The 60948-nt window shown below is 42.1% G+C and overlaps 2 long non-coding RNA genes across 9 annotated transcripts; one reads left to right on the plus strand and one right to left on the minus strand.

The window, feature by feature from the left end:
- Positions 1–32519: 32519 nt before the first annotated feature.
- LOC107821743 (uncharacterized) lies at positions 32520–36881 on the plus strand. 8 transcript variants are annotated; one of them, XR_012710631.1, is made up of 7 exons: positions 32522–32844; positions 33675–33795; positions 33890–34070; positions 34449–34591; positions 35418–35509; positions 35667–35710; positions 36644–36881. It is a non-coding gene; the product is annotated as an uncharacterized LOC107821743 (long non-coding RNA). The 8 variants fall into 8 exon arrangements; XR_012710629.1 differs by having other exon boundaries at positions 32523–32739; positions 33879–34070; XR_012710630.1 differs by having other exon boundaries at positions 32523–32739.
- A 19901-nt stretch (positions 36882–56782) lies between these two features.
- LOC142181715 (uncharacterized) lies at positions 56783–60642 on the minus strand. The gene is made up of 2 exons (XR_012710632.1): positions 60391–60642; positions 56783–57168 (listed from the first exon to the last, which is right to left on the minus strand). It is a non-coding gene; the product is annotated as an uncharacterized LOC142181715 (long non-coding RNA).
- Positions 60643–60948: the final 306 nt, after the last annotated feature.

Below are 60948 nucleotides of genomic sequence, written 5' to 3' on the forward strand. Positions count from 1 at the left end.
ATGTCAGCCTTATGCTGTGCCATATGCTCAGCTTCAGACTCTCAAACTCTTTTCCGCAGCTTGTTGTACTTCACCTCTACTTCGGCAAAATCATCTATGATCCTATTTCCTGGACCAACCCTTGGCTCAAAAACTCTTGATAGATTATCATCCAACCTTGAGGGGTAAAAGTATAAATGGACTGCATGGTATCGGTCCGGCTCGATAGTATCCTTCTCTACAATAATATTCAGAGTCCACATATGTTGTGCTTCATTCTTATATGGGATGGTGTCACCCTAGAAATCAGCTCTGAAGTGGCTCATCTTAGCAACCCGTGGTATGACTTGTCTCCTGCCTGCCTGTCTCATAACTCTAAGGGGAGCATAAGGGTATATTCCTCTTAACCCGATAAGCACCAAATGCGGGACATCCCTGGATCTTATGATGAACTCGTCAGTAGGGAACCACTCGAACATCTACTAAACATGGTCTTCAGTCAGCTTGTTGAAAAACTTTACCCATCCTATAGCGTCCTTAGGTTGATCGAACATGTATGGAATGTAGGTCATTCTCTTAGTGTGATGGAAGGCTATGTGATCATTCCGCGGCCTTCGTGGAAACTCTTGGTGGTATTGGCCCCTTTGGAGATGTTCTAACAGCCAAACTTGTAACAGCAAGTTGCAACCCTCAAAGAATCTAGACCTCTTCTGACAGCGTTCCAAGGCCCAGTACATATCCGCGATGATCATAGGGACAATAGTATATGTCTGCCCCTCGATCCCTTCCATCAGAGTTTTGTCCACCATGGCCACCCTAGTATGGATTTTATCCCCTTGGATTGGGAATACCAGCATGTCCAAGAAGCACACAATGAACACGAAGACCCTACGATGAACCCAGCCCAAAGAAGTGATTGAGAACTCATCATCAAAAATACGGTAAGAGCTGCTATGACCGTATCTTTCATAAAGGAAATCAAAAGGTATGTAGGAGTTTTTCAGGCACTCCAAATCATCATTTTTCTTCAGCCCCATCATCTTAAGGAACCCTCTGGTGGTACGATTTTCAGGTGCTAGCAGACCAAGGCTATCCCAAGGAAACCCAGCAAATCCCCTTATTTCTTCTAGAAGGAGAGTCATTTCTGTGTCTCCCAAGAGGAACACAGCCCTTTCCTTATCCCAAAACAGAGTAGCAACCTCGATTACCATCTTGTTTGGTTGAAGATCCAATAGTGATGGTTACGTCCGTTGGGATTATGGAAAACCTGATGGACTTTTGGACAAGGCTTGTCATAAAGGGTCATTATATGGACAATATATTAACCCGGCTAGGTTTGGACTAAGAAAAAGTCACATGAGACTGAATTAGACTAAGAAAAATCATGAAAGTCAAAGCACAGAAATAAACAAGGTAACAAGTAACACGAAAAGACTCAAAATCGGAGTAAAAATGTAAGAAATTAGGGCTTTAGCATAGATCGACTAGGGTCCAAACAATATTAACATGAGTCAGTTAGTAACACTTTAGAACCACGATTGAACACTCAAAAATCAGAAAGTTTTTGAAAAAGTGAGTTTAGTAAACCCTAGTTTTTTAGGAAAACGGAAAATCGATTGAAAACCATAAGACTTTTGTGAAAACATATGAAATAGGTTCAATTCATCTCAGATCTAGACAGATCTGAGAAGATCAAAAGGTAAAAATTAGGGTTTTTTGTAAAAGCAGCAAAGACATGCACAGACATAGGAAACCACGGATCTAAGACGAAAAAATGAGAAAGATCTTACACAAGATCAAGCTAAATAGCCTGAAACCAGCAAAAAAACCCAAGGTGTAAACAGACCACCTAGGTCCCTTGAGGATCTCTTCAAGGATCCAAGAAATGGAGACACCATAGAAGGCAGGAGGCCATTAGAGGCCTTAGGTGGTGGAGAACCACTATAGGAGGGCGGTAGGTAAGTGACGGTGTTTGGAGATTAGGGTTTAGGTAGAGAGCATTTGAGAGAGGAGGGGAATAGATAATGGCGTGGAAAGGTCGAAAAATGATTAGGGTTTTGGGGGTATAGGTTAGTTTAATTATGGTAAGGGGAAATCTGGATCGTTGATCAAAATTATCAACGGCTATGATTGGCCAGGGTATTGGGTTGGGTAGGCTTAAATTGGGTTGGGGTCAGATGGGATTTGGGCCTGGGTAGATTTTGGGCTGGTGTGGGGTTGAATTTGGGCATTTATTTACGCTAGGCTCAATATAGAAAAGAGGCTATCTGTTAAATACATATTTAATCGCTAAAATAATTTTTAAAAAATGGTTAATAAATTATATAAAAAAAATTTAATACTTGGAAATGTTTTAAAATAAGTACTTAATATTTTAAAAATATAAAAGGCTATTTTACGGTAAAATAATGTAATAATGCATGCAGGCTATAATTGCAAAGTAATTGCAACTGCATCATAAAAATACAAATGTGGCTATTTGTGCAATAATTGAAACTTAGTGCAAATGCAAATGATAAAATTAAGACACAGAAATTATTATAAAAATATTTGTGATGCAATCAATGATTGTTTTATAAATAAAATGCTGGGAGAAATTAATTAAAATATTTTAAAAATGCAGAAATTATATGAAAAATACTAATTAATTAGTATTTTTCATATAATTTCTTTGGGCGGTATTGAACTGTTTTTACTTTTGCAACCGTGAGACTAACCCATGCTCCTATTGACGATATCTGCGAATGGGTGAACGCCATTTTTTCTCATACATCGGGAGTTCGCGAATGGTCGTCCTTCTACAAGAAATATGGACGTAATCCCCTTACTGTTAAGTAGCTTTACCGCAGTCTGTTTTCCACTTTGCAATTTGGCTTTGTCACTTATATGACATTTATTGTTAGCAGGGAGAGTGCAAAGGGTGAGGGCTCCTCCACTTGCATTTCGTCAGCAGACATCCTCTGATCGGCCCGTACCGAGGGCTACTGCCCGACCTACAGAAAAGGCTGCTCCAGTTGAATCTGCGGCCGTAGCCGTGTGCACGGAAACTGTTCCTCAATTTGGGGCTCCGACTTCTACTATCTGCCCAACAAGGGAGTCTTCCCGTGCTGCGGATGGTGAGGGGCCATCAAAGAGGCGACGAGTGGAGTCCGAAATAGCTCTATCAGCCATTGAATGTTCATAGGGCGGCATCCCTTTGATGGAGTCTGAGACGGGGAACGATGCTAACCCGTCTGTAGAGGTAAAACCAGTCATCGTGACCAATCCGTCGACAGAAGCTCCGGCCGTTATAAGTGACCAATAGACTACTATGTCGGGGAGTCGGAGTCCCGAAGCCGCTGTTGTTACTTTGGGCAGACCTTCATCTTCTAGATCGGGTCGTGCTTCTTCTTCGGTCGTAGAGAGGGGAAAAGGCATTGTGGTCGATGACTACGAATCTGAGTCTGATCTTGATCCTGATGACATCAGGATGTTTGAAGAAGGCTTTACTCGTACGGTGGTACATGCGGGAGGCATGTCCTATATACTTGAAATCTCATTGGATATTAGCCTCTTGGGGGATACGGAATACCTGGTATCGCAGTTTGACCTTTTGTGTTATGCCTCTGAGAGCGAGGCTCTCTGGGACGTCCGTGATATTAATTTGATGCATGAAGGGGACGCTATAGGCCTGAGGGTAAGTTTCTCCTTTCTTTTATGTTTTTTTCTTTGGTCTTTGGCGACCTTAGCCTTGACCAACCTTGTCATCTTTCAGACGTACATGGTGGAGATTGAGAGTGCTCGTAGGGCCGACACTCGGGCCAAAAAAATTTTCCTGACGATATTGCAGAAGTATCGGCGCTACCGTAATAGGTGCCGTGAGATGCATGAACGGTTAAGGGCGAATACTGGTAATCAATCCCTTGGCGAGGAACTGGAGAAAAGGATCAGGAGTTGATGTAGGCTATTCGCTGGAATAGCGTGCTCAAGGAGCAACTTTGTGCGAAGCCGAAGAACTTGAATTGGGCAAAGGGGTCGCCGCAGAGTGTGAGCATCTTCAGGCAAAGGTGCAGTCATTGTAGTCCGAGTTGGACCTTAGTGTCGTCAGAGTCGAGGCTTTGAGTGCAGAGTGGATGGGAAAATTAGCCGAGATGGAGAGAAAGGTCTCCAAGTTGGAGAGTGTCGAGAGTGCCTGGGCGTCGGCTTCAATAAAGGCGGCAGCTTTAGAGGATGCTATCCGTGTTCTTCAATCCAAGCAAGAGTCTGAGAGGGCGACGACAATGCTCAAGGAGGCTAGGCTCGAAGAGCGTATTGGTTACATTGACACGGAAGCTTCAACTTTGGGAGACCAGGTCAGTGCTTTTGAGGCCGAAAAGGCACAATTGTTGGCCCAAGTTGAATCTTCCTGCACTATTGTTCCTCACCATTTGCACGAACTTTGGGTTCATGCCAAATCCCAGTGGGACATATACAAGAGTTTGTGGGAGGCGGGCAATGTTTCTGAGGCTGCTTATGAAGGAGCTCGGGCGAAGGCACGAGAAGCTCGTGTTAACTGTGGTTATGATCCCGCGACGCCGGAGGCTGACAAAGATGTTAATGCTAAGGGGGAGTTTCATGGAGACAACAATGAGAAGGACGATGGTGACATCGCCAAGTGAAAAGTTATCTTTGTTGTTTTTTTGTTTTTTTATTTATCGTCGTTACCTTCTTTTTTTTTGCTTTGTATTGGACCGATCTTAGCCGTGTGTGTCCTGTGGATATTTGCACAACTATCTAAATAAAGGAGCTTTCATTATTGTACGTTCTTTGCTACTTTTCCCCCTTTGCTTTACATATCTTTGGAGTAAATTTTCAGATCTTCACATGGTGGATTCCTGATTTTTTAGAGGTACTAATTTTAACCGGCCTAAGGGAGACTTCATCGTGAGTCCTAATGGAGTCCTATTTGATTCGCCTATTTGGGGCGGAATTGACTTGGTGGCTTATTGCTTTAAGCAGATTTGTCTTTGACTCAACTTAGTTGACATAATTTCGTTATTTTGGATGAAGTTAATCTTGACTTGAGTCGTTCGTGTGGGATCAAACTTTCGCTGACTCGGGCGAAGTTGCTTCCTTTTTTTAAACACATATCTGAGGGAGCTCAAACTTAGAGTTTGTAATGAAATCAATTTTTCAATAAGTAGAGAGGGAAAAAAGGTGTGACTGCGGTCGATAGCTGCAAAGGCATTATCGGGCTTGAATGAGTTCGAATATTTTCTTTTGCGATGGCTCTTTGGTCTTAAAGGTCTTTTTAAGGCTGGTCGACAAATTATTCCTTGTAGTTCGAGCGAGGTCGAACTCTTCCTTTTTGGCGACGGCCCTTGGCCGTAAAGGTGTTATTTTGAGCTTGTGGAAATATTAACCCGTTGTAGTTTGAGCAAGGTCGAACACTTCTTTTTTGGCGACGGCTCGTGGCCATAAAGGGTGTTATTTCGAGCTTGTCGAAATATTAACCAGTTGTAGTTCGAGCGAGGTCGAACTCTTCTCTTTTGGTGATGGCCCTTGGTCGTAAAGATGTTATTTCGAGCTTGTCAAAATATTAACCAGTTGTAGTTCGAGCGAGGTCGAACTCTTCTTTTTTGGCGACGCCCCTTGGCCGTAAAGGTGTTATTTCGAGCTTGTCAAAATATTAACCCGTTGTAGTTCGAGCAAGGTCGAACTCTTCTTTTTTTGGCAACGGCCTTTGGCTGTAAAGGTGTTATTTCGAGCTTGTCAAAATATTAACCAGTTGTAGTTCGAGTGAGGTTGAACTCTTCTTTTTTGGTGACGGCCCTTGGCCTTAAGGGTGTTATTTTGGAATTTTGTCGAAATGTTAACTGCTCGAACTCTTCTTTTTTGGCGACGGCCTTTGGCCGTAAAGGTGTTATTTCGAGCTTGTCAAAATATTAACTAGTTTTAGCTCGAGTGAGGTCGATCTCTTCTTTTTTGGTGACGGCCCTTGGCCTTAAGGGTGTTATTTTGGACTTTTGTCGAAATGTTAACCCGTTGTAATTCGAGCGAGGTCGAACTCTTCTTTTTTGGCGACGGCCTTTGGCCATAAAGGTGTTATTTCGAGCTTGTTGAAATATTAACCAGTTGTAGTTCGAGCAAGGTCAAACTCTTTTATTTTGGCAACGACCCTTGGCGTAAGGGTGTTATTTCTAACTTTCGTCGAAATGTTAACCTGTTGTAGTTCGAGCGAGGTAGAACTCTTCTTTTTTTGGCGACGGCCTTTGGCCATAAAAGTGTTATTTCGAGCTTGTCAAAATATTAACCCGTTGTAATTTGAATGAGGTTGGACTCTTCTTTTTTGGCGACGGCCTTTGGCCGTAAAAGTGCTATTTCGAGCTTGTCAAAATATTAACCAGTTGTAGTTCGAGTGAGGTTGAATTTTTCTTTTTTGGCGACGGCCCTTGCCTTAAGGGTGTTATTTCAAACTTTCATTGAAATGTTAATCCATCGTGAGTCCCAGTTTTTTTTTGGAGAGTTTCGGGTATCCCCTGGAGGAGTCCTAGTTTTGCTCAACCTCTGCGTTTCCTGGGTGAGTCCCAGTTCGCTTGATTTTGTTTGCATCGGAGAGTGTAATGTCGGAAGGTATAAAACGTTGCTATTTTGCTCACGTTCTTTTCATGCATTTATTGGAGTTTCCCTATCTAGTTCTTTCGCATTCCGGTCTGGAGATTTTATTGGCAGGTGGGGCGATAAATTATACTTCAAACTCGGTGACGTCCCCTTCATCGACTCGGTCCAAAACTCCCCGGGTAGACCCTATTGGGACAACTCCTGGGTGAGGGAGAGAGAGTACGACTTAAGGGACATCATTTTTTAGAAGTTGAAGTGTCAGGTGGGCGATATTTCAGTTATTTTGTAGTGGTTTCCCATTCTCTAGTTGATATGTTCCTTTGCTCGCTTGCCCCTGCGGCGCTTGTGTTCCTGTTTGAGCAAACAACAGAATGTGTGCCAAAATGATACTTTCCTTACCCCTATTCGACGAGTCGGTGAATGAGGGTGCATCTATAGCATGATCGCTTTACATGGCGCTTAAATGGTTGATGGGGTGGTGGTTTCTAAATTCGGTAGCCGTATTCAGCTCTCTTTCCCCCTCTTTTTCGTGCTCTAGCTCCACGTGGGTTGGGCTCTCCTTAACTTGTTCATGGACCGTCCGGTGTGTGGGGGAGGATGTTGGTTGTAACTTCTACTTGTATGTAGCATCATGATCTATCTAGATTAGTACGTGAGGTTTAGTTACCACTCTTTTTGGTGGGTGATTATGTTTCCGATTTTTTATCTGGAAGAGACTAGGAAATTTGACTAAGAAATTCCCACAGACGGTGCTAAATTGTTTGACCAAAAGATTTCAAAACCTTTTTTATTAAAATAATTAATAATAATGGTGAGGTAAATCTTAGCCAAGCATAATAAACTCCAGATCAGAAGATGAATCAAAAAATAATGAGTAAAACAAAATAAGAGTGATCAATCTTTATTGATGTTTGCACTACTTCACGAGACAAAGAGGATGATCAATTTTACCTCCTTTTCGGATGAAATTGATGGAGAAATCAAAGAGCCCCCCTCTTTCTTCGAGAATTCCCCTTCTATATATAGTTCTGGGACCCTTGCTATATTCTCTAGCCGATGTACCTTCACGCTGCAATATTTGTTGTCGTTGCTTGAGTATTACTTTTAACTTAATGTACACTGTAGGTGCTTGGATTGAAGTAGGTCGTGATATCTCTCGCTATTCCGCCACTTAGGCGGGATCCCAGCTAGGTCGACTACTGTGGTCAGATCTTGACCTATACAATATGACATTGATAATACCGACATAACAATTAATTGTAAATACTTATTATACTCTTTAGAAAAGTATTTGTTTGATATATGTTGGTGTACTAACATTTTAGTAAGGCAATATTTTACATCGACAAAAATACAAGAAAGATGTAAGTCGATACGCAAACCTAATAGTAATATATTTAGATTGGCATCACTAATTATGCAAAATGTTGCATACGTCACTTGTTAAGGTGATGTATAAAAAACTGTTAAATTCACACCCTCCCTGCTCCCCAGCTCAGCAGGCCAACAACATTTTTAGAAAAAGATATTTAAGAAAAGAAGTGAAGCATGGTGAGTGTAGAGGAAAGTCGAAGTATGTTTGCGAATCTGATGGTCAAATAATCACATATTTAACCAAAAGTTTCTTTCAAAAAAGTAATTAAAGGGAAAACTAAAGAATAGAACAAATGAAGCAATTCAAAAGTCAAATGGGCCATATTAAGAGAAATTAGTAATGTTATTCTAATTATTACTTAGTCAATGATTAGGAAGGCTTTAGCAAAAGGACGACAAACAAGACAACGGGGCCATGAATTTCTATTTTTTATTCTCCCCTTTTACCTAATGTCACACGTTACACGTACGATGAGTTAAAATTTTAATCCCTTCTGACTAATGTAAGCTTGTTTATTTCTTATATAAACAAATCGTGAAAAACATGAAAATTTAGTTTTTTTTCTTTATTAATATAAATGTATTGACATTTATTTTAAAGTTTTATCTTATCTATTAAATGGGCACATAACTTATTTACGAAATTTTTTATTTTGTGCCTCACAACTAACACTAGTTATGTAAGGCTTTTTTTTCTCACAATTCGGTGGACCCAGAATTTTGTGGACCCAAAAATGTAAGATATGGATTCACAAACTTGTGAGATCAAAAGAGACCTCACACAACTAATGTCAATTGTGTGAGGCACACCATAAAACTTTTCCTTATTTACCTATTTAGTTTTTCAACAAAACAACTACTTTTGGTACATGAGATTATGAGTTTGTGCATAGTCTAAGCGACTTTATGTTTATGGAACCTTAAGATGATAGATCATAGTGTAGGCAATCTATTTACTAATTTGATATAGACTTGAACTTAATCCATGATAAAATAAGTCTTTGTTTCCCATAGCTCTACATCTCATATGTTTGGAGATCTATGTGATGCCTAGTCGATAGTTGTAACTCTTTGTATATAGGTTATGCCTAGGCCAAGACCCTCAAAAGAGATAAGAAAGGTATTAATAAAAGAAATTTGATCTTTGGCAATCCAATTTTAACCAGCAAATGCATAAACAATAACAACAACAATAAACCCAAAGTGTGGACTCACAATTTAAGAACTCCCTAGTGTGCCATGACGGATGGCGGAGTGACGGGGATGGATCAAGTAGGACTAGCAGGCTTCTGGTTGGCTATAAGCTTTTGAATAAGAGGTTGTGCACATGTCACATTAGGCAAATCCTACATCAAAATAGGAGAGAAAATTGAAGAGTTTTATAAGGGATATAACAAATTCACATGGTATGCACGTATCTGGGATCAATAATAGCATAGTCCAAGAGACAAATCCATGAGGTCAACTGAATCAAAATGGATAATACATGCCATGAACTTGGATCGTGATAATCTCAAAGTCTTTATTATTATTTGGTGTGTATTAAACAATATACTATAAGTTGTATTTGTCAACACGACAACCTTCTTTTCTCTATCGTTTAAACACCAATGAGTTCAGTAGGTGTATTGGTCAAAATCTGACCGCTACGGTTGGTCCATCCGAGATCCTGTCCAAGCGGTGAGACAGTGGATGAAGACATGATTTTCTCCAAACCCCGAGCTCACAAAACTCGACAAGTCAGAAAGAAACACTCAGGGAATGACGAAGGCGGACGTGGTATGAAAATGTGTTGATCCGAGAACTCAATAAGGATTCAATATCTATATATATGGAGGGAACCTTCCTAGAATGGGGGGGTTCTTCTCTTTCTCTTTTCTCTCCTCTGTAACTGTCATAGTAAAAGGGAGAAAAAAAACAATCTTCCAGGAAATATGTAAAATGATTTTCTCTACCGATCAATGGGAGGCAAAATGAAAAGCATCAATAAGATTGATCACCTCTATTTTGTCTTATGCATTATTTCTAATTTGTTTATAGATCTGGAGTTTATTACGTTTGACTAAGATTTACCTCTTCATCTTCCTTAATTGATTTAATCGAAAAAGTTTCAATATCTTTTGGGTTAAACAATTTGGTGCCGTCTGTGGGGATTTCTTAGTAAAAACTTCCCAGTCTCCTCCAGATCAAAAATCAGAAACACGATCATCCATCGAAATGAATGGTACGTAAACCTCACACGCCAACCCAATCATGATGTTATACATAAGTAGAGGTTGCAACCGACATCATCCCTCGCACGCCGGGCAGCCCACGAGCCAACCAAAACAAGCCTAGCCCGCACAGAACAAAGGCACAAAAATAGGGAAGGGAAAGAGAGTCAAATACGGCTACCGAGCTCAAAAAACATTACCCCCATCAACCATTAAAATTCCAAGCAAGCGAGCAATGCCACAGATCCACCTTCTACCGTTTGCTAAAAAAATGCAAGCATCGTGCGGGCAAGCGCGTGAGGAAACATCCCAACTGAAGAATAGGGAACTGCTACAAAACGACCAAAATATCGTCCGCCAGACGAGCCAACTCCTAGGAAATGATACCCCTTGAGTGATACCCCCTCTTTCTCACTAAGAAGGTGTCCCGAGAAAGCCCTCCCAGGGATTTAAAGACCGGGCCGACGAGGGAGAACTCCTCAAGATCAAACGGCCGATGAGGGAAAACTCCAATAGGAGGTGAAACGAGTACGAGCAAAGCAGCATCGTTTTCTGCTCTCCAACACCACATTCCCCGACTCAAATAAAATCAGGCAAACTGGGACTCCCCCAGAAAATTACCCAACTCTCCAGAAAACCGGGACTAACAACGGGTTAATATTTCGACGAAAGTTCAAAATAACACCTTTAAGGATAAGGGTCTTCGCCAAAAAGAAGAGTTCGGCCTCGATCGAATAGCGAAGGGTTAATATTTCGATGAAAGTTCGAAATAACACCCTAAAGGTCAAGGGCCTTTGCAAAAAAGAAGAGTTCGACCTTGATCGAATAACGATGGGTTAATATTTCGACAAAAGTTTGAAATAACACCCTAAAGGCCAAAGGCCTTCGCCAAAAAGAAGAGTTCGACATCGATCGAACAACGACGAGTTAATATTTCAACAAAAGTTCGAAATAACACCCTAAAGGCCAAGGGCCTTCGCCAAAAAGAAGAATTGGACCTCGATCGAACAACGGCGGGTTAATATTTTGATGAAAGTTCAAAATAACACCCTAAAGGCCAAGGGCCTTCGCCAAAAAGAAGAGTTCGACCTCGATCGAATAATGACGGGTTAATATTTTGTCAAAAGTTCGAAATAACACCCTAAAGGCTAAGGGACTTTGCCAAAAAGAAGAGTTTGACCTTGATCGAACAGCGACGGGTTAATATTTTGACGAAAGTTCAAATAACACACTAAAGGCCAAGGGCCTTCGCCAAAAAGAAGAGTTCGACCTTGATCGAACAACGACTGGTTAATATTTCGACGAAAGTTCGAAATAACACCTTTAAGGCCAAGGGCCTTCGCCAAAAAGAAGAGTTCGACCTTGACCGAACAACGACGGGTTAATATTTCGACGAAAGTTTGAAACAACACCCTAAAGGCCAAGGGTCTTCGCCGAAAAGAATAGTTCGACCTCGATCGAACAGCGACAGGTTAATATTACGAAGATAGTTCGAAATAATACCCTAAAGGCCAAGGGCCTTCGCCAGAAAGAAGATTTCGACCTCGATCGAACAGCGAATGGTTAATATTTCGACGAAATTTTGAAATAACACCCTAAATGCAAAGGGCCTTCACCAAAAAGAAGAGTTTGACCGCGATCAAACAACAACGGGTTAATATGTCGACAAAAGTTCGAAATAACACCCTTAAGGCAAAGGGGATTCACCAAAAAGAAGAGTTCGACCTCGATCGAACAACGACGGGTTAATATTTCGATGAAAGTTCAAAATAACACCCTAAAGGCCAAGGGCCTTCGCCAAAAAGAAGAGTTCGACCTCGATCGAACAATGACGGGTTAATATTTCGACGAAAGTTCAAAATAACACCCTAAAGGCCAAAGGCCTTCGCCAAAAAGAAGAGGTCGACCTCGATCGAACAACGACGGGTTAATATTTCGACGAAAGTTCAAAATAACACCCTGAAGGCCAAGGGCCTTCACCAGAAAGAAGAGTTCAACCTTGATCGAACAATGACGGGTTAATATTTCGACGAAAGTTCAAAATGAAACCCTTAAGGCCAAGGGCCTTCGCCAAAAAGAAGAGTTCGACCTAGATTGAACAACGATGGGTTAATATTTCGACTAAAGTTCGAAATAACACCCTTAAGGCCAAAGGCCATCACCGAAGAAAACTTACTTCGGCGTAGGCTTGAAAGTAACATCCCTGCGGCTAAGGTCAAAATTAGAAGTAGAATTGGATATATTTCGGGCAATGATGGGATGGTACCTCGACATAAGCCCAAAAGCATCGTCCCATCGGCAAAAGCCGTTATCAGGGTCCTACTCAACCCATGTGACATTAAAATCCCTAAGAGTCGAGAACTCATCACACGGGAAACTACTTCTTTGCACCAAAATTATGAAGAGCAAAACGGGAAAAGAAATACAGAAAGCATGAGACAGTGGATAATCCTTCTTTACACAAAGTTACTGTGCAAACAGTCGCAGATTACATATGGCTAAAATCAACGGAGTCCAAGCAAAAACAACAAATAACAAAAAAAAATAGACAAAGATAGAAATTCTTTCTCTCGGCACCATCTCTAGGAAGTCCTCCCATATCATCCGCACCCTCATCAGCTTCCGGCATCGCAGAGTCATATCCACAGTTAACACGAGCCTCTCATACCTTCGCCCGTGCTCCTTTATATACAGCCTCAGTAGCATTGCATGCCTCCCAGAAACTCTTATATATGTTTCGTTGGGCTTCAACATGAATCCAAAGCTCATGCAAGTGGGTGGGAACAGCGACAGAGGAAGATTCGACTTGAGCCAACGGCTGCTCCTTTTCGGCCTCCAGAGCAGCGACTCGGTCCCCTAAGGTCGATGCTTCTTGGTCGATATATCCAATGTGTTCTTCGAGCCTCGCCTCCCTTAGCGTGGCCGTCGCCCTCTCCGATTCCTGCTCGAATTGGAAGATGCGGATAGTGTTCTTCAGAGTCGCCGCCCTTGCCGAAGCCGGTGACTAGGCACTCTCGATGTTCTCCAACCCGGAAACCTTTCTCTCCAGCTCAGCCAATTTTCCCATCCACTCCGCGCTCATCGCCTCGACCCGGATAAGATTCTGATCCATCTCAAACTGCATTGACCTCAGCTTTCCCTGAAGATACTCACACTCTGCAACAACCCATTTGCCTAACTCAAGCTCCTCGTCCTTCGCATGAAGTTGCTCCTCGAGCACGCTACTTCTGCGAATGGCCTCCATCAATTGCTGGTCCCTCTTCTCCAATTCCTCGCCAAGGGATCGAGCACCGGGACTTTCCTTCAGCCGGTCATGCATCTCACGACACTTATTGTAATAGCGCCGATATTTCTCCAACATCTTCAGGAAACTCTTGGCCCAAATGTCAGCCCTACGAGCGCTCTCAATCTCCACTATGTACGTCTGAAACATGAAAAGATGGTTTAAGACCATATAGTCCAGAAAAATATAAGGAACATGAAAGAAAGGCTAAAGGTACCCTCAAGCCCATAGCGGCCACTTCATGCATCAAGTCAATATCAGGAACGTTCCGAAGAGCCTCGTTCTCGGCAACAGAACATAAAATGTCAAACTGTGGCACTAGGTCCTCTGTGTCCTGATCGCTGCCAATTCCACATTACTAAAAAGTAGGAAGAGAGGGTCGCAATAGCTTTTACCCGATATGAGGGTCGGGATCGATTTCTATAGGGTGCTAGGAATAGAGTCGAGTATCTATCTAGACTAGAGTCGTGTAATTGTTCCAAATATCACTTCCAAACATCTTTTGAATTTTCTTTAACAAACTAATATTATCAATCACTAATTAGAACTAAATTATGCTAATAAGAAAATTGCTAGAGTTGAATCTAATGGGTAGAAAGGCACTAGGGTAGCGAATTTCACCTAGGTGGCTAATTGACGGGTAAATGCCTTTAAGGTTTGATTGACATGATTGGGGAAATATGTTATAACCGTTGCACAATTTTACCCACTCTCAAACCTCTCGGTAGAGAGAGTAGTTTTTCCCAATTGACTCTCGCGAGACCAAAATGGGTAGGCGAATTAGCTCAAGCAACTAGGGTTCAAGTTGGGTAATTACTCTCTCGAGGTTTAACTCTTTAATTGGGACTATCAATTCTCTTGAGTCCATCCCAATTCCTTGTTGGGTCAATTTTGGAGACTTAGGCTCTCTTTCTTAAGAAGAGCCAAGTCAACTTAGCACAAACCAGTGTTTGCAACCACCAATTCATAGATTAAACCATAAAATTGACCCAAATAACAAACACCCATAGTCAATCTAATAATAGATGGCAATACCCATCAATTACCCATACTAGGGTTAAGCCACAACCCTAGCTAATGGGTTTAGCTACTCATGCTTGAAGGAGAAAATAGAGAAATAGTGAAGAACAAGACATATTAATTTAAAAGCTAATGTAAATACAGAGAATCTATCGTAAAATCTAAGTTAAGATGCCAGAAATGGATACACGATATCTTCTCACGAGCGCAGCTATGTTCTGTAATTAACTAATGACCTAAAAATGGTAAAATGTTCTATTTATACTAGGCTGGAAAAACTGGACCAAAATACCCCTGCGGGGTCAGTGCGGGCCGCATAAAATGGACCGCGGCTGCACTAGGCTCTTGGACTTCAATTCTGGGCTCTCTGAGCTTGGGCTCCACGAACCACGTAGAATGGAGCGCAGCCGCAGAGGCAGCTGGCGCGGTCCGCACAATCATGACTGAGGACCACATGGCTTGAACTATGGAATTTTCTATCTCTCTAAATCTCTCTTCCGCAGACCGCACAAAAAGGTAGTGCGGCCGCGGAACCTTCACTGCGGACCGCGCAATGTGTACTGCGGCCGCGTTGCTTAAAGCCTGGTTTTGCCATCTCTCTGAATCACCTAGTGCGGCCGCATTCGACTTTGTGCGGTCTGCACTAGGCTTGTTTGTCCTCGGTTCACTTTGTCTTTGATACTTGAGCAGGTTTCACTCCTTTTGAGCCGATCTTTGACATTTCGTCACTTTGTCAATCAAACCTGCAATCAAGCACAACTCATAAGCCTTTGGGTCTATTTTGTAACTCGTTAAATCCCTACTTATCAACTCCCACAAACTTAAGCCTTTGCTTGTCCTCAAGCAAGGAAAATAAGACTCACCCCTTAAGGGAAAATCCAAGTATTTCCAACTATCCTAAAGTAACCTCAACAAGCATCAATTGGGATTAACAATTGCCCTCAATACGAATGAATCATTAACAACATTTAAACTTTGAAAAACTATGGATCAAGTGTGACACAAGAGCATCAAGAGTTGAATCATTACATCAAAGAACTCTCTCAATTACTTTGGTCATTTTGGAACACAAACTCACACATCCTCAACTCTCCCTAAGCAAACCTCACCTTTTAGAGTGTTAGCACACAACCCGAGGTTAATGGGAATTCACTCATCTCTCTTAAGGAAAGGCCACAAGTCTGGCTCTAAGTACCATATGCTTGCCCATCATGTAAATATCCACTAATGTAAGCGTCATTCAATTCAAGATCATATAGGGCTTTTGAGGAGTCAATGTGAAGGCTTTTGGTTCAGGGTAGGAAAAGTTTTTTTTTTGTCTAAATGAGTTCCATCTTCCCTTAAGCACTTCTTTTGATTCATTTGGCACATTTCTCTTGATTATTTGAGTATCTCACTTCTTTTTAAGGGGTTAGAGAGACATAATTTAACTCTTTCTTATGAACTTCAAAGAGTTTCTCCTTTTTCCACACCTTTTTCTCTTTTGCTTTTCTTGAATCCCTTGTTATTCTTTTTCACATTGGGCTTTCTTTTTGTCTTTTTCTTTTCTTTTCTTTTTTTTCATTGCCTTCCTTTTCTTCACTTTTGTACCTTTTACACTTTATTCCCTTTCTCGTCTCTCCCCCAAACTTAGACTTTTTCCATTGCTCAAGGAAAGATTGGGTGCCAAGAGAAGGTATATTTTCAAACGGGTGTAGGCTTATAGCATTGGTTCTTGAAAAAAATGGTTTAAGGCTCAAAAGGGTTAACTAGGGATTATATCATTGGTAGGATATGGAATTGTTCAACTATCACTTGGATCAAGGAGAGCCTATAATCACATCTCAAGTCAAATTTCACTCAAAATTTTGCCTCAACAGACATTCAGGGCAAGTTCTAGACCATTGGCTCGGGACTTGGACTCACAATTCGATTTCTCACCACACAAGCTTAAGGATTGCTAAAGACATAGAGTCGGGGGCCCACAACAACCTTAGACACGATTGAGCACACAATAGTCCTGAAAGACCACATGATGATTGTTTGGTCAACACAAGTGTCTCAAGGTCACGACTTTCACCATCCTAAACACAACAACTTTTCTTTGACCATGGGATCAAAGGCAAATGTGTTAGGCCCAAGTGAAGCTTTGCTTGAGGTACCCTTAACTACAAGCTACCAAAAATAAAAACAAAAATAGACTCAAACCCTTAAGAAGGTTGTCACGCCATCCATCATCAGGATGAGCCACTCAGTTCACACAATACTCCACCTTTGGAAAGAACCGTGGCATTAAGAAAACCAAAGGCTTATTGAAAGTGCCAAAAACGAAACAAAAAGCTACAAATATAATTAAGAGCTAAAAATGAAAAAATTTGCGAAAATAGAAAGAATATATACAATAGGGGAATTGAATATACAACGGGGAATGAATATATGCAATAATGTAAACTTTATATACAGACCAAAGGAAGGATAAAAAGTGCGATAAAAGTAACTAAATGTAAAGTTATATACAGACCAATAGAAAATCAAAAAGGCATAAACTGAATCAATAAATATACAGTCATCCAAGGATAAAATGTAGGGTGCACCCCCTCAAATAAAAGCTGGCATTGTCCCCAATGCCAACTAAACAAATAAGCACAAAAAAGTATAAGGAAAGGATATGAGGACTCCCTAAGCCGTGTCCGCCTGCATAGGATCATCAGTGGTCCTCGGGTCCTCTGTATGCGTGGGAACCTCAGACTGGTTCCCTATATCCTGCTGCTCAGCTGATGGGACTGGGGCCTGGACCTGGATAGGCTGTATATCATGTACATCCTGTGGCTGACTGGAGGAGGCCTCTGGTGGGTCCGCCAACTGGATGATGGCCTCATCTGCACTAGGGAGCTTCCTCTTCTTCTTTGGAGGCCTCTGTGTCTACTCCTGTTGTGGCTCAACTACTGGCACTGGGTCCTCGAATAATAGATCTAAAGGCAGCTGATCTGCCTTCAGCTTGTCAATATCCGCCTCAGCGTCTTCACAGACCCCTTGGAAGCCCGTGTTTTGCGCAGCTTCTTGTGCTCTCTAGCAAGCTCCTTCAGCACCTTGTCATGTGAATCCACTGCCTTAGCCAAGGTAGCCTGAAAATCAAGGATCTTCTACTGGTTGGCAAGAATCTCCTTAAGTGAATCCTCGATAGACTGGGGCACCTGCATTGGCTGTGGTGCCGACTGAGCCGCAATGGTGGAGGTCAATGTAGACAACTTGGACGAAGCAGTCGCCATCCAGTTGTTTAAGCTATGAAGTGTTTGGCTCAGCTGGTGGGTAGTGATAGGATGGGCCCAGGAAGATAGAATCCCCAGGTCAGCTAAAGTAGAGGGACCAGCAGTAGTGGAAGGTCCAGGAGGCATGTCAGCAACTGTGGAGGCAGGCTCAGTGGAGATAGGCTCTGTGGAAGGCTCTACCGCAGCCGAATCTTCAGACTGGCCAGTTGGGGCAGAAGCAGGCGGCTTGTAATTCTTGTCCTTGGGGTTGTCTGACCCCTTCAAACTATACCACGAAAACAGAGCCATAGGTTTGACCTTGATGTCAAAAGGTCTCTTCTCCACCTCCAGGATCCGGAAATACATAGTGAGAGTGTTGGGAAAAGGGTAGTTCCGGTCATGCTCAACCCCCACTGAAGAAATGACATGGGACATCACATTCCCCACGTTGATAGGGTATCCCACCATAATCGATGCAACTAGAACAGCCCGGGCAAGTGGAAGAGTCTAATCATGTGTAGTGGGATCAAGCTGGCTGCATACAAAAGTCAACCACCCCCTAGCCTCAAAGTTAAGGGTCCTCTGAAGGATTTTTGCCCCTGCTGTCAACCACTCTGGAACAGTACCCGAGATTGCCAGGTATGAAGCTAACCACGGATGAACCTCCTCACCCATTGCCAACTTTTCATTGTAAAGGGACTCATCTTCTTTATTGAAGCCTAGGTATTCATTCAGCGCCTTCCCAGTAAACACCACATTTTTGTTTCGCACCTTGGTCACTTTGGTGCCCTTCAAGATGTGGGCCACATTGCTAGAAAATTCCTTGACCATGTGCTCATTCGCCTTCACACAATTATCTATAAAGTGCTCCCAACCCACTCGATCTCGAAACTGTCTATGAATATTGGGGTATAGGAGTAAAAGGTCTATGTCAATGAAGCTCCTCTCAAGAATCAACTTTCATGATAGCCACCATTGAACTTGTGGAACTCCACCTGGCTGACGAATCTATCTTCCTAAACAGCGGGATTTCTAGTCTGGTCAACACCCCCAACTTGAGGCACACCACCCCTAGGTACCTCCTCATCTCCCTCATCCTCTCCGTCTGCACTCTCCCCTGATAATGAAGTTGTGGGGGAAGTGGAGTAATCACTGTTGCCGGCTGCTGAGCCCTCAAACGACTCAGAATGTATACGCTCTGGAGCTTGGGTAGGGGGTGAAGCTGGAGGAGAATCATCAATCAACCCAAATTTGGAGACGAACTGAGTTGGCACTGAGTCGGAGGAGATATCTTGTGAAGGCATGTACTCACTCCCCGATTGGTCACAGGCTCTATCAGCAGCCTTGATTACTTTCCTTGTGTTCTTTATGTTCTGTCTGGATTGGGGAGTGAGTTTTACTAGTCTGCCTTTGCCTCCCCGGGAGGACTCACCTCGGCCGGGTTGTTTTGTGCCTCTACCTCTTTGTTTGATCATTGTCTGCTAGCAAAAATATCTAGCTTTGTTAGTATCAGCACAGGCAGTGAATCAGTTGTGGAAAATGAATTGTAAAACAGAAGCCACAAGTTGCAGAAAATGTTCTAGAAATAGTGTAGCGCGGGTCGCACAAAAAGGAGTACGGCTGCGCTGGGGGCACCACGGACTGCACAAAAGCCATTGCGGTCCGCATTGAGGCAAGGTATATAAAACCACTTCTCTGAATCTAACCATCGCGGCCCACACAAAGTAGCACCGCGACCGCGGTGGGCCAACACGGACCGCACAAAATGCAATGCGGCCGCGCTGGGCAAGAGGTCAATTTCCCAAAAAATCCTCACCGCAGTCTGTACAAAGTGTTACTGCGGACCGCATCACATCACCGTGGACCATACAAAGATGACCGCGGTCCGCGGAGGGTGCCAAGTCAAGGCACTGAGTTAGGGTTCTCAAATCTTGCAATTAGTTCAAGTTTTTGCCTAATTAATGTCCCTACTAACCTAGAAATTTAAGAATTACGGGAAGAAAAAGAAGCTACAGGCTAATGAACATGAAAATTACATGAAATTATAAAATTAAACAAAGAAAGATAAATGAAATGTTACCGGATGTGACAATGGAATAGAAGTAATCAATCTAAACAAGTATTTACGTGAAAAGAGTGATGAACAATAGATTTTAGGTCTCTGAGAGTCAATTTGTCAAAAAGGGTAACCGGTGACCCCTGAGGTCTATTTATAGAAAAACACGCGGGACCAAGCCTTATCTACCAGCGCGGTCGCACAAAACAGACCGCGGACCGCGCTGGGTTTGTTTAGAAGAAGTCTGAGAAGGCAATCCTCCGCAGTCCGCACAAAACAGACCACGGCTGCGGAGGTCCACCGCGGTCCGCACAAAATGTCATGCAGCCGCAGTGGCAAACTTCAGAGAGTATCCCATTTAGCCTTCACCAGTGCGGATCGCACAAAGTGCAATGTGACCGCACTGGCAACTTCAAAGCCTGTTCAATTTTTCCAAAATATTTTTGCACTGTATCAACACAATCCCTGCAACATCTCACAACAAATTAGCTCAAAAATCAATCCTACACTACAAAGAAAATCAAAGAAAACAAGAAGAAAAAGACATGGGTTGCCTCCCAAGAAGCGCCTGATTTAACATCGCGGCACGATGCATGTTACCATCACATCACTTTAGATAAAGAAGTGCCACCACATGGTTGTCATCAAATTTTCCAAGATAATGCTTGACCAGGTGCCCATTAACTCTGAAAACTTCACCATTTTTGTTCCTTAGATCAAGATCACCAAATGAGGTCACGAACACAACTTCAAAAGGCCCACTCCACTTTGACTTGAGCTTACCCGAAAATAGACGTAACCGGGAATTGAACAAGAGAACCATATCTCCAACCTTGAACTCCTTACCCCGAGCATATTTGTCGTGAAGGTACTTCATTTTGTCCTTATACAAGGATGAACTTGAGTAGGCATGGAATCTAAACTCATCGAGCTCATTGAGTTGTTCAACACGAAGATTTGCCGCAACATCCCATTCCAAATTCAACTTCCTCAAAGCCCACATGGCCTTGTGCTCTAACTCAACCGGAAGATGACAAGCTTTTCCAAACACCAACCGATATGGAGACATACCAATCGGAGTTTTGTAAGCCATCTGATAAGCTCATAGAGCGTCATCCAACTTTTTTGACCAATCGGTCCTATTGGCACTGATAGTCTTTGACAAGATGCTCTTAATTTCCCTGTTGGACACCTCCACTTGACCACTAGCTTGAGGATGATCGAGGGTAGAAACCTTATGATTGCCACCATACTTGGAAAGCAATGTGTCGAAAGTTTTATTGCAAAAATGAGATCCCCCATCACTAATAATTGCATGGGGACTGCCAAACCTTATGACGATGCTCTTTTTAAGAAATGCAACAATACTTCGGGCTTCATTGTTAGGCAAATCCACAGCTTCAACCCATTTTGAAACATAGTCAACCGCCACGAGAATGTAAGTGTTACCACAAGAACTAACAAATGGACCCATGAAATCGATGCCCCAAACATCAAAGATATCCGCTTCAAGAATGGTATTGAGAGGCATCTCATCCCTTTTTGAAATTCCGCCCGCTCTTTGGAACTCATCACACCTCTTCACCAAATCGCCTGCATCTTTGAAAGGTGGGCCAATATAATCCACAACTAAGAACTTTCGAGGCGGTTTTCATCCCTCCGTGATGGCCATCATAGGGTGAATAATGGCAAGCCTCTAAAATACTCAATTGTTCTTCCTCTGGGATACATCTACGAATCACACCATCCGTGAAAATCTTGAACAAGTATGGCTCATCCCAATAAAAATCCAAGCTATCCCGCTTGAGCTTCTTCCTTTGGTTAGAAGAGAGCTCATACGAGATTATTCCGGTCACAAGGTAATTGTCATCATCGGCAAACCATGGCATATCCTTCATTGACACCGCAAGGAGTTGTTCATCGGGAAATGAATCATTCATATCAAGGCCATCACAAGGCCTCCCCTCCTCCTCCAAAAGGGACAAGTGGTCCGCTACTTGATTCTCACTACTTTTTTGGTCCACAATTTCTAGATCAAACTCTTGGAGTAGTAGCACCCATCTCATCAATCTTGCCTTGGAGTCTTTCTTTGTCATCAAGTACCTAAGGGCGGCATGATTAGTGTGCACTATAACTTTGGACCCCATAAGATAAGGTCGAAACTTTTCCATAGCAAACATAATAGCCAACAACTCTTTCTCGGTGACTGTATAGTTCCTTTGAGCCTCATTCATGGTCTTGCTTGCGTAGTACACGGGATGAAACATCTTGTTGATCCTTTGGCCAAAAATAGCCCAAACCGCAACGTCACTAACATTACACATGAGCTCAAAAGGCAAGCTCCAATTTGGTGCGGTAATGATAGGGGTAGAGGTCAACTTGAGATTGAGAAGCTCAAATGTTTGCATACACCCTCATCGAACATAAACTTTGCATCCTTTTCAAGCAACTTGCACAAGGGGTTTACCACTTTTGAAAAATCTTTTATAAACCTCCGGTAAAAACCCGCGTGCCCAAGAAAACTCCTCTCCCCTTTGACAGAAATAAGGGGAGGAAGCCTTGAAATCACCTCTATCTTTGCTTTGTCAACTTCAATTCCATGCTTTGAGATTTTGTGACCCAACACTATACCCTCTTCAACCATGAAATGGCATTTTTTCCAATTGAGTACGAGGTTTGTGTCTTCACATCGGGCCAACACTCTATCCAAATTACCCAAACACTCTTCAAAGGAATCACCAACCACACTTAAATCATCCATGAAGACCTCCAATATATCTTCCTCCATGTCGGTGAAAATAGCCATCATGCATCTTTGGAATGTCGTCGGAGCATTACACAATCCGAACGGCATCCGAGAGAAAGCAAAGGTTCCATATGGACAAGTAAAGGTGGTCTTCTCTTGGTCTTCCGGGGCAATCAAGATTTGATTATACCCCGAGTACCCATCCAAAAAACGATAAAAGTCACGCCTCGCAAGACGGTCAAGCATTTGGTCAAGGAATGGCAATGGGAAATGGTCCTTGCGGGTCACCTTGTTTAGCTTCCGGTAGTCCATGCAAACCCTCAAACCTGTGACTGTCCGAGTAGGAATAAGTTCATTGTTGTCATTGGTCACCACAGTCATACCACCCTTCTTCGGTATACATTGCACCGGAGAAGTCCATGAGCTATCAGAAATGGGGTACACAACCCCCCGCATCCAACCATTTGATCACTTCTTTCTTCACCACTTCTTGCATAGCCTCGTTCAATCTTCTTTGATGCTCCAAGGAAGGCTTTGCATCATCCTCCAAGATAATTTTGTGCATGCAAAATGCAGGGCTTATTCCCCGAATGTCAGCTAAAGTCCATCCAATTGCCCTTTTCTGCTTTTGAATAACCGCCAAAGTGGCCTCAACCTGCATGTTAGTAAGGCAAGAAGAAACAATAACTAGTAAAGTAGAATTTGAGCCCAAGAATTCATACTTGAGGTGTGGAGGAAGTGATTTTAACTCCAACACTGGTGGCTTCTCAATTGATGGCTTTGTTGGTGGAGTTTTCCGGTTTTGAAGATCCAAAGACAATTTCCTAGGCTCATAAGAATAAGAGTCCATCCCATGTAATGCATTCACGCACTCCACTCTACTTGAATCCTCATTGACATCCATGTTTAAAAGCACTGCTTCAAGAGGATCTTCCACATTGATCATAACACTGGTATCATCCACAATCACAGCTGTGACAAGGTCTACAAATGATCACACCTCGGTGCTATTGGGTTGCTTCATAGATTTGCAAACGTGGAAAACGACCTTTTCATCTCCCACTCGGAAAGTGAGCTCACCCGCTTCAACATCAACCAATGCCTTCCCCATTGCAAGGAAAGGTTTGTCCAAGATAATAAGAATCTCATAGTCCACTTCACAATCCAAAATCACAAAGTTGGCCAGCAATATGAATTTGTCCACCCGGACAAGCACATCATCAATAATGTCCAAAGGTCACTTCATCGATCGATCCGCCATTTGAAGTCTCATTGAAGTTGGTCTAGGTTTCCCGATATCCAAAGTTTTGAAAACCGAGAAAGGGCATTAAATTGATACTAGCTCCCAAGTCACAAAGAGCCTTGGCAAAATTCGCACTCCCAATGGTGCAATGAATGGTGAAAACACCGGGATCTTCAAGCTTCGGGGCCATTAAATGCACTATAGTACTAACTAGGTGAGTCATCTTTATAGTTTTGCAATCCAAAGAATGCTTCTTTGTAACCAAGTCTTTCATGAATTTTGCATAACCCAACATTTGTTCAAGTGCCTCCACCAGAGGCACATTAATAGATAAGCTCTTCATCATGTCAATGAACTTTTAAAACTGATTATCATTCTTCTGCTTTGCGATCCTTTGAGGATAATGTGGGGGTGTTCTTGGCAAAGGAGCTTTGGCTTTTGGCACAACCGGCTCCGGCATGTCAATTATGTGTTCCCTAGACGGGTTCACGTCGTTTTGGGTTTCCACCTCGACTTCTTTAATATCAATCCTCACTTCATTGTTCACATTTTCATCAACCACATCTTCAACTACCAAAGGGACTTCGTCATCTTGCAACTCAACATTATCATCCACGACTTACATTTCTTAGAGTCATTCGCATCACCTCCTATCCTACTTCTTGTTGTGACCGCCATAACATGATTGTTCCTACCCTTTGGGTTCACTACTGTATCACTTGGTAGAGCACCCTTCGTGCGAGTATTCAATGACTAAGAGATTTGGCCTAATTGCACCTCCAAGTTTCGGATAGAGGTGTTGTGAGAAGCCAACTGTGCATCAGAATCCGCATTCCTCTTCATCATCTGCTCGAACATCATTTCAATTCTGCTCGTATCATTACCAGAAGAACTAGGACCTTGAGAAGGGAAAGAGAGTGGATTGTTCAGTTGTTGGTACACTGAGGGCCTTTGAAAGCCTTTCCCCTAGTTGCCTTGGTTTCCATTATTGTTCCACCCGCCTTGATTGTTGTTGTTGCCCCAATTGTTGTTATTTCCATTCCAATTGCCTTGGTTGTTGTTTTGATTACCCCAATTGTTGTTTTGGTTGTTGGTGTTCCAATTTTCACCACTTTGTTGTTGATTGCCCTACTTTCCTTGGGGTCGCCATTGTTGGTTTGAAGAGTTGCCTCTATTGCCTTGATAGTTGTTGACATATTGTACCTCTTCACTTTAGTCATCATAACCATCATTTTTACATCCATCATATTCATCAACAAATTGCTCAGAATTTCCTTGATTTTGTTGCCTCCTTTGCCTTCTCTTGCTGACAAGCATACTAACACCCTCTATGACATTCACTTGGCGAGGATTCTGAACTTGTTGCAACTATGCCTTAACCAATTGATTCAACGTAGTAGTAAGCTCATATATCGCTTGCCCGTGATCATGTAATTCCTTGTGCAAATGAATAACCGTAGGGTCACCTTGAGGCACATTTGCTCTACTCTGCCATGCTGAAGAAGTGTCTGCCATTTCATCAAGTACATCACATGCCTCCTCATAAGAAAGCTTCATAAAATTGCCCCCGGCCAATTGGTTAACAATGCATTGATTTGTAGTATTTATACCCCGGTGGAAGGTTTGTTGGATCATAGCCTCGGTCATATCATTATTTGGGCACTCCTTCACCATCGTTCTATACTGCTCCCAAATCTCATGCAAAGGTTCCATTGGCTCTTGCTTGAAGGCTAATATTTCATCTCGAAGTGCCACCATATGACTAGGAGAGAAGAATTTGGCAATAAACTTGTCCGTCAACTCATCCCAAGTTGTGATGGAATGGTTGGGGAGTCTTTCGAGCCAATCCAATGCCTTTCCCCGAAGTGAGATCGGGAAAAGTCTCAATCTCAATGCATCCTCGGATACATTCGTCTGTTTGCTCCCCCAGCATGTATCTACGAACCCCTTGAGATGTTTGTAGGCATTTTGATTTGCAGCGCCCGTGAAGTACCCACGCTGCTCAAGTAAGGTCAACATCACATTGGTTATCTGAAAGTTGCCCATCCGAATTCGGGGTGGGACAATAGCACTTGCATAGCTCTGATTCGGTAATACTCTTGGAGCCGCTCTTGGAGGAACCGGGGGAGGGTCTAGAATATTGTCATTTGGATTTGCATTGGCATTCCGACCTCTTCGTTGACCTTGAGGTGCAAGATGCACCTCATCTTGCTCAATATCATCTACCTCCTCCCCCGCTATCACATTTCCAAGAGGATCATTAGCGTTGTTTAAAGCAATGTTGGGACCTGAGTAATGACACAAACAAGTAAGTAACAAAGAAGGAAAGAAGAACAATACACAAAACTAACTAAATAGATAGCCAAAACCGTTAGCTCCCCGACAACGACGCCAAAAAGTGATCGCTGCCAACTCCACAATACTAAAAAGTAGGAAGAGAGGGTCGCAATAGTTTTTACCCGATATGAGGGTCGGGATCAATTTCCACAGAGAGATAGGAATGAAATCGAGTATCTATCTAGACTAGAGTCGTGTAATTATTCCAAATATCACTTCCAAACATCTTTTGAATTTTCTTTAACAAACTAATATTATCAATCACTAATTAGAACTAAATTATGCTAATAAGAAAATTGCTAGAGTTGAATCTAATGGGTAGAAAGGCACTAGGGTAGTGACTTTCACCTAGGTGGCTAATTGACGGGTAAATGCTTCTAAGGTTCGATTGGCATGATTGGGGAAATATGCTATAACCGTTGCACAATTTTACTCACTCTCACACCTCTCGGTAGAGAGAGTAGTTTTGCATAATTGACTCTATCGACACCAAATGGGTAGGCGAATTAGCTCAAGCAACTAGGGTTCAAGTTGGGTAATTACTCTCTCGAGGTTTAACCCTTTAATTGGGACTATCAATTCTCTTGAGTCCATCCCAATTCCTTGTTGGGTCAATTTTGGAGACTTAGGCTCTCTTTCTTAAGAAGAGCCAAGTCAACTTAGCACAAACCAGTGTTTGCAACCACCAATTCATAGATTAAACCATAAAATTGACCCAAATAACAAACACCCATAGTCAATCTAATAATAGATGGCAATACCCATCAATTACCCACACTAGGGTTGAGCCACAACCCTAGCTAATGGGTTTAGCTATTCATGCTTGAAGGAGAAAATAGAGAAATAGATGAATAACAAGACATATTAATTTAAAAGCTAATGTAAATACAGAGAATCTATCGTAAAATCTAAGTTAAGATGACAAAAATGGCTACACAATAGCTTCTCACGAGCACAACTATGTTCTGGAATTAACTGATGACCTAAAAATGGTAAAATGTTCTATTTATACTAGACTAGAAAAACTGGACAAAAATACCCCTGCGGGGTCAGTGCGGGCTGCATAAAATGGACCGCGGCCGTACTAGGCTCTTGAACTTTAATTCTGGGCTCTCCGAGCTTAGGCTCCGCGGATCGCGTAGAATGGACCGCAGCCGGGGAGGCAGCTGGCGTGGTCTGCACAATCATGACCGCAGACCGCATGGCTTGAACTTTGGCATTTTCCATCTCTCTAAATCTCTCTTCCGCAGACCGCACAAAAAGGTAGTGCTACTGCAGAACCTTCACCGTGGACCGCGTAATGTGTACTGCGGCCACGTTGCCTGAAGCCTGGTTTTTCCATCTCTCTGAATCACCTAGTGCAGCCGCATTCGACTTTGTGCAGTCCGTACTAGGCTTGTTTGCCTCAGTTCACTTTGTTTTTGATACTTGAGCAGGTTTCACTCCTTTTGAGTGGATCTTTGACATTTCATCACTTTGTCGATCAAACCTGCAATCAAGCACAACTTATGAGCTTTTTGGGACTATTTTGTAACAATTTATAATCAAATCATAGGAAAAGAAGCATGAAACTCGTTAATATCCCTACTTATCATGTCCCCCAGGAGGTTAATATCCGATGATATCTTAAAAATACGGGACGGGCCTCCCGCATGAACCACCGAGCAGGTAAGACCCTCTTCAAATATCCTAACATTATCAGGATTAAGGTCAGACTTAGATTTGTAGTCATCGACCATGCCACCCTTTCCCCTTCCAGCGGCCGAGGAGGAAGCACGACTAGGCACCAAGGACGAAGGCCCGTACACAACAGTAATAGCGGCCTCAAAAATCTGACCCACCATTGTGACAGGTTGTTGATCGATCATAGCGGCAGGGACCTTCGTTGATGGGGCAGCTACAACGGCTGGCTCTGTCTCCACGGGCGGAGTGGTATCAATCCCCGCCCCAGACCCCATCAAATGAAAGGTCTTCTTCCAGATGTATCACGACCGGAGAGGCCGATTCGAACTCTACTCGTCGGCTCTTGGATGGCCCCTCTCCCTTCTCGGCATGAGAGGATTCACTCGATGGATAGGCAATATGGGTCGGAACTTCAGTTTGAGGGGCAGCCTCTATGTGTATGGCCACAGCCGTAGACTCAACTAACGCGGCCCTCGACGAAGGTCGAGCAGTAGGCAGTGAAGCAGGGCGAGCAGACGGTATAGACTAACAAAAAGTCAATGGAGGAGCTCTCGCTCTCCGCACTCTCCCTGGCATCGACGAACATCATGTAAGAAACCGAGTAAAAGGAAAGAGGGAAAGAATAGCCAACAAAAACAGTCTCACTCACCAGTAAGGGGCTTGCATCCATATCTCTCATAGAAGGATGACCATGTACGGATCCCCGTTGTATGAGGAAGGATGGCGCTCATCCACTCACGGATACCATCAATAGGTGTAGGGGTAGTTTTGCGGCTGTAAAAACGTAAACAGTTTAGTGCTACCCAATGGAAAGCGGTCAAACATCACTCCGACAAAAAGTATAGAGACTTACGTGCGAAGTTCCATTTCTCAGGGAACCCCATAGGCTCCGCCACAAGGTGCTTGGTCCACACATAGAAGTAGTTCTCGTGGAAGCGACGGTTGGCCCTGTCGTCCATCTTCACCACTAGACTCTTCGACCCTCAGTGATGCATGTGAATCATCGTACCACGAATGAGTTGAGGGCGAAAGATATTGAGCATATGTTCCAAAGTGATTTCATGACTTGCAAGCTCCGCAAACTTGAGCAGCATGAGGAACAATTTGTACAGGTACGGCGAAAGTTGAGCTGGGCACACCTCGTAAAAGCGGCAAAAATCTACCACCAAGAGAGGGAGAGGAAGCATGTATCCCACAATAAATGGGTAGGCCTAGAACGCGCAATACCCTGGGTGGTCGAAGTGGACTATGTCATTCCCCACCGCTGGTAGTATTTCGACATAGCGAGGGATTCCCTACTTAGCCTTCAATTCTACGATCCCCACTTCATTTATAATAGAGGGAGTAGGTTTCGGCTCCTCCCTGGCGGGACTGTGGAAATCATTCCATGCTCTCTCAGGACGAGGCAAGATCGCAGCCACCGATGGGACCTCCTCATCTTCCACCACTTCTGCTCCTCCAGTGATCAGAACATCGCTTTCCGGCACCGGAATTGTGGCAGGGAGGTCAGCACGAGAAGAATCTCTATCTATTTGTGTCGATTTGATAAAACAAAGGGATAAAAGAAAGGGAGAGACGAAAGTTCTTGCCTAACTGAAGAAAATTAAAATCCGAAGTGCCAGGAGAAAAGAGGATTTGCAAAGTTCTTTCGAGTAAAAGGCAGATATGTAGCAATCATAATCCGTCTACCAGGCCCGACAAGTACGACCCCGGCAGACGGAGGGACTAACTGTATTGGTCAAAATTTGACCGCTACGGTCGGCCCATCCGAGATCCCGTCCAAGTGGCGAGACAGTGGATGACGACATGATTTGCTCCAAACCCCGAGCTCACAAAACTCGACAATTCGGAAAGAAACACTCAGGGAATGACGAAGGCGGACGTGGTATGAAAGTGTGTTGACCCGAGAACGCAACAAGGATTCCATAGCTATATATAGGAAGTGAACCTTCCTAGAATGGGGGGGGTCTTCTCTTTCTCTTTCCTCTCCTCTGTAACCGTCATAGTAAAAGAGAGAAAAAACAATCTCCCAGGGAATATGTATAATGGTTTTCTCCATCGATCAATGGGAGGCAAAATGAAAAGCATCAATAAAATTGATCACCTCTATTTCGTCTTATGCATTATTTTATGATTTGTTTATAGATTTAGAGTTTATTACGTTTGACTAAGATTTACCTCTTCATTTTCCTTAATTAATTTAATCGAAAAGGTTTCAATATCTTTTGGGTTAAACACTAGCTTAATTAAACTCAATACAATGGTTGGTCCTCTCGAATCAAAAAGTAAAAGTATACAAACTATTGCATGTCTACTTTTGGTGATCTTGAATACAAAAATTGCTCTCATGCAAATTTTAATTTACGTCTCTTTCACCGTATATTATAGAACTCTTTGTTATGAGATATTGAGAGGAAGAATGCATTAATCGATGTGAATTATTACACAATTTGACATTGTACGTGAAACTTTAAATAAGTAGTGTTCAGACTTAACTGCTATGTATGACCACAAATGAAAAAGTTAAGGAACATTTTTTGGAAACAGACATTATGGAAATGAATTTCAAGCTCATGACAGAAAAGTAGAGAAATCTCCTGGTACTTCTCCTTTTCAATAATTTACTGATCATTTTGGAATTGAAGAGGGCATCTACTCCCACTAAATTGAGAACTTTACAGAAATCAACAGTTTTATGCAAATTGTCCATCATAATTTAATAAAAAGAAATCATAAAGACTTCTTTGAAGGCACGTTTGGATTCTGGCAATCTGCATTAGTTCCACTCTTTAATCGCCGTTTCTTGTGTTTTTGCTTAAATAAATTTTTCATATTATTAAAAGCAAACAAGTAATTCGTCAAATGACGTGCAATCCTGTAGCCGCCCCAACCTCATCAAAGGAACAGAGTGATGTCTGTTTGCTGACATGGCCAAGCTAAATATATCATCTTCTCTTGGAACGACTAAAGCATATTTTTCTTGGTATGAATTGGATCGTGACAACAACACGAGGTACGGCTTCTCCTTTTTTTTAAATGTATAAAAAGAATTCCGTCATTTTTTGGTTATAATAAGGTAAACGGAGAATCAAAATAAATGAAAAAACAAGAAATAATTTGTTGTCATGCTTCCTTATCACTACTAAAAACTGCTTAAATTCGTCCAAGAAAACCGACCGAAATTGGTCAAAAATTATAAAAAATCAACCAATTTCCGACCGCTTTTAATTAGTCGGAAAAATGATGGTCACTAACGTGTTGCGATCGAAATCGGTCGGTATTTTCAAAGCGTTGACTGACTGTCAAACATCATTTACCGACCGAAATCGGTTGGTAATAATAAAAAATTATTTAATTTTCAAATACCGACCGAAATATATAATTATTTATAAATTGTAATAAATTGTTAATTTATTTCAATAAATAAATTTAAATTCATAATTTCCGATCGATTTCGGTCGAAAATTTCTGGGCAAAAAAAAAATGCCGATAAATTTCGGTCGGTTTTCTGGGTAAAAATTGGGCAGAAAATGTCTGCTTTTAAGTTACACCACCTGCCAATTACAACCAATATCCATCCTATAATGGCAGCATCATATTGCTGCCGTTCAACCAATTAATCAACAATAACAACAATTAACTAATAACAACAACAACAACAATTAACTAACAATAACAACAACAATTATCTAACAACAACAACAACAATTCACCAACAACGCTAATAACAACCACAACAACAACTATACAAATGTTCAATAACAAAATAATATCAACAATACAATCATCATTCAAAACTAGTCCCAATTAAATATTGACAAGTTCAATACTTTGTTTAGCAATACATACCATTCAATGAGTGTTTTATATTGCATCATCTCCATATTCACTACTAGAACCTTCATCGTCAGCATGGTTCGAAAGATCACGACGAGAAGGATTAGCATACGGGGAAGGCTCAGGAGACCGGGGAATGGGAAAGCACCATAGCAAGAAGATTGGCCAGCTGACCTTGAAAGAGATTAAATTGTTCGTCCCTCTTTTCTAGATGAACTTGAAGGGTACCAAATTGTTCATCTCTCTTTTGTTCTCTAGCCTTTGTCTCTTTATGCTCTGCTGTCAGCTTTGCGATCTTCTGTTCCATAGACGAGATAGTCGACCTATCAATTGCCTCGCCTTGGGCGGAAGTCCCTATACCTTGCAATCCAGCCTTGTAGCGCCGAAATGATCTCTCTGGAAGGTCGTATGCTATCCCCTTTTTAGGACCACTGACAACACCCAACTATATCCTCGTCGCTTCTTCATCTGAAAGGGGTGGTCGCTCGTCTTGCTCATTCGGTGGCAAGCTCTGAGTGTGCTCCTCCACTTTAATCTTGTACCGACCTTTTATTTAGAAGATAGAAAATTATTAACTATATAATATTGTAAATATTTATAGTAGTTATGAAACTTACATATGCAGTCTGTGCCCGGTCCTCGACCCATCTACTTGGATCTGTCGGTGCCTTCTTCTTCCGGATATGAGTCTCCATGAAGAACTCATCATAAGTCATCTTCCTCCCATATTTTTTCCCTACAAATATAATAAAACGTGTTAACTAAATTAACATATATAAATATAGTTCGATAAAAATAGATGTAAATATTTTATGGAATTACCAATAGCCTCCTCGTAGCCACTACAAGAAAAGCTACTTTTAGTGGCGACAATAAAAGTCGCACCTAAAATTAAGGATTTAGCGGCGAGTAATCTAATTGTTGCTAAAAGTTGCAGTTTTAGCAACGACAAGGTCCAAGTCGTTACAAAAAGTTCCACAATCAGTGGCAGATTTTAAGGAGTCGCTGCTAGTACATGCCACTCTAGGTGAAAATTTTCGATTCCCGCGAATAACAAAATTTTAGGCCACAAATTTTAGTCTCCCTCCACAAATTTTAGTCCCTCGGCTGAATACCTTTATTCTCAGTCTCTCTCATAGCTCTCTCCACAAATTAGGACAAGGTGAGGTCTCTTCATCGGCTGAAAATGCCCCTTTCCCCCAATACTTTTATGTGCTAATCCTTATTTTCTCAAATCCCTCTTCTAAATCGTTTGCTAAGGGTAAAGGTAAACTACTTTTCGAGAATGCATGCTTAATTTCGATATTTCAAGTTTTTCTTCTCTTTACCGTTTGCTAGGGTTAATGCATGTTTAGGAGTGTAGTGATTTTCCTCAATTCTTGTTTTAATGGTTTAATTTTTTGTTTTGATTTATGTTTTACTGTACATATAAGTTTTAGATTCATATATGTTGAGAAGAAAAGGAAAAAAAGGTAAAGAATTCATGCTTTTGCAAAGCAAAAGTAGAATTTCTCATTTTTTCAAGGAAAAGAGCTAATTTGCGCTCCAGTCAGTGAGGATATTAACTACTGAGGGTCTAATTTTTTGTTGTTTCTCTGTTCGATTGCTACTTCTTTCATTAGGTAAGCTTCAGTTAGTTTTATGTTGAGGTTTAAGTAATTACTGATTTTTATTATTGTTTCAGTATTAATTCTCATTAATATGTTCTATTGGTTTAATGTCTAAAGCAAGTTCAGGTGGTAAGAATTATCATAATCGCAATTTCATTCGATCTAGTGATTTCTTCTCAAATTTGCCATTTTGTTATGTATTGGTTAACAACTCAACCGACTAAATTTCTAAGGTTAATCTGAAAGTGCTTTCTGAAGGAAGAAATAGAGTTAGCAACTGCCTCTGAAATTAGTGAATGAATTCTACTCATGAACACCGTGCAAAATGCTGAATATAATGTTGAAGAGAATGCATCTTCTTGATAAATATTCATAATTTCTTCTCTTGCTGCTTTATTTGAAAGAAGTGAGTTGGTATTTTGAACCATAGTGTTACAAAGATTTTAGGATGTCAAAATGAACACTTATTTCTATTCCTCTACGACAGTAATATTACCTTCATTGAGACAACTTTCCTGTCTCGCAACCCAGCAGCATGAGGTGCATGAAATTTTCGTGGAACAATGAACGATAAAGCATGTGTGACATATTGGCTCAATATACTTCAGGTGTGCGATGCATCAGAACCATTTGTAATGTTCTTCAGCACAAAAGTCTTTTTTCTTGTTAACTGGCCTCTTTTCTTTGAAAGTAAACTTACAGAATCTTGGTGAGACAGCGCGACCTTATTGTGTAGCTCTTAATCCTCCTCACACACTTGAACATACAATGCTTATGTGGACCACGGGCCACCCTTTACCCTCAGTTGCTGCATCAACAGCTTCATTCGAGCTAGATCAAATCCAAGGAAAGAGTGGAATATGATTTTGTAGAGCATATCAAGGTATAAATCCTTTTCTATACAAATTACTGAGTTGCTTCAAAATGAATGTTCCTTGTAACATGCTATACTAATTGTACTGGTGTTACATTTTCACTAGTTCCTCCAACTCAAACTTAAAAGATAACCACTTTAGCTTTTACCGCTTATTGATGTTATATTTATTGAAATACTTTCAAGTTATGGCTTCAATGAGGATAGACTAAAGGTAGTACCATTTCTGCTGGCAAGCTTAATAGATTTTAACTTGAAGCATGAGACAAGTTCCTAAGCGAACAGAAAATAATAATACACATTAAGTTTTCAGCAAAAGGAGAAAGAAAATCCATGAGAACAAAACAGTGTGTCGATAATAATCTACTTTTTCTCATTCTCAAGCAGGCATGATTGCTGCACTGGGTCTGCTTAGGAGAACCAATAGTGTCCTGAACTATCCCAAACACAGTACCTACCTGGACAGAAATAGGAGCTCGTCTCCTCGTTACTAGATTTCTCAAGAGTTTCATCACCACAAGATGCATAAGGTAAGTTACAATAGTTTCAGCTTGTATTGTTCTAATCCCAAAATGGTTATGTCTCATATGTTATTTCTGTCCATCTACTGCCTCATCTTATAACATGTTATGATGCCAAAACTATTTTATTGAACGAATCTCGTTTACTTAAAATTTCTTGTTACTTTCTATTCTCAGATGTACTTAGTGCAGTCTTTCTTACTATATGAACCTGTTAATTTTTTAGATGGGCGGCTGTGAAATTGTGTTTGTGAGAGATATGGTGAAGTTTTTGTAGTAGAATAGTTTGGACTTCTCTGCTTGGTGAGGCATTTACTAGTTGTATACTTAATGATTTTCATCTTTCATATTTAATGCACTATGAGATTAACTAGATTGATAAGCTTTACTTCATGTAGGATTATAGTAACTTTTCTTTTAATTTTCTGAAGATGTTCTAGTAAAATGAACCTGCTATTTTTGTTGCTTTTTTGTGTATGTTGGTGTTAGTCCCTCCATCTGGTTATATATTATACCTTTTTTCCTCCATCTAGAGTGTCTTCTTTGTTCTTTGTCTTTTTGTTATAGAGTAATTCCAGTGGCACGAGAGGAAAAATTATGGTCTCCACAACGTATTTGCAGATTTTGATCTTTGATGATGTACTGATATTAGAATGGTTTAGATATACATTTGTTGTTTTGTATTTTCTTCTCTTTGCCTTATTTTTCTTTCTTTTCTCTTTTCTACTCATAAGAAGGATGTGCTCTCTTCCTAGTTAATGCTATCTGTAATTTTCAAGATCTTGAGGTGAAGTTGCAATTATTTCATGAAGATGAATTTTATTTTGTTTCTTAGTGTAGGTTGGTAATGAAGAACAAATTCATGTTACTATGCATATGGAGAAGATAACCCAACTTTGTTGCGAGATATTATTGGCTGCTTGACAAGTATGAACCATTTTAGTACGTAGTTCCTAGCACTACCTTGTTGAACCTTTCCTCCCTTATTTTTCTTCTGTTAAAATTTAGTGGCTCACTTTAGTAATTAGATAAAATATAGATGCATCCGCTGATTATGATTTTTTTGGTTTGCACCATTTATCAGGACTCTTAAACATATAACACCTCCATTATCGTGAAACTCAAGAGGTTTGTTACATTTCTCAGTTTTTCTCTTTATGTTATTGAGCGTGTTCTTATTTTTCTAATTTGACTTTTTCTTAAAGATAACTGTTATGCATGAGTGCACATATATATTTTTGTAATAATTTGTTAGAAAGTGTGGCTTTCGAACAGTAGTTGGCTAATTCTACATATTTGAAGTGTCTTGTTTAGTTGGACCCCTACATGCCACAACAGTCATACTTGATAAATTTGGTTTTGCCAGATAGTTTGACAAACTTATTAAGCTTACATCTTTGAGTCTCTTATTGAATCTCAAAGGAAAATTGTTCCTAATGCTTGTAAAATCTAAATTTAACCTTGAAATGAAGAGTAAGGAAGAAATAGAAGGTATGGATCTACTCCTAACCAATCTTCAGATACCCGGGTGTTATAATTTGTTTTATCTATTCATTCATATTATCAAAAATATTTTTTATTATCTAGGTTGTTTCAGGAGTATGTGGTACTAGGAGGCCTGTTGTCCTTGAACATATAGCTATGCACTGCAAAACGTAGTTACTCTATTAAAACTAACATAAAAATGCTATAATAATTTAATGTAAACGATAAATGTTCTTCTGTTGTGTTTCTAATAAAGCTTATTTCATTGACATGTAATTATTTTTATTAACTTCATTGTTGACAATTTATTCATGAATGAGCTTTATTGTGGTCATTATGAAAGGAAATTGACACAAAAGACGTTTAGTTGTATGTAATAGATATATGTAATGACAAGCTATTCAATTTTATTTTTTCAGGTATGTAGAATTTAGATAAGCATATACCTGACTTGAACAACCTTTAGATTTTTATTTGGCATATATCTAACTTGAATGGAACTTTTTTTCCTTCACTAGAAACTTTTGATAAAGTAATTATGTACTGTACTTCCAAACATTATCATGGTGATTGCAGGTATGTTTTCAAGGCTCGGGATTCTGAGTTCACGGCTTGGACTTGTATGCTGTGTTTCAGGACTTCAAGAGAAAATGATGCTAGCAAAGGCGAAACTTGAAGACATCTTATTTTGCTTTTTGTTTTCAGTGTATGCACAATTACAACATGTTATGAATTTTTATTAAAAATTTCCTATGTTATTTTGTTTGATAAATGTCTTTATTTTTGTCTCTTCTAATGTTGATGAGTTGCCCTATTACCTTTGTGCAATATTGGTAGTAATATTGTTGGAGCTATTTTTTTTTAAAAAGACAAATACAATTGGTGGCGACTATGGTCGTCACTAAACCCAGGAAATTGTGGCGATTAAGAGTTGCCACTGAGAGTGTTACAATTTTTAGTGGCGACTAAGGACTTTATCTGTAGTGGCCTACAGTCTTTTGGCGAACTTTTCCTTATTTTTTGGGGCGAGTAAAATTGCCACATGTGCATTTTTTGTGGCGACCTCAAGAAGTCGTCACAAATAACATTTAGTTACGGGTTTACTTGCAGCAACCCTGTAGTCGCCACAAAATGTTTATAGTGGCGATTTTAGGCGCTGCAAAAAGTCTGATTTCTTGTAGTCGGATATTGACTTATGTGAATAAGGGCTCGGATGTGAATTCTGAGGGTTCGGATAGCTTCGGGACATGATTTGAGACTTAGGAGCGTGATTGGAATGAGATTTGGAGGTCCGGAGTAGATTTAGGCTTGAATTGGCGAAAATGGAATTTTGGCATTTTCCGGTTGATATGTGAGATTTTGATATAGGGGCCGGAATGGAATTCCGAGAGTTTTAGTAGGTCCATTGTGTCATTTGGGATGTGCGTGCAAAATTTCAGGTCATTCGGACGCGGTTTGATAGACTTTTTGATCAAAAGCGGAATTTGGAAGATTTTGGAACCTTAGACTTGAATCCGATGTGATTTGGTTGATTCGATGTTGTTTGAGGTATTTTGAAGATATGTATAAGTTGGGATATGATTATATGACTAGTCGTGCATTTGGTTGAGCTCTCGGGGGCCTCGGGGTGATTTTAGATGGTTGACGGGTGATTTTGGAGTTAAGTTTGGCAGCTGAAGTCTTATGGTTGCTGTCATAGCTGCATCTGCGGTTGGGAGGCCGCAGGTGCGACTCCCGCAGATGCTAAAGCAAGCCACAAAAGTGGTCGAGAGGTAAGTTAGGCGGAGCCGCAGAAGCGGACTTATGGACGCATCTGCGATTGCGCAGGTGCGAGAGAATGACCGCAGGTGCGGTCCTGAGGTTTTTAGTCATTTTCGCAAGTGCGGTGGGTAGGACCGCAGAAGCGGAAAATTGGCCCACAGGTGCGAAATACCTGGGTTAGAAAGTATATAAGGTTTCATTCGCGAATATTTGCTAAGTTCTCCATTTTTGAAGACGGGAAGTGAGCTAGGGCGATGAATTTCAAAGGGAAATCAAAGAATATCAGTTGGATAAGTTACCTAAGCTTCATTACTTGAGTTTATGACCATTTTTCCATTGTTTAGTCATGCTATTAGTGGAAATTAAGGAAGAAAATTGAGGGATTAGGGCTTGATAGTGGAGAACTTTGAGTGGGGATTTGAGGGGCCATTTGAGGTCCTATTGCGATGCTTTTGGTATGAATAGACTCGTGGTAGGATAAGGATTCTATTGATGTCATTTTTATGGAATTTCAAGACGTGGGCCCGAGGGTCGGGTTTGGCCAATTTCAGGATTTTTGGTATAATTTGGTTATTTTCACTTGGGCTTCGTTCCCTTAGCATAATCTAATGTTATGATTCTGATTTTGGGTAGATTCGGCGCGAGTTAAGGCCGAGGCGAGAGGCAAAGGTGTCGCGGAGTAGTATTTCATCCGGTTTGAGGTAAGTAACCATTGTAAATTTGGAACTGAGAGTATAAAACCCCGGTATTTTGTATTGTTTTGATAAATGAGGTGACACACATGCTAGGTGACGAGCGTGTGGGCGTGCACCGGTAGGAATTGTGACTTGGTCCGTCCCGTAGCGACTATTAAGCCGCATATTTAATTTGAAATCTTATGATATCACGTATTTTAGAGATTGATACTATATTATGGGCTATATGTCATGTTTGGGGCCTTGTGCCAACCTGTTTAGATCCTTAGGGGAATTTTTACTATTTTCCTCACTCTATTTGTTTGAAAGCATGTCCTCAGTCATGTTGTACCTGTTATTGTTTAAACCTGGTTTTTATCACTCTACTTCTTTAAATGTGAAAACTGTTTGAGCTGAGTTTCCCTGATTTCCTCTGTTATGCCCGAGGGGCTGTGAGGTTAATGACTGAGAGAGGTTGAGGACCTAATGGTGAGGATTGTATATATATTGGATCGGGTTGTGCGCTACAGCGATATGATGCTTGGGCTGTAGGAGCCCCTCCAGAGTCTGTACACCCCTAGTGAGTGTAGTCGACTATAAAATATGGATCGGGCTGCACGCCGTAGCGGTTATTATGGTTATTACTATTATGAGATATTATTGAGCTTGAGTCTGAGTGCTGAGTGTGAGTACTGTGTGACGAGAGTTGAGTCACGAGTGACCGAGAGGCTATATCTATGAGTGATACCTTGCCTGAGGGGCCCATTTATGATATTTTTGCTAATTCAGTCTTCTTTTATAATGAGCCTCTGTTGAAAACTGCTAAGTAAATGATATCAAAGTATTTCAATTGAAAATGAAGTTTTTACGAAGTAACTGGCTTTTAAACTGTTGAGTTGGTTGATACTCTGTTGCATACTCATATATATGATTTTTAACTACTCGTCACTGCACTCAGACCTTATTTACTTTAGTTACTTACTGAGTTGGCGTACTCACGTTACTCCCTGCACCTTGTGTGCAGATCCAGGTGCCCGAGCGGCAGAGTGAGGGTCCCCAGCATTATCGGAGCTTATCGGAGACTGTAGTTGCACGGTGTCCGCAGCCCTGCTTTCCTCTTTCCTATCCTTGTTTTCTATATTTTAGGGCTTATTATGTATTAATCAGTCGAACTGGTTCTAATTAGAGGCTCTAGACTCGTGACACCAGATTTGTTGGACTGTGTTGGTTTGTTGTTGTACTGTTTTCTGCACATTTTAGTATTTTATATATTTCTTATGAATGTTCGAGACTTAATCAGTTTTAGAAAATAGTTTTACAAAAAATATTTATTGTGGTTACTTGTTGGGTTAGCTTGCCTAGTATTATGATAGGCCCCATCACGACCGAGGTATTTGGGGTTGTGACAATTTGGTATCGAAGCCTAGGTTACATAGGTCCCGCAAGTCATAAGCCGGTTTAGTAGAGTCTCGCGTATCGGTACGGAGACGTCTGTATTTATCCTTAGGAGGCTGCAGAACCTTTAGGAAAAAATTCATATTCATGAAATTCTTGTCGTGCGAATCTGTTGATACGAATACTAAACTTTTGTTATTCTATTCTCTTATAGATGGTGAAGACACATGCTACTGGTCAGGATAAGTGACCACCAATACCACCAGTTGGGGACACTAGAGGCCGAGGACGCGGTCGAGGCCATAGTAGGGGCAGGGGTGTAGCCAGCACAGCAGTTAGGGTAGCACCTACAGATTCACCAGCCGCCCCAATTTAGGATCAGGTCCCAGTTGCGGATGCTCCAGCAGCACCAGCTCAGGCACCAACTGTGCCTATTGTGATTCCAGGCCTTCAGGAGGCTTTAGCTCAGATTCTATCAGTATGCACTGGGTTGGCTCAGGCAGTCTCTATTACTACGGCTGCATCTACTTCTCCAGCCGGGGGAGGTACTTAAACTCCCGTTGCTTGCACACCTGAGTAGGTTGTGCAGGGACTTCAGACACCGGGGGCACCTCCAGCCCAGCCGGTTACACCAGCTCAGGAGTATGTGGTACCAGTTATGTCGTACGACGAGCAGCGTCGATTGGAGAGGTTTGGTAAACTTCAGCCTCCGACTTTCAGTGGTACTGAAGGCGAGGATGCCCAAGGTTTCTTGGACAAGTGTCAGAGGATTCTTCGTACATCGGGTATTTTGGAGACCAGTGGTGTAGATCTTTACTTGGTGGGAGGCTTATGAGAGGCGTAGGCCTGTCGGTGCAGCGCCCCTTACCTGGCATCAATTCTCTGTTCTCTTTCGGGAGAAGTATGTGCCACAGTCTCGCAAAGAGGAGATGCGCAAGTAGTTCGAGCAGTTGCATCAGGGAGATATGGTTGTGACACAGTATGAGATGCGGTTTTCTGAGTTAGCTCATTATGCGGTCTGGTTGGTTCCCACATATCGAGAGAGAATCAGAAGGTTCGTTGATGGCCTCACATATCAGTTTTGGATTCTCATGACTAGAGAGAGGGTGTTAGGTGCTACTTTTGAGGAGGTTGTTGACATCGCCCGCGAGATTGAGTCAGTTCATCGCCAGGAGAGAAAGGAGAGGGAGGCCAAGAGGCCTCAGGGATCTGGTAGCTTTGGTAGTGCTCCTACAAGAGGTCAGTTTTAGCACGACAGAGGTAGTCTATTCAGGATGGCTCAGTCAGCTCGCTTAGGTTATCGTGGGGCATCATCAGGTCATGGTTCTCACAGTTCTCATCAGGGCTATTCATCACTCAATGCCCTTCAGCCCAGAGTTTGTCTCGTGCTCTTTTATATCAGGGTTTTTCCATGCTAGGTCCTTCTACTGGTCATTCCAGTGCCAGGGGTTCCTTTCAGTCCCTATCTCCAGCACCGGGAAGTTGTTATGTGTGTGGAGAGTTTGGGCATATGAGGAGGCAATGTCCTTGTCTTTTTGAGGGTCCGTCTCAGCAGAGGGGTCAGCCCTCGACTTCAGCTCCAGTTACTTCACCACCCGCTCAGGCAGCTAAGGGTGGGGGTCAGTCAGCTAGGGGTCACCCCAGAGGGGGAGGTCAATCAGGTGGTGGTTAGGCTCATTTCTATGCACTTCCAAGTAGACCAGATATTGTTGCTTCATATGTTATGATTACAGGTATTGTCTCACTCTGCCGCAGAGATGCCTCTGTGTTATTTGATCCCGGTTCCACTTTTTCATATGTGTCATCATATCTTGTTCATTATTTGGATACGCCCCGTGAATCTCTTGCTTCATCCGTTCATGTATCTACTCTGGTGGGCGATACTATTATTGTGGACCGTGTGTACTGGTCGTGTGTGGTAACTATTGGGGGTCTAGAGACCCGAGTGGATATATTGTTGCTTTGTATGGTATACTTTGATGTGATATTGGGAATGGATTGGCTATCTCAGTGTCGTGCTATATTGGACTGTCACGCTAAGACAGTGACGTTGGCTATGCCAGGTGTGCTACAGATTGAGTGGCGAGGTTCTACTGATTTTGTCTCCAGTAAGGTGATTTCATTTCTGAAGGCCCAGAAGATGGTTGGGAAGGGTTGTCTTTCATACTTAGCCTTTGTGAGGGATGTCGGTGTAGAGACTCCTAGTATTGATTTTGTTCCTATTGTGAGGGATTTTCCCGATGTGTTTCCTGCAGACCTATCGGGCACGCCACCGAACAAGGATATTGATTTTGGTATTGATCTGGTGCCGGGCACTCAGCCCATTTCTATCCTACCATATCGTATGGAACTAGCGGAGTTGAAGGAGTTGAAAGAGCAGCTTTAGGAACTCCTCGATAAGGGGTTTATTTGGCCTAGTGTGTCGCCTTGGGGTGAGCATGTGTTTGTGAAGAAGAAGGATGTCACAATGAGGATGTGCATTGAATACAGGCAGTTGAACAAAGTAACAATCAAGAACAAGTATCCTTTGCCTCGTATCGATGACTTGTTTGACCATATTCAGGGAGCGAGAGTGTTTTCCAAGATTGATTTCCGTTCAGCTTATCACCAGTTGAAGATCAGGGACTCGGATATTCCTAAGACAGCTTTCAAGACCTGATATAGTCATTATGAGTTCCTGGTGATGTCTTTTAGGCTGACCAATTCCCCGACAACATTCATGCATTTGATGAACAGTGTGTTTCGGCCTTATCTCGACTCGTTTTTCATAGTTTTCATTGATAATATTCTGGTGTATTCGCATAGTCAGGAGGAGCACGTGGAATATTTGAGAGTTGTGTTGTAGAGATTGAGGGAGGAGAAGCTGTATGCAAAGTTCTCCAAGTGCGAGTTTTGGCTCAGTTCAGTGGCTTTCTTGGGGCACGTAGTGTCTAGTGAGGGTATTCAGGTTGATCCAAAGAAGATAGAGGCAGTTCAAAGTTGTCCCAGACCATCCTCAACTACAGAGATTCGTAGCTTTCTTGGTTTCGCGGGTTACTACCGCCGGTTTGTTCAGAGATTTTCATCTATCTCATCATCCTTGACCAAGTTAACTCAAAAGGGTGCTCCATTCAGGTGGTCGAATGAGTGTGAGGAGATCTTTGAGAAGCTCAAGACAACCTTGACTACAGCTCCAGTGTTAGTTTTACCATCAGCTTTAGGTTCATATAGCGTGTATTGTGATGCTTCGAGTGTTGGTATTGTTGTGTGTTGATGCAGGAGGGTAGAGTTATTGCTTATGTTTCTCATCAGTTGAAGGCCCATGAGAAGAACTACCCTGTTCATGGTCTGGAGTTGGCTGCCATTGTTCACGCATTGAAGATTTGGAGGCATTATTTGTATGGTATGTCTTGTGAGGTGTTTATTGATCATCGTAGCCTCCGACACTTGTTCAAATAGAAGGATCTCAATTTGAGGCAGTGGAGATGGTCGGAGCTGCTAAAGGACTATGATATCACTATTTTGTACCATCTAGGAAAGGCTAATGTGGTGGTCGATGCCTTGAGTAGGAAGGCGGTGAGTATGAGGAGTTTGGCATACATTCCAGTTGGGGAGAGACCTTTTGCAGTTGATGTTCAGGCCTTGGCCAATCGGTTTGTGAGGTTGGATATTTTGGAGCCTAGTCGGGTATTGGCTTGTGTGATTTCTCGGTCTTCTTTATTTGATCGCATCAGAAAGCGCCAACATGATGATTCTCATTTGCGTGTCCTAAAGGACAAATTTCAGCACGATGATGCCAGAGATGTAACTATTGGTTATGACAGAGTATTGAGGATGCATGGCCGGATATGTGTGCCCAATATGAATGGGCTTCGGGAGTTGATTCTAGAGGAGGCCCATAGCTTGAGGTATTCCATTCATCCGGATGCCGCGAAGATGTATCAGGATATGAGACAACATTATTATTGGAGAAGAATGAAGAAAGACATTGTGGAATTTGTAGCTCGGTGTCTCAATTGTCAGTAGGTGAAATATGAACATCAGAGACCGGGTGGCTAGCTTCAGCGGATGGATATTCCAGAGTGGAAGTGGGAGCGGATCACCATGGACTTTGTAGTTGGGATTCCACGGACTTTGAAGAAGTTCGATGCTATTTGGGTGACTGTGGATTGGCTGACCAAGTCCGCACACTTCATTCCTGTGTGTACTACCTATTCTTCAGAGTGGTTGGCAAAGATCTATATTCGAGAGAATGTTCGTTTGCATGGTGTCCCAGTTTCCATCATTTCAGATAGGGTCACTCAGTTTACTTCATAGTTTTGGAGGTCTGTGCAGCGAGAGTTGGGTACTCAAGTTGAGTTGAGCACAAATTTTCATCCTCAAACGGACGGGCAGTCCGAATGCACTATTCAGATATTGGAGGACATGTTGCGTGCTTGTGTCATTGATTTTGGAGGGTCATGGGATCAGTTTATACCACTCACAGAGTTTCCTTATAACAACAGTTGCCAGTCGAGTATTCAGATGGCTCCATATGAGGCTTTGTATGGGAGGTGGTATAGATCTCCAGTTGGTTGGTTTGAGCCGGGTGAGGCTAGGCTATTGGGAACAGACTTGGTGCAGGATGCTTTAGACAAGGTGAAGGTACTTTAGGACAGGCTTCGTACAACGCAGTCGAGACAAAAGAGTTATGCTGATAGGAAGGTTCGACATGTGTCCTACATGGTTGGTGAGAAGGTTCTGTTGAAGGTTTCACCTATGAAGGGTGTTATGAGATTTGGGAAGAAAGGTAAATTGAATCCTCAGTTGGGCATTTTGAGGTGCTTCAGAGGATTGGGGGAGTGACTTATGAGCATGCTTTGCCACCCAGTTTGTCAAGTGTGCATTTGGTATTTCATGTTTCTATGCTCCGGAAGTATATTGGCGATCCGTCTCATATTTTGGATTTCATCACGGTTCAGTTATGTGATGATTTGACTTATGATGTGGAGCCAATGGCTATTTTGGAGTGTCAGGTTAGAAAGTTGAGATCAAAGGATATAGATTAAGTGAAAGTGCAGTGGAGAGGTCGGCCCGTAGAGGAGGCTACCTGGGAGACCAAGCGGGAGATGCGGAGCAGATATTCTCACCTATTTGAGGTTTCAGGTATGTTTCTTGACTTGTTCAAGGATGAACATTTGTTTAAGAGGGGGAGGATGTAACGACCCGACCAGTCGTTTCATGAGTTACCACTCTGTTTCCCCCATTTCTGCTTCTTATTGTTTTGTTCAGCTGTATTACATGTTATCGGATTGATTGGTTTGGGTTCGGAGAGGTTTTGGTAAGGTTTGAGACACTTAGTCTCTTTTGAGTTAGCTTAAGTTGGAAAAGTCAACCGGATGTTGACTTAGGTGAATAAGGGCTCGGATGTTAATTCTAAGGGTTCGGATAGCTTCGGGAGATGATTTGAGACTTAGGAGCGTGATCAGAATGGGATTTGAAGGTCCGGAGTAGATTTACACTTGAATTGGCGAAAATGGAATTTTGGCGTTTTCCGGTTGGTAGGTGAGATTTTGATATAGGGGTCGGAATGGAATTCCGGGAGTTTCAGTAGGTCCGTTGTGTCATTTGGGATGTGCATGCAAAATTTAAGGTCATTCGGACGCGGTTTGGTAGACTTTTTGATCAAAAGCGGAATGTGGAAGATTTTGGAACCTTAGGCTTGAATCCGATGTGATGTAGTTGATTCGATGTTGTTTGAGGTGTTTTGAAGATTTGTATAAGTTGGGATATAGGTATATGACTAGTCGTGCTTTTGGTTGAGGTCCCGGGGGCCTCAGGGTGATTTTGGATGGTTGACGGGAGATTTTGGAGTTAAGTTTGGCAGCTGAAGTCTTATGGTTGCTATCATAACCGCATTAGTGGTTGGGAGGCCGCAGGTGCGACTCCCGCAGATGCTAAAGCAAGCCACAGAAGTGGCCGAGAGGTAAGTCAGGCGGAGCCGCAGAAGCGGACTTATGGACGCATCTGCGATTGCGCAGGTGCGAGAGAATGACCGCGGGTGTGGTCCTGAGGTTTTTAGTCATTTTCGCAGGTGCGGTAGGTAGGACCGCATAAGCGGTAGCACAGAAGCGGAAAATGGGCTCGCAGGTGCGAAATACCTGGGTCAGAAGTTATATAAGGTGTATGCAACGAAATCAGAGGGTCCAATTTCTTGCTATTAAGTCATTTCAGAGAAAGACCTCGAGGCCTCGAGGACGCAAAGCTGTGACCGAGTTCCCTCCCTCGAAGCTCATCGAGGTCCGACCTAAAGAGGATACTGATCGAGGCTAGAGTAAAATAGGGAACTCCCAAGGCATGCGACTAAGTCTGGCAAAGCCAGCCTGTCTGGAACCTGTATCAAGGTGTCACGTCTAGCCGTCCCATCTCTATGCCTTTACAATTAATACATTTTGTACTATGTTGGATTTTTCCTCCTATATAAAGGGGATCCTCATCACTTTGTAGGGGGCCGTTGTTGCTCCAACTATTCTACACGGAATATACAAGAACTCTCTCTTTTTTCTCTAACTTACTCGCTCGAGATCACCACTTTCATTTATTGCTTGGTATTGGCTATAAAGAGCCTCCTTTAATTATATCCTAGTTGTAGCCCCTTCCTGATTATCCCCAATAGCTCGAGCCCGAGACCAGACATCGACCTCGAGGCCCCTACTCAGTTAGTTCGAGGCCCGGACAGCAAGCCCCTCGGTTTGATTATAACCCTGCTTTAGTTCATATTTTGTCGTTAAGTTTCATATATCTAACATCAACTACTCTAACAACTAGCATAAAAATAGATTACGTATTTTTAGAGTCCCATTAACAAATTTAATTGTTATTACCATTTTTACAGTAAACATAAGGTTTCCTACGCGAATTTTTGCTAAGTTCTCCATTTTTGAAGACGGGAAGTGAGCTAGGGCAGTGAATTTCAAGGGGAAATCGAAGAATATCATTTGGGTAAGTTACCTAAGCTTTATTACTTGAGTTTATGACCATTTTTCATTGTTTAATCATGGTATTAGTGGAAATTAAGGAAGAAAATTGAGGGATTAGTGTTTAATATTGGGGAGCTTTGAGTGGGGATTTGAGGGGCCATTTGAGGTCCAATTTCGATTTTTTGGTATGAATAGACTTGTGGGAGGATAAGGATTCTATTGATGTCATTTTTATGGAATTTCAAGACGTGGTCCCGAGGGTCGGGTTTGGCCAATTTCGGGATTTTTGGTATAATTTAATTATTTTCACTTGGGCTTCATTCCCTTAGCATAATCTAATGTTATGATTCTGATTTTGGGTAGATTCGGTGTGAGTTGAGACCGAGGCGAGAGGCAAAGGCAGCGCACAATAGTATTTCATCCAATTTGAGGTAAGTAACCATTGTAAATCTGGAACTGAGGGTATAAAATCCCGGTATTTCGTATTGTTTTGATAAATGAGGTGACGCACATGCTAGGTGACGAGTGTGTGGGCGTGCACCGGTAGGGATTGTGACTTGGTCTGTCCTGTAGCGACTATTAAGCCGCATATTTAATTTAAATCTTATGATATCACTTATTTTAGAGATTGATACTATATTATGAGCTATATGTCATGTTTGGGGCCTTGTGCCGACCTGTTGAGACTCTTAAGGGCATTTTTACTATTTTCCTCACTCTATTTGTTTGAAAGCATATCCTCAGTCATGTTGTACCTGTTTATTGTTTAACCTGGTTTTCATCACTCTACTTCTTTAAATGTGAAAACTGTTTGAGCTGAGTTTCCCTAATTTCCACTGTTATGCCCGATGGGCTGTGAGGTTAATGACTAAGAGAGGTTGAGGACCTAATGAGGATTATATATATATATATATATATATATTATGGATCGGGCTGCACGTCGCAGCGATACTTATATATAAATATTGGATCGGGCTGCGCGCCACAACAATATGATGCTTGGGCTGTAGGAGCCGCTTTGGAGTCTGTACACCCCCAGTGAGCGTAGTCGACTATAAACTATGGATCCGGTTGCACACCACATCGGTTATTATGATTATTACTATTATGAGATATTGTTAAGCCTGAGTGCTGAGTGTGAGTACTGTGTGACGAGAGTTGAGCACGAGTGATCGAAAGGCTATATCTATGAGTGATACCTTGCTTGAGGGGCCCATTTATGATATTTTTGCTGACTTTACTCTTCTTTTATAATGATCCTCTGTTGAAAACTTCTAAGTAAATGATTTCAAAGTATTTCAATTGAAAATGAAGTTTTTACGAAGTAACTGGCTTTTAAACTGTTGAGTTGGTTTGATACTCTGTTGCATACTCAAATATATGATTTTTAATTGCTCGGCACTTAAATGAGACCTTATTTACTTTAGTTACTTACTGAGTTGGCGTACTCACGTTACTCCCTGCACCTTGTGTGCAGATCCAGGTGCCTGAGCGGCAGAGTGAGGGTCTCCAGCATTATCGGAGCTTACCGGAGACTACAAGATAGTTGCACGGTATCCGCAACCCTGCTTTCCTCCTTCCTATCTTTATTTTCTACATTTTAGGGCTTATTATGTATTATTCAGTCGGACTGGTTGATTTAGAGGCTCTAGACTCGTGACACCAGATTTGTTGGGCAGTGTTGGTTTGTTGTTGTACTGTTTTCCGCACATTTCAGTATTTTATATATTTCTTATGAAAGTTCGAGACTTAATCAGTTTTAGAAAATGGTTTTATAAAAAGAATTTATTGTGGTTACTTGTTGGGTTGGCTTGCCTAGTATTGTGATAGGCGCCATCACAACCGGGGTATTTGGCGTCGTGACACAAATAAAGTATGTAATGTTAGATGAAATATTGTTATGCTTAAATAGATAAGAATTGTATTAAAACCTTAAATTGGTTGAAAATTTTATGCACGAGCTCCGGTGGAAAGTCACTCCAAGTCGGATAGGGTGCATTATACAACCGGCCAAGAATTTCAGTGATTATCTTTGTAACCCGATTATTAGTTATGAACCTGCAACATAGCAATTACATTAAATAAAGAAGAGTAGCTATTATAATTCAGCAAAAATAAAGAAGTAATAAATAAATCTTACCCATTGCCCTCAGGCCTGATGATCATCCTATGATAACGATCATACCGCACTTCTTCTGGATCATCATCCTCCGATGAATCTGAAGCATGCGTAGAAGGGGAGGCATCTGGCTTAGCGCTACTATCTCGAAGACGAAGTCTAGAAATGCTAGGAGACGAACTCTGTGTAGAAAGAGACTGGATCCCTGATAAAGATGGCTACGATCCACCTACCTGCATCGATCTAGACCTATGCTGCGATCCAGACCACTGTTGTGATCCGTCCGCCTAAAATCTAGATGGATGCAATCCAGCTGGTGATGAAGCAAATGGAGCAGATGACGGGCTGTCACGACCCGGATTTTCCACCCTCGGGAGTCGTGATGGCGCCTACTAACGAAAGCTAGGCAAGCCAACCCTTAACTACCTAATTCATTATCGAATTACTTCTTTTTAACAAAAACAAGTGATAACATTAAAACAACGGAACCTTAAATAATTAAGCGGAAGGAAACGATGAAATATCTAAAATCAGCGTCTATTACTACTTTAAAACCTCAATGCCCAAAATCTGGTGTCAAAGTGTCACAGACTGTCTAAGAGTTACTACAACCAAGGTCTGAAGAATATACAATATACTGTTTCTGAACGAAAGAAAATGAAATAGATAAAAAGGGATAGAGGGGGACGACAGGGCCTACGGACGCCTACAGGTCTACCTTGGGTCTCCGGGTGGACTGAAGGAAGCACTCCAACTACTGTCCGAAAGCTGCTCCTGTATCTGCACACAATGCAGAGTGTAGTATCAACACAACCGACCTCATGCGCTGGTAAGTGTCTAGCCTAACCTCGGCGAAATAGTGACGAGGCTAGGACTAGACTCCAAATAAACCTGTGCAGTTCATATATATATACAGCGGAAAAGAAATACAAAAATAACCAGTCAATGTGGGAGGGGGAAACATGTTGTGGGGGCGACAATAGTTCTGAATAGATAGGCATCAAGTAAGGAAAGAACGACATAACTAGAATATCAACAAAGAAACAGGAATCAACAATTGCACGGCATCACCCTTTGTGCTTTTACTCTCAGCCTCACCAAAGTAGTTATATAATAAAAACGTGCATGGCATCACCCTTCGTGCTTTTACTCTCGTCCTCACCAAAACAATCATATAATCAAAATGTGCACGACATCACCCTTCATGTTTTTACTCTCTTTTCTCAACATATAATCAATAGAATCGGCACGGAATGGTACGTCGTGCGACACGGCATCACCCTTCGTGTTTTTACACTCTTTCCTCACAATAACAAACAATGCACAGCATCACCCTTCGTGCTTTACACTCTTTCCTCACAATAACAAACAATGCACGACATCACCCTACGTGCTTTAACACTCTTCCTCACCCAAATAACAATCACAAACAAAGGGGCAAGGGAATAAACAAAATAATAATAGAAATCCCGGCAAGGGAACACAATTAAATAATTAAATCCCGGCAAGGGAACAATATCAATAATCTTAACATCCCGACAAGGGAGATAATTAACAAATCAACAATATCCCGGCAAGGGAACAATTTAATAACTCTTTCTCAATTTTACTTCACAATTCACTTCACAACTCGAGCCAATACTCTATAGGTTAGATTATCACTTATTCTTTCACAACTCATTTCACAATTTGAGCCAATACTCTAGAAGTTCAATTGTCACTTGTACTTTCACAGTTTCACTATACAACTTGAGCTAACGCTCCTCAATGTTCAGAGGTCACAATTCTTTCCACAAACCTTATACAACAATTAGGAATCTTCACCAAGGCATGAATAATACAACGAAATCATGAAAACTACAATATAAGACCCACGGTCATTCTTGACACCAACGTATAGATACTCGTCACCATGCCTATGCGTCGTACTCGACAAGAAACAAATAGTAAATATGACACAACTCCTAATCCCTCAATCTAAGGTTAGACCAAACACTTACCTCGATGCAATGAACACAATTCAAGCCTCAACTACCGCTTTACCTCTTGTTTCCACCACCAACTCCCTTGTATATAGCCACAATTTGCTTAACGATATCAATAAATGCTAATTGAATCAATTCTAATGAATGAAAATAGATTTTATAAAGATTTCCCCAAAAAGTCAAAAATCGACCTTGGGTCGGCTTGGTTCAACCCCGAAATTCGGACCTAAACCCGATTACCCATTCCCCACGAACTAAAATATGTAATTTATTTTGAAATCGGACCTCAAATCGAGGTCCAAATCCTCATTTTTTGAAAAACCTAGGTTCTACCCAAAACACCCAATTTCCCCCATGAAAATAATTGATTTGAAGTTGAAATCATGTTAAAAGATGTTAATGATTGAAGAAAACTAGTTAAAAATGACTTACAATTGATTTGGAGAAGAAACGTTATTTGAAAAATCGCCTCTTATGCTTTTGGGGTTTTGAAAAGTTAAAAATAACTGAAAAGTCCGTTTAAATATACTCCTCTCAAACCCTCTCTGTGGACCGCATAAAAAGGACTGCGGCCGCGGAGCTCCACCGCGGACCGCATAAAACGGACTGCGGCCGCGGAGCTCCACTGCGGACCGCAAGAAATCAAGCATGGCCGCAGAGGCTTGGCCTTGCTCACCGCGGACCGCACAAATCTCACCGCGGTCGCGGAGTCCCTACCGCGGCCGCGGAGTTTCCACCGTGGACCACGAGACCTGGCTTCAGAGACCTGCAACTTCTCTGAATCTGCAACTTTTTCCTAAGTTCAAAACTTGCCGAAACACACTCGAGCCCTCGGGGCTCCTAACCAAACACACGTACTAACTCAACAATATCATACGAACTTATCCGTGCGATCAAAATCACCAAAATAACCTCAATAACTATGAATCAAACCTCAAAATCAAGAACTTTTTATCAAACTTCATCAAGTATCAAATTTAGCAATTTAGGTCCGAATCACGTCAAACGACGTCCGTTTTTAACAAAAATTTATAGAAATGACTTAAACCATATATAAGACCTGTACTGGGTGCCGGAACCAAAATACGGGCCCGATACCATCTCTTTCTAATCAAACTTCATTTCAAATTTTCTTAAAAATTTTCAGAAAATAATTTCCTTTAAAAATTCATTTCTCGAGCTCGGGACCTCGGAATTCGATTCTGGGCATACGCCCAAGTCCCATATTTTCCTACGGATCCTCCGGGAAAATCAAATCACGAATCCGGGTCCGTTTACCCAAAAATATTGACCGAAGTCAAATTTATTCATTTTACAGTCAAAACTTATCATTTTTCACAAAATTTCATATTTAAGCTTTCCGGCTATGCGCCCGGACTATGCACGCAAATCGAGGTGACTCTAAATGAAGTTTTCAAGGCCTAAGAACATGAAAGTTTCGTTTTAAAACAAGTGATGACCTTTTGGGTCATCATATTCTCCACATCTACAACAACCATTCGTCCTCGAACGGACAGAAGAAGGAAGTACCTGAGACGGGGAAAAGATGGGGATAACGGCCCCGCATATCGGACTCGGACTCCCAGGTCGATGCCTCAAGAGGCTGACCTCTCCACTGAACACGAACAGAAGGAAAACTCTTCGACCTCAACTGATGAACCTGCCGGTCTAGAATAGCTACCGGCTCCTCCTCATAAGACAAGTCCTTGTCCAACTAGACAGTGCTGAAATCTAACACGTGGGATGGATCACCGTGATATTTCCGGAGCATGGACACATGAAACACTGGGTGCACGGCTGATAAGCTTGGCGGCAATGCAAGTCTATAAGCCACATCTCCCACTCGATCAAGAATCTCAAACGGGCCAATGAACCTAGGGCTAAGCTTGCTCTTCTTCCCAAATCTCATCACGCCCTTCATAGGCGACACTCGAAGCAATACTCGCTCACCTACCGTGAATGCCAAATCTCGAACCTTGCGGTCTGCATAACTCTTTTGCCTGGACTGAGCTGTACGAAGCCTATCTTGAATAATTCTGACCTTGTCCAAGGCATCCTGAACCAGATCCGCACCCAACAATCGAGCCTCTCCCGGCTCAAACCGTCCAACCGGAGATCTACACCACCTACCATATAAAGCCTCATAAGGAGCCATCTGGATACTCGACTGGTAACTGTTGTTGTAGGCAAACTCTGCTAGAGGCAAAAACTGATCCCAGGAGCCTCCAAAGTCAATGATACAAACTTGGAGCATATCCTCCAAAATCTGAATAGTCCGCTCGGACTGCCCGTCCGTCTGAGGATGAAATGTTGTACTCAACTCAACCCGAGTGCCCAACTCTCGCTGAACTGCTCTCCAGAAATGCGAGGTAAACTGCGTACCTCGGTCCGAAATGATAGATATAGGCACACCATGAAGGCGAACAATCTCCCGGATATAGATCTCAACCAACCTCTCGGATGAATAGGAGACCGCCACAGGAAGGAAATGCGCTAACTTGGTCAACCTATCAACAATGACCCATACTGCGTCGAACTTCCTCTGAGTCTGCGGGAGTCCAACAATGAAATCCATAGTGATCCGCTCCCACTTCCACTTGGGAAGCTCAATCCTCTGAAATAAACCACCAGGCCTCTGATACTCGTACTTGACCTGCTGACAATTCAAATAATGGGCCACATATGCTACGATATCCTCTTCATTCTCCGCCACCAATAATGCTGCCGCAAATCCTGATATATCTTCGCGTCGCCCGGATGAATAGAGTACCAGGAGCTATGGGCCTCCTCTAAAATAAACTCTCGGAGCCCATCCATATTTGGCACACACACTCGACCCTGCAATCTCAAAACTCCATCATCATCTAAGGTAACCTGCTTAGCACCTCCGTGCTGCACCGTGTCTCTAAGGACACACAAATGGGTCAGAAATATCCAACCCCACAAACTGATTGGCCAAAGCCTGAACTTCCAAAGTAAGCGGTCTCTCTCCGACCGGAATATAAGCAAGACTGCCCATACTGGCTAACTTCCTACTCAACGCATCGGCCACCATATTAGCCTTTCCCGGAAGCTGATCAAACAAATCATCAATCCTCTGCAATGGATACTTATTCTTGATTGTAACCTTGTTCAACTGCCGGTAATCAATACATATTCTCATCGATCCATCCTTCTTCTTAACAAACAGCACCGACGCACCCCAAGGCGAAACACTCGGCCTAATGAAACCCTTCTCAAGCAAGTCTTGCAACTGCTCATTCAACTCTTTTAACTCAGGTGGGGCCATACGATACGGCAGGATAGAAATGGGCTGAGTGCCCAGAGCCTAATCAATGAAAAAGTCAATATCCCTGTCGGGTGGCATACCCGGCAAGTCTGAAGGGAAAACATCAGGAAACTCTCGAACAACGGGCACAGAATCAATAGAAGGGACCTTAGTACTAGAATCACGAACATATGCCAAATAGGCCAAACACCCCTTCCCGACCATACGTCGAGCCTTCACATATGAGATAACACTGCGGGTAGAATGACCAGGAGTTCCTCTCCACTCTAAACAGGGAAAATCCAGTAAGGCTAAGGTCACAGTCTTGACATGACAGTCCAAGATAGCGTGGTAAGGTGCTAACCAGTCCATCCCTAATATAACATCGAAATCGACCATGTCTAGAAGCAACAAATCCACACGAGTCTCAAGACCCCCAATCACCACAATACAAGAACGATGGACTCGATCTACCATAATAGAATCACCCACCGGTGTAGACACATAAACAGGAATACTCAATGAATCACTAGGCATGACCAGATACGGTGCAAAATAAGATGACACATACGAGTAGGTAGACCCTAGATCAAATAACACTAAAGAATCTCTATCACAAACCAGAATAGTACCTGTAATGACTGCATCAGAAGCCTCAGCCTCGGGCCTAGCTGGAAGGGCTTAACATTGGGCTGGACCCCACCACCCTGAACTGCATCTCTGGGACAGGCTACAGCTGGCTGGCCTCTACCTCTAGTACCTCTACCTCCACCTCTAGCACCTCTACCCCACCTCTAGCTGGCTAGGTGGGTTGTGGAACACCTGGTGCTTGTACCATAGCATGAGAACCATGATGCTGAGAGCTACTCGGTGCTCGAAGGCAAAACCTGGCAATGTGACCCATATCACCACAAGTGTAACAAGCCCTCGGCTGCTGAGACTGCTGGCCCTGTCGACCTGAATGACCACCCCCCCGAAAACTCTGAAGTAGCGGTGCACTGATAGGAGCAGGTGGTGCACTGTAGGACTGCTGATCGGGATACTACATTTGGGGACCACGACCACCTGAAGTTCCGTGAGAAACCTGGAGCGCTGACTGAAAGAGCCTAGGAGGATAGCCTCTACCATACGAATCTCGACCTCCGGATGAGGTACCACTGAATCGACCTGAATGACGGGGCCTCTTGTATGACCCATGTCCGCCTCCCTTTGATAGAACCATCTCAACTCTACGAGCCACATTGGCCGCCTCCTGAAAAGTAATCTCACTCCCGGCCTCTATAGCCATCTAAAGACGAATCGGCTGGATAAGACCGTCAATAAACCTCCTCACCCTCTCTCTCTCTCTCTCTCTCTCAATGAGGAGTATAATGAGAGCATGGTGAGCTAAGTCGATGAACCTGGTCTCATACTGGGTAACAGTCATGGAACCCTACTGGAGGTGCTCGAACTGCCTCCGATAAGCCTCTCGCTGAGTAACGGGGAGAAACTTCTCCAAGAATAGCTGCGTGAACTGCTCCCAAGTCAAGGCTGGTGATCCGGCTGGTCTCGCTAAGCAATAATCCCTCCACCAAGTCTTGGCGGATCCAGACAAGCGAAATGTAGCAAAATTAGCCCTGTTGGACTCAAAAACGCCCATGTTCCTGAGAACCTTGTGGCAGCTGTCTAGATAATCCTGGGGATCCTCAGTAAATGCACCGCTGAAAGTAGAAGTGAAGAGCTTGTTGAACCTATCCAGTTTCCACAAAGCATCGGCAGACATAGCCGCTCCATCATTAGTCTGAGCTACCACATCCGGTTGTACTGCTCCAATTGGCTGAATCGCTGGAGTCTGAATCTGAGGAGCTACCTGCTTCGGAGTGCAAGTAGCAGGAGTCTGGGCTCCTCCTCCAGCCTGAGAGACGGTTGGTGCTACAGGAAGCAAGCCTGCTTGGGTGACATTCTCCATGAGGCCCACTAATCAGACCAGAGCATCCTGAAGAACTAGGGTAGTAATAAACCCCTCTAGGACCTAAGCTGGGCCCACCGGAACTGCTGGAACCGAAACATCCTTATCAAAATCAACCTGAGGCTCCGTCACTGGGGCTACTGCTCGGGCTGAGATCTACCCCTACCTTGGCCTCTAACACGGCCTTGGCCTCGGCCTCGCCCTATGCCTCTCGTGGGAGCGGCTGCTGGGGGCTTGGGCTGCTAAGCGGAGGATGAGAAAGTGTGTGTCCTCGCCATCTGCGAAAGAACAGAGTAGAAGTCCAGTTAGCATTGAGAAACAAAACCGCACGATAGGAAAGAATAAATGTGAAGTTTTTCCTAACTCTGTAGCCTTTAGGGGATAAATACAGGCATCTCTGTACCGATCCCTCAGTCTCTACTAAGCTTGTTTGTGAACTGTGAGACCTATGCAACCTAGAGCTCTAATACCAACTTGTCACGACTCGGATTTCCCACCCTCGAGAGTCGCGATGGCGCCTACTAATGAGAGCTAGGCAATCCAACCCTTAACTACCTAATTCATTACCGAATTACTTCTTTTTAACAAAAATAAACGATAACATGAAAACATCGGAGCCTTAAATAATTAAGCAGAAGGAAACAATGAAATATCTGAAATCAGCGTCTATTACAACTTTTAAAACCTCAATGCCCAAAATCTGGTGTCACAGACTGTCTAACAGTTACTACAACCAAGGTTTGAAGAATATACAATATATTGTTTCTAAACGAAAGAAAATGAAACAAAGAAAAAGGGATAGAGGGGGACGCCAGGGCCTGCGGATGCCTGCAGGTCTACCTTGGGTCTCCGGGTGGACTGAAGGAAGCACTTCAACTACTGTCCGAAAGCTGCTCCTGAATCTGCACACAGTGCAGAGTGTAGTATCAACACAACCGACTCCATGCGCTGGTAAATGTCTAGCCTAACCTCGGCGAAGTAGTGACGAGGCTAGGACCGGACTCCAAATAAACCTGTGCAGTTCATATACATATATGCACACACACACACATATATATATATAGCGGAAAAGAAATACAAAAATAACCAGTCAATGTGGGAGGTGAAAAATGCTGTGGGGGAGACAATAGTTCTGAATAGATAGGCATCAAGTAAGGAAAGAACGACATAACTAGAATATCAACAAAGAAACAGAAATCAACAATTGCACGTCATCACCCTTCGTGCTTTTACTCTTAGCCTCACCAAAGCAGTTATTTAATAAAAACGTGCACAACATCACCATTCGTGCTTTTACTCTCGTCCTCACCAAAACAATCATATAATCAAAATGTGCACGGCATCACCCTTCGTGCTTTTACTCTCTTTCCTCAATATATAGTCAATAGAATCGGCACGGAATGGTACGTCGTGCGGCATGGCATTACCCTTCTTGCTTTTACACTCTTTCCTCACAATAACAAACAATGCACGACATCACCCTTCGTGCTTTAATACTCTTCCTCACTCAAATAATAATCACAAATAAAGGGGCAAGGGAATAAACAAAATAATAATAGAAATCCAGGCAAGGGAACACAATTAAATAATTAAATCCCGGCAAGGGAACAACATCAATAATCTCAACATCTCGGCAAAGGAGATAATTAACAAAGCAACAATATCCCGGCAAGGGAACAATTTAATAACTCTTTCTCAATTTTACTTCACAATTCACTTCACAACTCGAGCCAATGCTCAAGAAGGTTCGATTATCACTTATTCTTTCACAACTCATTTCACAACTCGAGCCAATGCTCTAGAAGTTCAATTGTCACTTGTACATTCACAATTTCACTACAAAACTTGAGCCAATGCTCCTCAATGTTCATAGGTCACAATTCTTTCCACAAACCCTATACAACAACTAGGAATCTTCACCAAGGCATGAATAATACAACGAAATCATGAAAACCACAATATAAGACCCACGGTCATGCTTGACACCAACGTATAGATACTCGTCACCATGCTTATGCGTCGTACTCGACAAGAAACAAATAGCAAATAGGACACAACTCCTAATCCCTCAAGCTAAGGTTAGACCAAACACTTACCTCGATGCAACGAACACAATTCAAGCCTCAACTACCGCTTTACCTCTTGTTTCCACATCCAACTCTCTTGTATCTAGCCACAATTTGCTTAACGATATCAATAAATGTTAAATGAATCAATTCTAATGCATGAAAATAGGTTTTATAAAGATTTCCCCAAAAAACCAAAAATCGACCCAGGGCCCGCTTGGTCCAAACCCGAAATTCGGACCTAAACCCGATTACCCATTCCCCCACGAGCTCAAATATGTAATTTTTTTTGAAATCGGACCTCAAATCAAGGTCTAAATCCCCATTTTTTGAAAAACCTAGGTTCTACCCAAAACACCCAATTTCCCCCATGAAAGTAATTGATTTGAAGTTGAAATCATGTTAAAAGATGTTAAGGATTGAATAAAAGTAGTTAAAAATGACTTACAATTGATTTGGAGAAGAAAAGTTATTTGTAAAATCATCTCTTATGTTTTTGGGGTTTTAAAAAGTGAAAAATAATTGAAAAGTCCGTTTAAATATACTCCTCTCAGACCCTCTCCGTGGACCGCATAAAAAGTACTGCGGCCGCGGAGCTCCACTGCGGACCGCATAAAACGGACTACAACCGCGGAGCTCCACCGCGGACCGCATAAAAAGGACTGCGGCCGCGGAGCTTCACTGCGGACCGCAAGAAATCGAGCGCGGCCGCGGAGGTTTGGCCTTGCTCACCGCGGTCGCGGAGTGCCCACCGAGGCCGCGAAATTTCCATCGCGGACCGCGAGACCTGGCTCAGAGACCTGCAACTTCTCTGAATCTGCAACTTTTTCCTAAGTTCAAAACTTGTCGAAACACACTCGAGCCCTCGGGGCTCCTAACCAAACACACGTACTAACTCAACAACATCATACGAACTTATCCGTGTGATCAAATCGCCAAAATAACTTCAATAACTATGAATCAAACCTCAAAATCAAGAACTTTTTCTCAAACTTCATCAAGTATCAAATTTAGCAATTTAGGTCCGAATCACGTCAAACGACGTCCGTTTTCAACCAAACTTTATAGAAATGACTTAAACCATATAAAAGACCTGTACCGGGCACCGAAATCAAAATATGGGCCCGATACCATTTCTTTCTAATCAAACTTCATTTCAAATTTCCTTAAAAATTTTCAGAAAATAATTTACTTTAAAAATTTATTTCTCGAACTCGGGACCTTGGAATTCGATTCCGGGCATACGCCCAAGTCCCATGGATCTGGGTCCGTTTACCCAAAATATTGAGCAAAGTCAAATTTATTCATTTTACAGTCAAAACTTATTATTTTTCACAAAATTTCATATTTAAGCTTTTCGGTTACGCGTCCCTACTGCGCACGTAAATCGAGGTGACTCTAAATGAGGTTTTCAAGGCCTCAGAACATGAAAGTTTTGTTTTAAAATAAGTGATGACCTTTTTGGTCATCACACGGGCGTACCACATGGCTCTATGACTGCTGACTCGATAGACTCATGTAACTACATGTAGGATCATATGGAGGAAGCGGGGTATAGCCCTATGGCGGAGAATGGTAATAGTACTGGTGGGAGGGCGTATGGTGGGTAGTCTGATGAGTAGATGGATGTGGTGGAATAGATGTGTGCCTAGAAGATTGCTGCCGGCTAGCAGCAGCAGAGGGATGCAAGTGTGGAGTGGAAGGAAGCGAGGGTGTAGCACCATCATCATGATCAATAGACCTTTTATATGTAAATTATATATATAATACACTCACGTGCACAAAATTCTTGTAAGTCCGGTCTAGTTGTAGTAACAACAACAACAAATATATATATATATATATATATTCGACTAGATCTTACTATAACACAATAAAAAATTATTTTTGTAGATTATATACAAGTATGACCAGGTCTTGGTCAAATATTGACCAATTTCCGATCGAAATTAGTCGAAATTTTTATTTTTTTGCCGTGGGACCACTATTTGCTTTGTCAGAAATATTTTCGTTGACTTTTGCGACCATATTACTTAACTAGATGATGCCTAATATGTGTATAAGCCTAAACCATAAAGGATCACTGTTGACAATACTTCTTTTAGTGCCTAATAAAATTATGTACACCGAGATGATAAGCTTAAGCAAACTGTAAGTAAGAAAGTTTACCATACGAATTGAAAAATAGCTTCAACAAACTGTCTTTGCTTTTCTGTTTCACGCAAGAAGATTTCAACACCAAAAATATACTTTATGAATCCTTGTTCTATCCTTCACGTGTCAATTCCAGTGAATATTCCCATCTTTTAAACTTCAGTGTGCCAATTTTTGATGTATTTGGGGACCTTTGTTTATAGTTCTGGTTTCGGGATAAGCTCTTTGTGCGGCAGACGTTTCTCTCATGTATTTGTTTTTTTTTTCTTTTTTCTTTTTTCCTTCTTATTAGATTAGTTACATTGGGCTTTTAGCCCAAATATCTTTTTTATTTGTATGCTAATGACTAATATAGCCAAATGTAAATACGGAGTGTTACAACAAATCATCTGAGATAAAAGAAAAATCTTGTTTGCCATGTACTCTTTGATCTCAAGATTATCTATTAAACTAGTAAATTTGACCGCGCGAAAAAGAATTTCAATAAACTCATTGTTTAATACATGTGTATAACGTAAATAATCTAATACTAAAATTATTAAACTCTAATAAATATAGACTTCTCTGAATAAT

The sequence above is a fragment of the Nicotiana tabacum genome, chromosome 6 (genome assembly GCF_000715075.1).
Source record: "Nicotiana tabacum cultivar K326 chromosome 6, ASM71507v2, whole genome shotgun sequence".
NCBI classification, from domain to species: Eukaryota; Viridiplantae; Streptophyta; class Magnoliopsida; order Solanales; family Solanaceae; genus Nicotiana; species Nicotiana tabacum.